General features: G+C 44.7%; 1 protein-coding gene and 1 pseudogene across 1 annotated transcript; one reads left to right on the top strand and one right to left on the bottom strand.

Annotated features, from left to right (window-relative positions):
• Positions 1–14,870: 14,870 nt before the first annotated feature.
• On the bottom strand, positions 14,871–45,140 carry Incenp (inner centromere protein). The gene is made up of 18 exons (XM_052763107.1): positions 44,962–45,140; positions 40,201–40,351; positions 39,672–39,785; positions 37,281–38,041; positions 31,799–31,850; positions 29,881–29,959; positions 29,648–29,765; positions 28,617–28,668; positions 28,097–28,211; positions 27,891–28,025; positions 22,812–22,921; positions 22,619–22,739; positions 22,111–22,230; positions 21,086–21,249; positions 19,822–19,900; positions 19,569–19,676; positions 18,581–18,731; positions 14,871–17,279 (listed from the first exon to the last, which is right to left on the bottom strand). Exons 2-18 carry the CDS (start codon positions 40,338–40,340, stop codon positions 17,065–17,067), a joined length of 2,634 nt encoding a protein of 877 aa, XP_052619067.1. The 5' UTR covers positions 40,341–40,351; positions 44,962–45,140; the 3' UTR covers positions 14,871–17,064.
• Positions 34,560–35,479, top strand: LOC128094546 (elongation factor 1-alpha 1-like; annotated as a pseudogene).
• Positions 45,141–72,089: the final 26,949 nt, after the last annotated feature.

The following is a 72,089-nucleotide window of genomic DNA, read 5'->3' as shown; positions in this document are numbered from 1 at the left end:
TCCTGCATCAAGGCTTTACAAAGTATCCCACCATAGGGAATGGGCTCCAAAAAGCCAGTTCATGTACCTGGGAGAAGTCCTGGTCCCACTGCCAGGGGCCCCACAAACAGATCAAGCCACACAACTGTCACCCACATTCAGAGGGCCTACTTTGGTCCTCTGCAGGTTCCCCAGCTGTCAGTCTAGACAGAGTCCATGAGCTCCCAGTAGTTTGGGTCAGCTGTCTCTCTGGTTTTCTCCAACATGCTCTTGACCTCCTTGTTCCTATAATCCCTCCCCCTCTCATTTCAACTGAATTCCCAGAGCTCGGCCCAGTGCTTGGCTGTACAAGAAAACATGATACTTTACTCAATGGAGTATTACTCAGAGGTTAAAAAAACAGTGGCATGAAATTTGTAGGCAAATGGATGGAACTAGAAAAAAATCATCCTGAATGAGGTAACCCAAACCCAGAAAGACAGACATGGTATGTACTAACTCTTAAATGGATATTAGACGCAAAGCAAAGGATAACCAGGCTATAATCCACAACCCCAGAGAAACTAGGTAAAAAGGAGGACCCTAAGAGAGACACCCATGGATTGCTCCAGGAAGGGAAAATAGTTAAGATCTCCTCGGTAAACTTGGGGGGCAGGTAGGGAAGTGGAGGGGAAGGAATGGGGGATGGGAACATGAGGGATGGGGATGGTCAAGTTAGGGGAGGGACAGAGAGGGAGAGCAATAAAAGAGCTATCTTGATAGAAGGGGCCATTATGGGGTTAGGGAGAAACCTGGTGCTAGAGAAATCCCCAGGAACCCACAAGGATGACTCCAGCTAAGACTCCTAGCAATAGTGGAGAGGGTGCCTGAACTGACCTTCCCCTGTAATCAGATTGATGACTACCCCAATTGTCATCATAGAACCTACATCAACCTGCTGGGTGGTGGTGGCGCACCCCAGCACTCAGGATGCAGAGTTCAAGGCCAGCTTGATCTACAGGGTGAGTTCCAGGACAGCTAGGACTGTTTCACAGAGAGACCCTGTCTCAAAAAACCAAAAACAACAACAACAAAAACCAAAAAATAAAAACAAACAAACAACCTGCATCCAGTAACTGATGGCAGCAGAGGCAGAGAGCCACGACCAAATATTTGTAACTGCAGTAACAACCGACAGCTTCAAGTAAAATGGATCTTGATGTGTTTACCAAGTCACAAAGCAAGCTGGGCCAGTGCAAGTTTATGTTGCCATCACTGTTTTAGTATCAGGGTGGTCTTCCCCTATTTCGCCTTCCATCTTCCTGTTCTTCTGCTCTAGCTCTCCTACCCTTCTTCTTCTCGCATGTCTTCTTGTCTAACTTTAAGCACAACAGCTTCCTGTCACTCAGCGCCGGCACAAATGACTAGGTTTGGTGCAAGATTTCAAACATCCACTGGGAGGCAGAATTCTCTCAACTATAGATGCTTTCAGAAAGGTGCTTTACGCTTTCTGTACAGTTATTAACGATTATTCAGGTTTAACATTTCCAAAAGGCGCACGTGTGTGTACATACATACCATGTGACTAATTCAACTTCACAAATTTACTCTATTGCAAATTTCTGTACTTCAAGAAAATTGTTGGTATTTTTCTTTTTGTTTTTTTTGTTTTTGTTTTTGCTTGTTTTTTGATAGAGAGGCACAGCCGTATCTGATGGGAACAGTAAAAGTCAAAGGCCAGCACAGCTGCTTGACCAAGATCCAGCAAAGCTGAGCCGCATGATGGCCGCCGCGACACCTTTGGTTTTCATCTCCACCTGCTGCACGCTTGGGGGACTTTTAATATTTGTATAATTTGGTGATATTGGATTGATGGGAAATTTCTTATGAATCATTTATGCCTTCTCCCATGAGTACTGCTTCCAAGCTTCCCCAGGAAAGTCCTGAACATACCACCCCTCCCACTTTTAGAGAGATATCCTTATCTACTGGAAGGTCTTCCTTATGCCTTGGAGGTTGTGACACCTCCAACAGCTCTCTTTATAAGGCTATGAGACATTCTTGAAACATCTGTCCCTGTGCTTACTTAGAGACAGGATATTCAAAACAATGTAAACTTAAAAAGGTCAACAAGATTCGGAGGGTTAGAGGAGCTGGCCACAGATCAGATTGCAAGCCTCTTCCCACTATACACTTAAGGCAATTACATGGCATATACAGCAACAAAGTTAGACTACCTGAAGTTGCCTCTGCCCTACATAGAGTTTGTATTGATGAGCAAAGAATGGAGTGAAAAGATGAATAGGATGTCAGGACCTCCCTTTTGTTAGAAAAGTTAGCACACGCAGAGCCACTATGGTGTCATTTGACCAAAGAACAACAGAATGCCAGGATTAGACATATAAACAAATTCTATAAGGATGTAAAATATAAACATTGTATTATATCAACATTTAAATAACTGCAGCAGCTTTGGCCGGAGGACTTTTCTTGAGCACTCTGGCCATTAGGAGTTAATAATATGCCGGGCGGTGGTGGCGCACGCCTTTAATCCCAGCACTCAGGAGGCAGAGCCAGGCGGATCTCTGTGAGTTCGAGACCAGCCTGGGCTACCAAGTGAGTTCCAGGAAAGGCGCAAATCTGCACAGAGAAATCCTGTCTCGAAAAACCAAAAAAAAAAAAAAAAGAGTTAATAATACACTACTTGGAACATAGTAATATGCCTGAGCTGGCTTGAAGATTTTGTTTTGTTCTAGCATCCTTGAAGCAACCAGAGCTACCAGCCTAAGAACATCTAGTCTTAAAAATTGGGTTATGGGTTAATGAGACTTGTTATAAAAGGTAACTGTTTATCAATGATGTCAAAATGAGGGAAAATGATTGAAAACGATAAATCTGTTCTAAGTTACCAATGATGACTAAAAGGTGAGCAAAAGAAAGTGAAACACACGTCCAAAAGCAAAAAATGGTATGATCTATGTTTTGGAACAACATAAATCCTTGCTTATTGAATTCTGTATGAATAAAGCAGCACTCTGGCTGCTAGTCAGTCAGGCTGCAAGATTCTCACTACTACCATGGCATGGCTCACCTCCTTCCCTCACCAACTCCTCATGTCCTCTGCTGGGACCTGTCCACCACTAAGGATGGGCATGAAGTTGGGTGGGAAGGGAGAAGGAGAGGATGGGGAGGAGTTGGGAGAGGGAAAAAATTATCAAAATATATTGTATGAAAAAAAAACTAGCCGGGCGGTGGTGGCGCACGCCTTTAATCCCAGCACTCGGGAGGCAGAGCCAGGTGGATCTCTGTGAGTTCGAGGCCAGCCTAGTCTCCAAAGCGAGTACCAGGAAAGGCGCAAAGCTACACAGAGAAACCCTGTCTCGAAAAACCAAAAAAAAACCAAACAAACAAACAAACAAAAAAAAACTAAAAAAATTAGCTGGGTGGTGGTGGCACATGCCTTCAATCCCAGCACTTGGGAGGCAGAGGCAGGCAGATCTCTGTGAGTTCAAGTCCAGCCTGGTCTATAGAGCAAGTTCCAGGACAGGCTCCAAAGCTACACAGAGAAACCCTGTCTCACAAAATAAACAAACAAACAAACAAACAAAAACATAAACAAACAAAAAACTAAGAAAATTTTTGGGCTGGGCAGTGGTGGAGCACACCTTTAATCCCAGTATTTGGGAGGCAGAGGCAGGCAGACCTCTGTGAGTTCGAGGCCAGCCTAGTCTACAAAGCAAGTTCCAGGACAGTCAGAGTTGTTACACAGAGAAACACTGTCTCTAAAAACAAAACAAACAAAAAAGTAGTGCTGAATGTGAACAAGAATGGGCCTTGTCCTCATGCAAACGTGGGTCTGGAGGCAATGTAGGGTCATAATGCGCCTTGTATCAACGCCTTGTATCAACTGCAGGGTTGCTCTTGGAACTTTGTTTCTCTTTTGTAAATGATGGTACGCTACGTTCTGTAAGAACGATAGATGTCTGGTAAACTCCCTTACATTATAGCAGTGGTTCTCAACCTTCCTAATGCTGTACCTTTTAATACAGTTCCTCATGTTGCGGTGACCCCCAATCATAAACTTACCTTTGTTGCTACTTCACAACTGTAATTTTGCTACTGCTATGAATCATAATGTAAGTAATTTTGGAGAGAGAGGTTTACTAAAGGAGTCACAACCACAGGTTGAGAGACATTGTCGTATTGCATAAGACAATCACGAATAAGTGACTGTTCATACACGAAGTGTACTGTTCCCAGCGTGTAGGCTGATCATCTCAAGTGTCTGTAACAGCCAGAGGCAGTGATGACCAAATGTGTTTTCTGGACACAGCAGGGCAGTTGCACATATAAACTCACAGCAGTTGTGAGGTGTGCACAAGACCTACATGAGCACAACCCATCACGAAGGAGCAGGATGGACATGAAGTCCAACTTCTAGCTGAGGAGCTTTTTCTGGTTAATTCTTAGTTGCTGGGAGAGGGAGAGTCAGTTTCCTCTAAGAGACAGTCTCTAAGTCAACCATGCTCTCTGGAAGGTCATCTAGCCAAGAGTATTTGAGCAGCATGAATTGATCTTGAGTTTAAAAGAAAGGGACACAAAGTTGGGGTGGGTAGGGAAGGGGAGCAGATCTGGAAGAGTTCAGGTAAAATTCTTAAAGAAATACATATATATAATAACATGAAGCTTGTTGGGTAGAAAAATAGAGTGGATCTGAGAATGGAATGGAATAAATATGATCAAAATATATTGTATGAAACTCTCAAAGAATTAATAAAAATGTTGTTTTTGAAAAGAAAGACTAGCTAGATAGCCCATAAAAATGAACAGATGGTATGCTATGTCAACAGTAAAGTAAACGCTAGGAAAATGGGAAATAATTATTTCATTAATAATTAGCCAGCAATAAATTAATATTGTTAATAACCCAAAAGTTGTTACTTGTCCCCTACTTTCCTTCTTATCATTTAGTCAGATCATCTAGGAATCAGAATTATGAATTAGATACTTATAATTTATAAGGGATTATAAATTAGATAATTATAAACTAGATGTCATACAAGTGCTGCTTTTAGGTATTTATTCAAATAATAATCTATGTTTTTAAATTGCATAATAATGGTGATAAATGGTATGAATTGAATATATGTAATATGCAAGAAGTACAGTACACACTTGCTCAAATATTCTACTGAATGTTGAGACCAATGAAGCAAAGATATAAGGATGGGCAATGTATAAAGTTTACTAGTTCACTTCCCGCTACAGAGAAAATCTGAGATTTAGTCTGGGGTCTCTATGCTAAAATCTCACAGTGTGATTTCTACAGATGACCGTGCACATACGTGGATTAAAATTTCTAGATTTACCGGGCGGTGGTGGCGCACGCCTTTAATCCCAGCACTCGGGAGGCAGAGCCAGGCGGATCTCTGTGAGTTCGAGGCCAGCCTGGGCTACCAAGTGAGTTCCAGGAAAAGGCGCAAAGCTACACAGAGAAACCCTGTCTCGAAAAACAAAACAAAACAAAAAAATTTCTAGATTTAGTCTGGGGTCTCTATGCTAAAATCTCACAGTGTGATTTCTACAGATGACCGTGCACATATGTGGATTAAAATTTCTAGTGATGGTTTGATGCTTTTGCAATAGTTTGAACAGTGAAGGGTTGTTTTTTATGACTTGAAGCAAAACTTTGGAGGCAAGCAGAGCCAGATATTCCAGTGTAGGAGTTTTATGTTAGACATAGTTGTGTGCTCAAAGAAAGAAGTACCTTGAGGGTACCAAAGAGTACCAAAGACGACACTGCTCACAGCACATCCTACTCTTCCAGAGAACCTCAGTTCAATTTGCAGCACCTACAACTGGCAACTCAAAAACTGCTGTGGGAAAGAGTAACAGTCATTCTTCAGCTACTTGTACCAGTGTTAGTCAGAGAGAGAAGCATTGCATTCTGGGAACTCAGCAGAATGATCTGGGAAGAAGACCACATTGAAACAACAGAGCTAGACTGAGGAATACAGGTTTTCATTCCGCATGGAGACAAAGCTCTGATTGGAGCGAGGAGTGACAGTAGCTACACATGGCCTAAGTTCCCCTGTACCTGCAGAGCAAGAAAAAGAATTCCTGAGAAAACACTGGATTTCTACAGATGTCCACACAGGGTCATCCTTGTAGGTTAAGATACAGCAGTAGCCTGGGAAAGAAGGCAGCTCAAAGGACACCATCTAGCACACTGCAGACTATGAGCCTTGGGTGGTTTGGCATTTGGTCATGAAGAACTCATCAGAAGGCTGCAATCAGTCACTTGCTCGCCAGCTATAAAAACACTATTTCTGGTTAAGGATAACTGATCCTTACCAAGGTGGATGAGGTGCTTCAGCTGCTTGACAACCGGAGTTTGACCCTCACTCCAAAGAGATGTCCTCTGACCTCCACTAGTGTGTCCTTATACACCTGCCCACATACATACATACATATAAAATACAAAAAAATGATTTAAATTAAAAAAAATCAGCTTCCAGAAATTAACTGGGGAAAATAAAATTCTCTTTTCCTACTCAAAGGGGCTTAAAGCTCCCTTGCACTATGCTCCTAGAACTCCTGCTTCTTTGAGCCATTCAACATACCCTCTTTCCTATGTAAACTAACATACTCTTAAGTGACCCCCCTCATTGGGGAAGGCACAGGTCAGAGCCTTTAACATCCTGAAGATCAGAGTGCTTCCCCAGGTTTAGGGATGGAGGAAGGCCTGAAAATTCCAGTGACTCCAGAGGAAGACCCAAAGCAGCTGGGATTCACTTCTCTCCCATGTCTGCAGGATGAAGCAGAAAAGCAGAGAAGGAGGGTTGGGAGGGGGAAGAGGAAGAGAGAGAAAGCAATTCATTTTCATAGAGCAGACACACTAGTTTTGATTGGATTTTTCCATTGTCTTAGGGTTTCTACTGCTGTGAAGAGACACCATGACTGTAGACTGATTTTTCTTTGGGTAGCTAGCTCATAAAAAATGACACGGAGACTTATTATTAATTATGAAAGGTTGGCCTTAGCTTAGGCTTATCCTATTAATTCTTATAACTTAACCCATATTTTCAAATCTATGTTCTTTTATGTGGCTCGGTTACCTTTACTCTGTACTGCCCATCCTGCTTCCTCAATGTCTGGCTGGCATCTCTGCCTTTCTTCTTCCCAGAGCTCTGTCTGTCCAGAAGTCTTGACTATACCTCCTGCCTAGCTACTGACAATTTAGCTCTTTATTAAACCAATCACGGTGACACACCTTCACACAATGTAAAGGAATATTCCATAACACATGAACATGGCAACTCTTGTAAAGGGAAACATTTAATTGAAGTGGCAGTATAGTTGAAAGTTTTCTCAGATCCCGTCTGGCCCCACGGTCCTGCATTCCTCTGGTCCTGCCTGGCCCCACGGACACTTATAAAATAATCATTCAGAGGCTTAAAATTATTTACAAACTGTATGGCCTATGGCAGGCTTCTTGCTAGCTAGCTCTTATAACTTAACCCAGTTCTATTAATCTATAAGTTGCCACGTGGCCATGGCATTACTGGACTGCTGGCATCTTGCTGCTCCTTCAGAGGTGTGGACAAGCATGACACAAAAGGACTGCCAATTCTTGCCAAGACAAGGTAGGAAGGCTCTTTAGAAAATTCCCGCTTCACAGATGAGTCTGTCAGATATGCTAGGCCTGTAGGCCGAAGATGGGTGCCTCAATGTTGCAGAGAAACTTTGAATGACTATCAAGGCAGTTAGTTGTCCGTCATTTCTAGATTTTTGGAAGTTGCTTACAACGCACTTCCTGTTTACTTAGGTAATATTATATCCTTCTGGGTTCTTTGATATAGTTGAAGACTAAATAGTTATTGTTATAATTCTCCTTGGTTATGATAAAAGGCAAATTAGATATAATACTTTAGACTCACAAATATAGGATGATAAAACATTTTCTTTAATTTTGCCAAATACAAATAGACTAGATAGTATAACTATAATTCTTGTTTGATAACTGTTTGTTATATATAATTTTACTATATTAAAGCTAAAACCTTCCTTTTTGATTAGATAGAAAAGGGGAAGTGCTGGGGGATGTCTTCCTGTACACTGTGGGTATATGTTATTCCCATTGGTTAATAATTAAGCTGCTTTGGCCTATAGCAAGGCAGCTAAGAGGCAGGCAGGAAATCCAAGGAGAGAGACAGGAAAGAGAAAGGCAGAGTCGGGAGAGACTTGAGCCAGCCACTGAAGGAGCAACATGTAATGGGACACAGGTAAAGCCACAGAACATGTGGCGATACATTGATTAATAGTTATAGGTTGAGTTAAGTTATAAGAGTTAGCTAACAAGAAGCCTTCCATAGGCCATACAGTTTGTAAATAATATTAAGCCTCTGAATGATTATTTTATAAGCTGCTGTGAAACCACGGGGCCAGGTGGGGCCAGAGAAAACTTTCTGCTACATGGCAGCTTACAATTTCAGAGGTTCAGTCCATTATCATCATGGCGGGGAGCATGGTGACATGCAGGCAGACATGGTGCAGGCTACAGCTTGATCAAAAGGCAAAAGGAAGTGGCCTGTGACACTGAACAAAGCTTAAGCAAAAGAGACCTCAAAGTCTGCCACCATAGTGACATATTTCCTTCAGCAAGGTCATACCTCCCAACAGTGCCACTTCCTATGAGCTTATGGGGGCCAATTACATTCAAATTACCACATCCATCTTAATGCATTTCTTATTATATTGAGGAATACTGAAGTTTACAATAATCACCATGCTCTGAGAGAAAGAAACATGAATAGTGAGGTTATGCTGGTCTTACAGGACTTCCAGACAGCTTGGGAGCTTTGTTCTGACAGCTACTGAAAATGCACTGACACCAAATGCAAACTTTGCAAAAAAAAAAAAAAAGAAAGAAAGAAAAGAAAAAGAAAAAAGCATTTAAAAACATTCCACTTGGAGCCGGGCGGTGGTGGCGCACGCCTTTAATAGCAGCACTCGGGAGGCAGAGTCAGGCGGATCTCTGTGAGTTCAAGGCCAGCCTGGGCTACCAAGTGAGTTCCAGGAAAAGGCGCAAAGCTACACAGAGAAACCCTGTCTCGAAAAACAAAAACAAAAACAAAAACAAAAACAAAAACAAAAACAAAAACAAAACATTCCACTTGGGCCGGGCGATGGTGGCACACGCCTTTAATCCCAGCACTCAGGAGGCAGAGGCAGGCGGATCTCTGTGAGTTCGAGGCCAGCCTGGGCTACAAAGTGAGTTCCAGGAAAGGCGCAAAGCTACACAGAGAAACCCTGTCTTGAAAAACCAAAAAAATAAAAAATAAATAAAAAAAAACATTCCACTTGGGCCAGGCAGTGGTGGTGCACACCTTTAACCCCAGCACTCGGGAAGCAGAGGAGGCGGATCTCTGTGTTCCAGCCTGGTCTGCAGAGTGAGTTCCAGGACAGCCAGGGCTACATAGAGAAACCCTGCCTTGTCGGGGGAAATCATTCTACTTAGACAACACCTCTATATCTCATTGAATACAAAGTGGAGCTGGTGCCTACCTAGAGCCTTCACCCTGCTGACATGGTACTGAGGGGCTCTGCATGCTATCAGAGAAGAAAGGGATCAAAAAGAAACACCAACCCTGCTGCAAACTCTTTGATCTACAATCACCTTCCTGCTTGATATGCTGGTACAGTATTGGTACAAACGTTAAAAGAGTAACCAAGAACTGAGACCGAACCCATGCCTGACACAGCTCTGAGGCCAAAACTAGATGGGTCATGTACTGAAGGGAAAACCAAATACTATTTATTGTTCTGCTAAAGGAAAACAGCAATAAAATGGCATTTGCTATACTTATAGATCAGTCTCAATCAGCTTTCATCCCGGCAGTAGATGAGAACTAATGGGAAGACCCACAGCTGGACAATGTGCAGAGTAAAAGACCTTAGCACATTTAGTCCTAAATGGGATTTCTTCATCAAACTCCTCCGTTCAAGGCTCAAGGGGCTTATACAGAACAAGAGGTGGGGGAAATCTAAGAGCCAGAGGGGATGGAAGGCACCAAGGAAACAGTGTCTTCCAGTCACAACAGGACTGGCATACGTATGAACTCAGAGACCATGGCAGGATACATTTGGCCTGTACAGATCCAAATGGTATGTGGGTCTCAGCACTGACACAGGGAAGTAGACATGAGTTCCTATCCCCAATGAAGAAGCTATGTCCAATTAATGGCCACTCATAAAGGAAAAATTAGTTTCTTCAAGAGTCTCACTGGGTACAACTTAAGAGCAGGCTCCATGTCCAGCAGTAGACGGCCAACATAAAATGAACTCAACATAAAAGGAACTCAAAGGTATTTTTGGATATATTTTTTTTCTCATATTGCTTTGTTTGGGCATCTTTTAAAAAGCCTTACTAGCCAGGCAGTGGTGGCACACGCCTTTAATCCCAGCACTCGGGAGGCAGAGGCAGGCAGATCTCTGTGAGTTTGAGGCCAGCCCGGTCTACAGAGTGAGTTCCAGGACAGGCCCAAAGCTACACAGAGAAACCCTGTCTCCTGGGGGACGGGGGAACCTTACTGGTCTTTTGCTTCCAATTTTGAATTTGTATGGGGTGTGTGTGTGTGTGTGTGTGTGTGTGTGTGTGTGTGTGTGTGTGTATGTATGAGCTTCTCATGCTCTTAGGGTTTTTTTGTTTTGTTTTGCTTTATCCTTGTTTCTCTGTTTTAGTTGCCTATTTTCTTGAGAGAGAAAGAAGGCGAGGAGTTGGAAGAGAGGGGAAGTGGGGAGGAATATGAGGGCAGATAAGGGAGAGGAAACTATGATCAGAATATACTGAATGAAAATAATTGTTTTTAATTAAAAAAATTAAATTAAAATGGTGCTGGAGAGATGGCTCAGTGGTTAAGAGCACTGGATTCTTTTTCAGAGAACCTACCTGGGTTTGATTCCCAGCACCTACATGGTGGATCACAACCACCCACAGATCCAGTACCAGGGCATCAATGCCCTCTTCTGAACTCCCGTGGGCTGTTGCAGGCATGTGGAGCACATGAACTCACTCAAGCACACACACACACATGCAAATAAGCAAACAAATGCTTTTTAAAAAACAAATAAAAATCATTCTGCTTGACCTACTTGTCCCAATAAAGTAGACTGAAAAGAACATGCCTTCACATTGCAAACTTTTTTGCAAAATGAAACAAACATCATCTTCTATAACATACCTAGACCACAACTTCAAGTTTCAAATTTTATGAATTACATTTTATTTTGTACACATTTGTACACTCATTCCACTGTGTGCATATGGACATCAAAGTATAACTTTGGGGAGTTGGTTCTCTCCTTCCACCATGGGTCCCAGGGAATGAACATGGGCATCAGGCTTGGCAGCCTAGAGTCTTTACCCAGTGAGCCATCCATCTCTCCTGCCCAGAACTCCAAACGTAATGACTTCTGCTGGAGACTTCCCTATCCAGCCTTGGTTTTGTCTTTATTGCTATGACAACCATTCCTGTGACTTAGAGTTCAAGGCTAAGCTATGTGATGGATGGATGCAAACACTTGCATGAGAGGGCCCTGACCTGGCTTACTAGCTAAGTTACAAGCAAATGTCCTATGACTTTATATATAAAATGGATAAATTTTTTATTTCCCCCACACTGCAATTATGATACTATTAGAGAAAGGGGCTGCTGGTGCACTTGGTGTTGGCAATAGTATGTTTCAATGGCATGATAAGGATAACATATTAGGGTTCTTCTGGGCAACACAACTATGTATGTGTGTCTATGTGTGTTAGATGTTTATACCATCCCTCCCCAGGATGGATAAAAATAGAAATACAGCACTGACTTTAAAAAGCAAAAGCTGTGAATTTTGATATCTATTGATCTTTTTTTTTAATTGTTCCCGTGTGTGTACCTCCCTCTCCCGTTACATGTGTGAGTGCACCACCACCACCACCTTCAACAAAAAGGGTTTGCAGACACTTCTTATATTGACACGAAAATTTTGAACCATTAAAAAAAAGATGTCAATATAAGAAGTGTCTGCAAACCCTTTTTGTTGAAGGTGGTGGTGGTGGTGCACTCACTTACACATGTAACGGGAGAGGGAGGTACACACGGCACAGTACACATGCGGAGGGCAATGACAACCGACAGGAAGGCAGCGTTCTCTCAATACCTAGGTCCCAGCCATCAAACTCAGGGATCAGGCCTGGTGGCAAGCGCCCTTCCCATTGAGCCATCTCCTGACTCTGCTTTCCCCTACTTTTACATTTCTGGCTTTAATGGTAAGCCTCCGATCAACTATGAGTTAAACCTGCATGCCCTATGAGGAAGAGCTGAAAGTTCTCCCTGGGAGCATGTGAGCAATGCCTGCTCCCCACTCTCAGCTGCCTTTTTGCCTCTGTTAAAACCCAAACAGTCGGATAAGGGCAGGTCTGCTTCTGGAAGACACACAATTCCAGACATGTGTCTGTCTTTATGCCAAAATCACTCTTCTGACTTCAGCAGTACTCCACAAATGTGCTGTTTTATTTTGCAGGTCTGCTGCAGTTAAAATTTTGAAACCAGTTTTTCATAAACATCTACCCTGCCTCCACCATTTAAAAAAAAATTGGACTTGGTGAGCCATTTGGGGGTGGAGACCTGACATTTTCTTTTTTTCTTTTATTATTTTTTAATATTCACTATACTTTTATTATTACTTTTTATTTATGTACATTGGTATTTTGCCTGCATGATGTTGGATACCCTGGAACTGGAGTTACAGACAGCTGTGAGCTGCCATGTGGGTGCTGGGAATTTGAACCCAGGCCTCTGGAAGAACAGCCAGTACTCTTAACCGGCTGAGCCATCTCTCCAGCCCCGAGACCTGACATTTTCATAAGTATTTCCGCCCATGAGTACAGTTATCTACACCCCCCCCATTTGTCTGTGCTAATTTCTCTCAACAACATGTCTAGTTTTCATTGTTTGAGTTTCAGACTCTTTTGTCGAGTGTATTCCTAAGATTTTCCAGACACTATTATAACTTACATTTTTACTTCAATTTCTGATTCCACAGTCAACATGGAAATGCAAAGGCTACATTAACATGTATCCCTCAGTGGTAGCATGTTTGCCTAGCATGCACCCTGGGTTTGATCCATAGCACCACCAAGAAAATACATCTCTGCCAAGCCATGGTGACAAGTGTCTATGATCCCAGCACTTGGGGCGGCCTGGCCAAGACCAAACTCTTTTTAGTAGATGTTCTGAATTCCCTACATTACTATCTCAAGCTTTCAGTACTGGGGACTGAACCAAAGCCTTGTGCATGCTAAGCACATGCTCTACCACTGAGGTACACCCTAGTCCTTGAATATTAATTCTTACCTTTTCCCCTATCTGTCCTATGGACCTAGCTATAAACTCATTAGATATTTAGAAAAATTGGCATCCTGAATTGAAACTAGGAAGAAGACACGAATTCACCACGGGGGGTATTATTTGCTAGGTTTTTGTTGTTTTAAAAGTGCTTTATGTATGTAAATAAACTACCCTTAAATTCAAATTGTATTTAGTTTTATCATGAATTATTAGCATGAAATTGCTGAATTTTAAATTCCTGTCTACTTGGTCACGACTTTCTTCTTGTGCTGTTTCCACGGTGAATTACACTGATTTCTTAATGTTAACTCTACCTTGCATCCCTGGCACACATCTCATTTGGTCTGTTATCTGCCCATGTAAGAGAAGGTGTGTCTTAAGTGTTCGTTGAAACTTTTCAAATCTTGTGTTGCCAGGCATGAATGTACACAGCACTCAGGAGGTCGAAGGCAAAAGGATCTTGAGTTCAAGCAACAGCTCGAGTTACATAGTGAAATGCTGTGGTGCTCACCCCCACCTCCACAAGGGTAACAAAACACACTCACGTTCCCTGGGAGTTAATGGAACTTTTTTTGTTTTTTGCCTTGGAATCAGGGCATTCATTGTTGCCCTTATGGGTGCAAAGCAGTAGGAATATGGTTTTCTTTTCCTATAAAAATATGAAATGCCACTCAGGTTACCTACCTCTTGTTTTCCTTGTGAAAGATTAGCTAAAATGTCAGTTTCTTTCATAGTTACTTAGGTGTTCGATCTGTTAAGTGAACTGAGACAATCTGTATTGCCTAGAAATTTGTCCTCTACTCAACTGTATCTATCATAAGTTGTTCACACAGTCTTACTGTTCTGCTTTAGGGGTTGTTTTACTTTGACAAAAGTCTCACCAGGTAGCCCAGGCTGTCCTCAAACTGAAGCCTCTTCTGCTTTAGCCTCACGAGTGCTGGGTTACAGGCACACACCACCACACCTGGTGTTTATTACTATTTTAATGCTGTAAAAGTGCACTGATGCCATCTTTCTGAGAAAGTAACCTGCCTTCATCTTCAGAGTCTCAACAGAGGCTTATGGATTTTCTTGAACCTCTCAAATCACAAGCTTTTGCTTTAATTTTTTTCTTTCTAGTATCATTGATTTCTGCTCTGCCTGTGCTATTTGTTTATTACTTTAAATTGATCTTTTTCTAGTTTCTTTTATTTAAGTGTATGGGTGTTCTGCCTGCATGTGTATCTGTGCTGTGCACACTGTGTACAGCGCCCATGGAGGCCAGAAGAGGTAATCAGATCCCTGGAACTGGAGTAAAGATTGTGAGCCACTGTGTGGGTGCTGGGAATTGAACCCAGGACCTCTGGAGGAGTAGTCAGCGCTCTTAACTGCTAAGCCTACTCTCCAGTCCCTTTTCTAATTTCTTAAAGTGGCAATATAGGCCGTGGAGACCTTTTTCACCGCTAACATGAGGAAACAGTGCCATAAATTTCCCTGAGCATTGCTTTAGTTATATCACAAAATACAAGAACAACATGCAAAAGCCAATTGTATTTCTATATACCAACAATGAACAAGTATAAACCCAAATCAGAAAAACAATACCATTTACAGTACTCCACAAAAATATTTAACAGAAAATGTACAGGATGGATGCTGAGACCACAAAATGCTGATGACAGAAACCAAGGGTGTAAAGACAAGCTGTTCACAGACTGGAAGAATATTGTAAGTGTGCCAAGCTCCCCTCTAATTTGTCTATTATTCAATGAAATGCTAGTCAAAACTGAGAAGTTTTGTATATATAAGCTGGTTCTAAAATTTACATGAAAAAGCAAAAGTAATACAAGTCAAAATCAACTCAGAAAAGGAAATACAAAGCTGGAAGAATTAGAGCACTGGATTAAGACTTACTACAAGTTCTGATCCTTGTGGAGTCCAAGCAGGAGTCGCCCATGGGCCCATGCCAATGTGCTTCCCCAACAAAGACGTCAAGGAAACTCTGGAAAATGAATCTCTTCAATGAACGGTGCTATAATTAGGCACCCGTCTATGTCCTCAAATTCAAACAAAAGGCGGACACCGGCAGTTTAAAAAGTTAACTGGAGACGATCATAAATCCTCATGCACTGTGTCAACCATGGAATAGTTTAGGAAACACAGAAGGAAATCTTTGCATTTCTTAGACATGACCTCAAAAAGGCACAACCCATAAAGTAACCAAACAGACCTCACCAAACTGTGTGTGCTCTGTGAGGTGTTAGAAATGAGAAGACAAGCTGCAGTTTAGACTGGGGAACACCACAAAGCACATCGGACTAAGACTGCATTCCTACATTCACATCGTAAACTCCAGTGGGGAAAAAAAAACACTTCAAAATGAACAAAGTACTTGAACAGACTTGTTACCAATAAAAGATATCCAGGTGGTAAACAAGAATCTGATTATGATATTCACCAACAGCCATCAGGAAAATGCAAATTAAAACCATGATGAAATATCTCCATACAGCCATTAGGGTGGCTAAGTAAGAAATACAGACAATACCAAATGCTGGCCAAGACTCGACAAGATTACCTTCCTGTTTATTTTCTAAGCACTGAATAAATGTGCTGACAAGTGAGTTTGATCTTGTGGTTTTAGACAGTTCTGCCTTCCAGTGTACTCAACTGTTACTAGTGAGAATACATGGAATTAACTGCACTGTGTGCACCATATTTGAATGAACCGTACATGAACTCTGCATGGGAAGAATCTTCTAGACTTGGACTACTGTGTTCACTCTTTCCTCACTGTTTAGTCTTTATTTGGACCTAAAGCAATTGGCAAAGGTTTCCACGGTTGGCTTGTCAGCTTCTCAGGCCACACAACTTAACTGTCCTGAAGAGTGGAGCTGGAGGTAATGGGAAAATACATGAGCTTACTATAGTATCTTCAAGACAACTGTGGTGTGACTGCCCATCTGCCCATGTGGCTGACCCAAACTCTATGGAAAGAGTTTCAGGAGCTCTCAGGACCAGGGCCACCCCGCACTGAGCTAAGCACTTCCTTAATGGCTAGTGGTCTTGTGGTGAAATCCTTCTCCATTTGCAAGCACAGATCACAAGGTCATCTTGAAGAGCATTCTTCCTTCCTGATCAGACCCAGCACAAGGACTTTCTCAAGCATGGCAGAGCCTGAGAGTGGTCAGGCTGAGAGACTAGAGCTGAATAGCAGAGCTGTGTCACAGGCCAGGTCTTTCCCAAAGAATGGGCAGGCTCCTTTTACAAACAGGAAGGATGTTCAAGTGCCCTTGAATGACAAGCTGACATGCTTCCCAGGGGTTGTCTGGCATCAGAACCTCTGGGTGGAACACCATCTGGCCCCAGGTGATCCTGAGTCGCTGCTGCAGACCAACATTCCATTGAAGGCCCTAGTCTTCACAATAGCCACAGCAGGCTTCAAGGTATATACTTTATTAACCTACCTCACAACACTAGAAACTAAAAGTCAACTGGATTGTAACAATCTATTTACAGAGTACTGCCTACAGACCAGGCAGTGCTGAACTTGGTTCTTCCCCAGCCACCCATCAAGCCCATCCTCCACACAGGGCTGGGAGCCCCTGACAAGCAGAGGATGTTGACATCCATCTGACCAATGGCATGTCACACAGAAGGGCACCAGCCCAACGCAGAAACAGACAGACACACATAGGACCAGTACGGCCAGGAGGACTGAGGACCTGCCTCATGGCTTCTTCAGGCTATAGACCAGGCTGCTGGGGACCCTGGTGGCTTTCAGGGGTGGTGAGTTCCAAGCAGCAGAGCTAGTGCGTTTGTGGTAGCGGGGTTTGCTCTTCTTAAAGATGTCCTCCAAGTCCAGAGGGAGAATGGTTCCGAAGAGCTCTGTAAGGTTCGGGGGGTGGTAGTACTGGTGGACGATGGCATGGCTGAGCTGGGAGCCTGAGGAAATCAGAGGCCTGGATCACTGCCTGGTGCTCTCTGGGAGCTTCCCTGATCCCTGTACTACGTACAGAGTCCATCCACCCTCTCCACACCTGCATGCCCTGCCCTACTCTAGCTGCTCCTCCGGAGGCCTCCTCCTCCTGCACATCCCCTCCCAACACCAATTTTGCTCTTATCTCCATCTTCTAGCAGCCAAACCTAAACAAAGCACACCGGGAGGAGGCTTAGGCGATAGCTTATTCTCCTCATTTTGTAGGCAGAGACTTGTCCAAGGCACATGGCAGATGAATGGCAGAGCTCAGTGTGAAGACAAGCCTGTCTCTAACTCTTAAGCCTTCTTGCCTGGCTACTCTCACCAACCTCACAGACCCTAAGAAAGAATGTGAAGGCTGAAGGAGCAGAGCTGTGGGAGTCACAGCCCTGCAAACCAGGCTGTGGAGGACCCTCAAGAATGAGGAGGGAACACACACGCAGGGCTTGCTCTGCACGGGGTACTGTTCCTGAATTACTTCACTCTCAATAATCATCTCAGTTGGGTCCTAATAATATGCCCTCTTCACAGATACAGAAACTAGTAATCCAACATCAACTACCATCAGGCGACTTTGCTGGCCACACTGGCCCCTGCTTGAGTGGTTTAGAAAAGTAAGATTCTAGTTACTACAGGGTTCATTTCAAACAAGGTCAGAGTTATGAAAGTAAGCTGTCTTCTGTCCAGTGCTGACCCACTGTGGGATTTAAGGACCCTTCTTCTGAGGTCAGCACCCTGTGCTAACCTTCAGTTCATCAGTCCTAAAGAGCACCCTAGCAGATCCTCAAACCCAGGCCAGAGACAGCATTACACCCCAGTATAAATCTGAGACCTCCAGACTCAGGGCAAATCCTGCTCTAGTACCAATGCCCCTTCTCATGACCTTTCCTAGCTCTTAGCATTCCACCCAAATCCTGCTACACTCTCAATTCTATGCTCACCCATGGGTGCTTACATGGGTCCAAGTCTCAAGAGCCCTGCTGGGTGAGGCTCTGAGGAGGGGACTCAGTCCACATCACAGAGCTACATTCAACAAGAGTAAAGGAACTCAATACCCTTCATCCTCATCCTCAGATGGGCCTTCAGGCCAGAGGACCCCTCCTACCTCTAGGTGCATGCTCAAAGCCCAACACAGGCCTCTCAGATCAATGCCGTAAGCCACTTGGCACTAGCACATCAGCCTACACACCTGCAACAGCTAAGCCACCACTTCCACATCCCACAAAGGTGAGGAAGGAGAGCGGCCCAAGCACTGGGCTCTGCTCACCTCTGGCCCAGGAAGGGATGGGCTTCCGGGGATGAGCTTCATCATCCGTAGAATCATCACTATTTAGGTCCATCCCATAGTTATCTGTGCTGATCTTGGGGTGGGATTTGGGTCCTTGTGGAGTCATTTGATATGAGGTGCAAACAGGAGACTGGAAGAAAGTCAACATGGCCGTTACTCCCTCCTCTGAATTTCTGGAGGACACTGACACTCTGGTCATCTCCACCCACTTCTCAAGAAGAAAACAGAAAAGCTTTAGGAACACTTTTTCATTTAAATAAGCCAGGCAATATAAACCACTTTGTATCATGCTAACTTTCTTCCACTTCAGCATGTCCCTCCCCTTAGAGATACTTCAAGACACACCATGACTTCAACTAGCCCTCTGGTCCTTTAACTAACTTCAACATCTTGACTTTGTGGCAGTGACAAGGTGTTCTGTAACCAATTTAAATACTCATTCATCGACAGGAACTTGTTAAATCCCAATGTGATTACCTGGGACATAGGCATCAAAAGAAAGAAATTTACATGTGTTAAGACAGATGTCTAGGGTAGGTATGGTAGTGTACTTAGAAGGCAGAGATAGCAGATCTTGGAGTTCCAGGCCAGCTAGAGCTATACCAAGGCCCTGTCTCAAAAAAAAAAAAAAAAAAAGTTTGTTTTTTTTCAAGTAACATTCTAGTTTTATAATATCAAAAAACTATGCATTATGGAAAATAGCAAAAACAGAAGTTAGGTATAGGCCTACATGCCTGTAATCCCTGGAACTGGGAGGTTAAGGATTAACATTTATAAAAATTTGTAAAAGGATTACAAATTTGAGGCCAGTCTGGGTTACAGAGCCAGACCCTGTCACCAAAAAGAAAAAGGGGAAAAACCGGAAAGGCTGGTAGTGACTCGTCCTCTCTTCAGGCTCTAACACAGCTTGAGCTTGTAAGCAAATGGAGAATGGGGGAGGCCCTCCCACCTCGGGCACAGGCCTCACCTGTACATCCACAGTCACGTTCAGGACCTTGCTGGCTGCTGCCGCCTCCTTGGCTTTCTTTGCCTGCTCCTCCTGCAGTCGCAGCTCAGCCAGGCGCTGCTGCTCTTCCTGGAACCCAGCCAACAAGGTATGTGTGTCTCCCCTCTCCTCTGGCCACACTGTTAGCCCATGTGTCAAGGCCCAGGTTCCCCAGTTCTCTCACCTCACAGCTCAGAACAGACCCCACAGGAAGCTCATGCTCCCAGCCCCCTACCTTCTTCTTCTTCTCCTCCAGTTCCCTCTGAAGTCGCTCCTTCTGTAGCCGCAGGGCTTTCTCTCTCTCCTGCATCTCCCTGAGAACCACCAAGAATCTGTCAGAGCAGCAGTGGGGCCCTAGCCCTGTTCCCATCCGGGAAAGGGAAGCTAGGCTTGGTGGGCATGCCTTTAGAGAATGGGACACCAGCTTAGAGCCAACAGCTAGACTCTCCAAAAGCAAGATTCTGAGCATGACTTTGGAGCCTAACAACACACAACCCCCCTCTTCCATGCACGTGAGGTCTCTCAGCCTCACCCTTCTCTTTTTCACAGTGGGAAGAGGAACACCTTTCCTCCAGCCCTGTCATAACCACCACATGAAACAACAGAGCACTCAGCTCGACCCACAGCGGGGAGGGGCTGGTGATGGAGCCTGACCTCAACAAGTCATTTAGCCTCCCTCTCAAACCAGTTTCCTCTGTAAGCTGATAGTTTCTATGCCGTAAGAGCTTCAAGTAAGGATTAAATAAGAAAACCTGCAGAGCATGCAGCTCAGAGCAACCTCAGAGCTACCAACCACAACGCCCCTTCACCCCTCAAAGTTAATACATCCCTCACCACCCATCCCATTCCAGACTCTTATCTCTGACTCTACCCATAAGACCAGGGATACTTAGGTGTCAATCTACATGTACCCTACACTGCCCTGAGATTCTAGCCCTCTAGCTGAAGTCCTCACTTCTCTACTAAGCCTGTACCCACCACAAAGACAGTTTCTCAGGAGCTGAGTAGGAGAAGAACAGTTGCTGGTCCTACAGGTCTGCACAATGTGGCCACAATCCTAATAAATGTCAGTGAGGGGAACACCTCACTGGGTTATCACCACCAGCAAGGGAAGCACAGGGGTCCGGGCTAAAGATGCTCAATGTCCTATACTGCACTACAAGCATCCCTCCTGCCATGATGCCTGTGGCAGCCCGATGGAGAAGTACTAGTCTGTTCTAAGATTCCCCCACCCTGCTGTGTCCACTGAAAGACAACAAAGGAGTCAGCACATTTGGTGGAAGCAGAACCAAACACGGAGTGACCCTAGTTGTTAGCCCTTGAATCTCTCCCAGCTAACATATACCCTATCTGGTGATCCACCAGCTGTAGGCATCTGGTTTGGAAGCCAAGGGAGAGCCCGCCAACCTTCAAGTGAAGATGAGAGCTGTCAAGAAGCAACGGCCATGCTGCCTCTCACTCCCCACCCAGGACAGTAAATGGCCAGTGGGCGGCCTCACCTCTTGGCCTGAAGACATTCCTGCTCCCTCTTGCGTTCCTGCTCCCTTTGCCGCTCCTGCTCTCGCTGCTCTGCCAGTCGCCTGGCCTCAGCTGCCTTGCGCCGCTCCTGCTCCTCCTCCTTCTTCCGCTGGAGCATCTCATAATGCCGCTGCTCCTCTTCCTCCTGAGATGGCAATGCATTGAAGTGCAGGACACTCAAGCCAGGTTGAGCCCACAGGGAGAAGCTAGCCAAGGGCTAAGGGGCTGTTCCTGCCCACAGCCCGGGCTCCTAAGGCACTGGCCACCACCATGACATCAGCTAGAACTGAGTCGTCAGACGCCTTGACAAGTGAAGTTTTGTAAATCATGGCCAGACTGAAAAGGCATCTGGCAACTACTGCAGCAGAACGAACAAGCAAGAGTGGAGCCTGGAGTTAGCTGTGCACAATGGGCAAGCCATCTGACCCAGTGGTCAGGTTCCCATCTGCAAAACAGGCCAAGAGCAGCAGCTGCACCTCATGGAGCTGCTGAGTTAACATGCACTAATACTTAAGAAGTACCTATCACAGCACAAATAAACCATACTGGTTAGTCCTAGAACTCCCCAATGATGGACACTTGTTCCCTACAGCAGTAAGACTGCCAGTTCCCAGGGAGAGACGGGGCCCTACTCTTCCAAGTATAAGGCTCAAGGATGGGTGGTAAGTGCAATCACCTGCAGGACATTCAGCATATACCAGGCATGGCATACTTCACATACATTAGTGAATTTTGCTCTCAACTACAACCATATCAGCAAGATCGCTGCTACGTGAGCAACCTGCTAAGAAATAGCAGCTGTGCCATGAAGGCCGACACCAGATGCACATATTTAATCCTCAAACTTTGGCATCTAGAGAAAGTCACCACCACCCAACCCTCAGGTCAGCGGGCAGTTCCAGTAGTTTCTGCTCTACAGAATGGGTGTGTCCAGCCAGTTCTCATGACATGGAGGCAGTCAGTGCCTGTCTTACCCACTTCTTCCCTGCCCCACCTGTGACCACACCTGTTGGAGCAACCTGAGCCTGCGCGCCTCCTCCTCCTGCTTCCGGCGTGCCTCCACCTCCTCCATCTTCTTGGCAGCTGCCTTCTTCTTGGCCTTCTCTGCCAGCCGCTCCTCCTTAGCCTGCAGAATCCACTCACATGTGCTCTCCGGAGCAGCCCCTCACTCAGCATGCACAGTGGGACCCAGAGCTCTATGATAGGCACCCCCATTCCACTACAAACCCTGCTTGCTGCCCAGAGCCTAGGGAAAAGGCACAAAAAGCCATACCTGCCCAAGACTGCCCATTCACAAAGGGCTGCTAGGGAAATTTAGGCCAGGCTTCCAGCATTTAACTTGCCTCAGAAGAGACTCCAGAGCTCATGTGACAGGAAGCAGGGGTATACAGGTTACCCAGTCGATGACTTGTGGAGGAGTCCAGTCCCACCCTTCAGGCTGCCAAGCCTAAAGTGCTTGGGCTCCAGCAGATAGCACCCACCTACAGTCTCGCTGCCCAGCAGCCCAGGCTCACCTTCTCTGTCTTCTCATCAATCTGAGCAAACTTCTGCTCAATCTGCTTCTTCTTTTCCTCCTTCATCTGCTCCACCCGCTCACGGGCCTGCAGCACCTTGCGGAGGCGCTCTTCACGCTTCCTGCGGGCAAAGCAGAGTTAAGGAGAGCCTGCCTAGGCTGGGGCAAGCTGGGCTGGGAGCTGGGGCACTTACAGCTTCACCTCCTCCAGCCGCCGCCGCTTGTCCTCCTCCACCTTCTGTCTGCGCAGCTGCTCAGCCTCCTCTTTCCGACGCAGGCTCTCCAGGCGCTGGCGTTCCTTCTCCTGAAGAGGGTGGGGGGCACTGGCGTGTGAGTGAGGACACCCAACCCCACAGGCTGCCTGGCAGCGTGCATCAGTTCTCAACCAGTGTGGCAGCAGATGCCTCTCAGAAAGAGATGTCCCAGCGTACCCTGTGCCCACCCTAGGCAAGCACAGGCATTCAGGAGGACCTGAATGCCTCACCAAACCCCAATTTGTAAGTAACACAAAAAGCAGCCTCAAATTAGATGTGTGTTGATTATAATTAAATAAACAGCTTGAAAAAAAAAAAGACTAAAGACTAAGAATGCAAAGAGAAAGGAAGGCAACTTACAAAGTGTCTGCTAATGTTCCATTTGGGAGGGCAGGATGAAGGAACAGTCATTTATCACTGCTATGACTTTCAATACATGCTAGGAATATGCACATGCACCACTCTTAAAAAAATAAAGTACCATGAAATGTTAACACAGTTGTACAGGCTAGTGAGCTAGATCAAGGATGGTATGTCTTTCCTTTTAGTTTCCAAATTTCTTGTGGTATGCCTGTGTTAATAACGTTTACAACAACATTAAGAGATAGCTAGCCGTAGAGCAGATCAGTGCTGGCATCACCTCCCAGGCAGACTGGCAAAGTCCACGGGGACACAGTCACAGCCACACACAGCAGCCAGTGTGGGAGGGGCTCCAAACGGTCCTTGGCCAAGGACCAGACGAGTGCTTTCCAGAACCCACAAGGGGGCTCACAACCATCTGTAACTCCAGGTCCAGAGGGTCTGATGCCCTTTCTGGCCTTCCTGGGTACCAAGCATGCAGGTAGCGCATGGTGCACAGACATACATACAGATAAAACATCCATACACGTAAAATAAAAAATATATATAAACATATTTGTGTGTGTGTGTGTGTGTGTGTGTGTGTGTGTGTGTGTGTGTGTGTAATAGAAGACATTTGCCAAAATTTTTTAAAAAGCCAATTATGTGGTGTTTATAAGAAACTTACTTCAAATGCAACAATATTTAGACAGGTTCAAAAACCTTATCTGGAAGGACAGTGGCTAACCACCAAAGGTAGCATATGACTCAACACAATTCACAAGGCATCCCCCAAAAATACTCCTAGTGATTAAGAACAGGTGTGCGGCTGCTGAGATCAGAGGAACAAAAAACATTTAAGAGAGAAATGGAAAGAAGGAGGGCATCAGGAGCTATAGAAGCCAAGCTGGGTACAGAAGGGCCTGAAAAGCGCTGGTCTTGGGGGATCCACACGGAAGAAATGGGTGACCTTTAGTAGGTCCCTGCTTCTCCAACTACCCAGACTCAGAAAGAAAAAATGGAAACCAGACATAGTGACACACACCTATAATCCCAGGATTTGGGAGGTAAAGCCAGGAAGATTAGGAGCTGAAGGCCAACCTGGGCTACTTGAGACCATGTCTTAAGCACACACACACACACACACACACACACACACACACACACACACACACACACACACGCACACACACACACACAAAACAACAACAACAAACAAACAGGAGGGTAACACTCCAACTTTCTCTCCCGCCCTACTGTACACACATGCTCTCCTTGGGAAAAAAGCATTTCAGAAACATAGGCTGGGTGGTACCCAATGTTCACCACCATCCACCTTTTTTCCTTCTATAGCCAATCAAACTCCAGCTTTCAACAAGACTGAGATACAGCCTTTCATTCTTAAGCACCAGCCAGAGTATTTTTTTCTGTTGCATTATTTGTAAATCAGTGCTTTCAGAGTCGTCGTGTTACAGAATTCACTTCTTCTCTGGCCCAGACTTCAAATGAGCTCTGGTCATCTATGTTCCCAGAACCACCCTCAAGGCCCAAGCAAAATGAGAGGAAACCACAAGCTGGAGTAGGCCCTTCTGCCTGGAGGCTTCGCCTGAGTGCTCTCCCTTCCATGTGTCCAACAAACTACTTTACACCTACCCTTGCTCTCAATGCACGCACACTCACTCTCCAAATCACCAAATCTCCTCAAGTACTCTCATTTTGTAGCTGAGAAAACTCAGGTGTCCAAGACCCAGAACACCTCAACCTTCCTAGTCTCTGGTATCTGAGCTATACCCACCAGATGCCCTCTGCAGGGACTTGGGTTCCCCAAAGCAGGAAAGGGCAACTTGCAGTGCCTCTTGGCTATGCCCATGATACCTGCAAGGCCTTAGTCAATATAGAGAAGAGGAGGAAATGAACGGCCAGTTGAGGAAGGAACGAGTCAAGCCTTCTTCACTGCCAGGCACAAAACTAACTAACTCCCTGAAGCCACAGCTGGCAAACTAGCATACTGGAGACATGCTAAGCAGGGTGGAGAAGCCTCTGTTCAGGACCCATCTGGGCAGCTGCTGAGACCCTCCCACCTGCCAAGGCATCGGCTGAAGGCAGAAGCCCTCCAGGTGTCTTCACAACGCTTCTCAGGAACTCTAAGAACAAGGGGCTGCATCAAGGTGAGAAGCAGGCAGGTGTACAGAGCTCAGCAACCCAGGACATCCTTCATGACCTGAGTAACAAGCACCCCTTTTCCAACAAAGTACTGAGCAACTGCTCTAGCTGCAGCTACACACAATCCATTCCAGAAAAAGCAGCACCCTTCTCCTCCCTAGCAATTTTGTTTGTAGTTTATGGTCAAATGCACCCTGGAATCCATCACAGAACTAGAAGGAAGTGAGCCAAAGCAGTTTTAGATTGAACGCATAATAAAGCAACCTGTGTCCTCAGCATGAACTTTTAGGGGGAAAAACCTTATTAACATCACATGCCTATGTATTTCTGGGCATACATATTGCTAAAATTTTTTTTTTTTTTTTGGTTTTTCAAGACAGGGTTTCTCTGTGTAGCTTTGCGCCTTTCCTGGAACTCACTTGGTAGCCCAGGCTGGCCTCGAACTCACAGAGATCCGCCTGGCTCTGCCTCCCGAGTGCTGGGATTAAAGGTGTGCGCCACCACCGCCCGGCCATATTGCTAAAATTATGGGATGTACAACCCACACCTGCATAGGTCAAAGTTTCCAACTGTCAATCAAAAGTTCATCAGAGCAGAAAACCATCTATACCCTGTTCCTAGCAACCAGTTCCCCTTTCTCCTGGACCCACTCAGGACCCTGCTCTTCCCTTGTAGTGTATCTACTCCGAACTTTCACTTTTAAATCCTGAACTGTTGTGGGATGTCTTTCTGTACGCTGTGAATATGTGTTGCTCTGATTGGTTGATAAATAAAGCTGCGTTGGCCTATGGCAGGGCAAGATAAGGTCAGGTGGTACATTCAAACTAAAGATGAGACAAAGAATGGTGGAGCTGGGGGAGATGCCAGCCCGCTGCCCAAGGAGCAACAAGATGCCAGCAGACCAGTAAGGCCATGGCTATGTGGCAACATATAGATTATCAGAAATGGGTTGAGTTAAGTTATAAGAGCTAGCTAGCAAGAAGCCTGACCCACAGGCCATACAGTTTGTAAGTAATATAAGCCTCTGTGTGTTTACTTAGGACCAAGCAGCTGCTAGATGTGAGTGGGGGAGATTTGTCCTGACGTGGGGCCGGGCAGGATGGGAGAAACTTCTGGCTACACTGAACCTCTGAGAAGGGCAAAAGCACCTGCCACCAAGACTGACAACCCTGCTTTGATCCCCAGAACCCACATGATGCAAGGAAAACAGACTCCAAAAAACTGTCCTCTAACTACCTTCCAAACATGTCCCATACCATGTGCTTGCATGTGCATGTACATACACATACACACACACACACACACTCTAATAATTTTAAAAGAAAATCCCACACTTTTTATATGTGTGTGTGCATCTTCAATTCTTTAAACAGATGCCAAGAAGCTAAGAAATAACTGGTCTAGACAGCAACCACCAGGCACAGGGAACAACAGGACTGTGGGCTGTGCCCAGGTCCCAGTTCTCCAAACCTCTTGCTCACAGCTAGTGATCTAGCCCAGCTCAGCTCAGCTCTGAGGTATCTGGGAAAAGAACAGCTTCTTTGGTCTTGTTTCCAGATGCCAACGACATCTGGACCCAGTCTCAGTTTAAAGCCACCAGTCCTACCCCATCACAAACCCCCATCAGGGCTACTGTTCAAGTCTATGATCCACTAAATCTCAATGGCTCTGTGGACCAGAGACGTCTGTTCTTTTCTCTGACCCTCAGGCCCCAGTGCTAGGAATGAGGAAGTAGATGGCCGTGGGAAGCACTTAAATAGCTGGGGCCTGGATAAACACTGCAGGTCACACCCTACCTGGGTCCTCCCTGTAACAGGGTAAGTTACGGCAGAGGGAAAGCTCTACAGTGGGAGGATGCAGAGTCCCAGAACAGTTGGATCCCACCAGCTACCTGGTGACTCCAGTGCCCCCCACATGCACATCTGCCTTCCTAACAATCCCACTTGCGATGTTAGTGCTTCCACAGGAGCTGTCAGCTACACAGTGACATGGATAGTTAAGAAGTAGGTTCAGCTCTGTAAAGGGACAGGAAAAGGCTTTACTTACAACAAAGCTGCACTGTGGAGAGGAAACAGAAAAACACCAAGAGTTAATACTAAGGGATGTCCTAAAGGGCAGGCCATGCACTCCTTGGGGCCTTTCACCACAACACACTACCACCTCATCTCACCCAACCCTCTCTCCCAACAAGAAAGGTGTCTTCACCTGTTCCTCCAAGTCACTCCCACCACTGGTCTGTGGACATGATGGCCAGCATTAGGTCTGCTAAGCCAATCCTCCCACTTGGTGAGCCTCGGGCTCACCAAGCAGCTGAGCTTCTGAGTCACAGCCCAGGATCCATAACGTCAGCACAGTACCACAGTATTGAGGCAACCCCTGACCAGAGGCTTTCACTGGCCTGTGATCAGTGCCAGGTCTCTGTATGCCCAGGCCCACACTACTTTGAGCAAACTAAGAGCCTTCAACCACACTGCCCCCAGTTCCAGCAAAGCAAAGCCAGGGGATAGGCTCCCTTACCTTAGGGTCCACACGGAGGGGAGTGTTGCGTTTAATGAAGGACTTCATGACACTGCTTCGGGAGGCCAAAGTAGGGGTCATGAGCATTTGGTTCTTCTGCACTGTGTGCAAGAAGGTCCGGAGGGGCCGTACCACCTGCAGACCAGGGCCAGGGTCAGCACAGAGCAGGTAGGGCAGACACCAAGCAAGGGCAAGAACCTGCATACCTTGTTGGCTGGACAGGGTGGGGAAGGGGTCTTGTTCCGGGGGGGTTGAAGCTCCTCATCCTCCAGCTGCTCCTCATCTGGTTCACTCATTGCCTGCTTGTAGCTGCGTTTCCTCCTGCCCAGGACAGGACACATCATAAAGACACCTGAGAATCCACCTCACAACCCTACTACATCCCATAAAGATCATCCTTTGCAAAAAAAAAAAATCTGGGCTCAAGCCACAGACTGAAAGAGAATGCAGACTGGCCCTTTGGTGCCCACTCAGAAAAATGGAGATAGCCAGTCAAAGGTCACAGAGCCAAAAGGATGCAGAGGGACATGATCACCCATTCCCAAGCCAGTATCTACAGAATCAAGCTGTTTCCTCTGTTTAGTCAGAGAATAGAGTTGGCACCAGCCAAGAAGCAGAATGCCTGGCCACATACCTACCCTCCCTACACAATGACCCCAGCTTGGTTCAAGGCCCTCTGGAAGGCTCAGAGCAGAACTACCTGTATACCCCTTCCCAGATGCAAACCTGACACTCTGGGGTGGTTCTGTGTGTCCATCTCTTTGGTCAAGCTTGGGTTCTGTGAAGAGAGCAATTTCAGAGGGGTTGTATGGAGGATGCCAGTGGGGTATACATGCCAGTTTTAGGGAAGGGGTCCAGCAGCAACAGTTACAGCAGGAGCAAGGCCCCCTCCTGGCAACCTCAGGGTGGCCAGCGGCAGAAACACCAACCTTAGCAGTAATTAGCCTTGAGCCCAGGGTACTGGCCCCCAAGTCAGGTCCTGTAGCCCTAATACTTGGCAACTGTGACACAAATGGCAGGAGAGTATCACCGAAGCCTCAAACTACATGCCACCCCCTCTATCCACAAAAATTATGTGCAGAAACCTTATGACAAGCTGTAAACTCTACTACTCTTCTGGCCTTCAGTTGGTACTACCATGACAGGAGAGGAAGGTTCCTTTATGGGGGCATCATACAGGGCACAGCACATCCTATTTCACATCAAGAGGAAGCACCCTTTACTCCCAAGGGTCTTTGCAACAGTTCTGGGAGCTTTCAGGCTGGCACAACTGTCCTTGACCCTTTTATAAAGAGGACACTTTGCTCAAAACCTTACAGCTACCATTTCTGCACACTAGGGAAATCATCCTCCACAGAGAAACAGGAGCCAGACTCCAAGAGTCTACTAGTAGCCTGGGAAGCCAGGCAAGGGCTCCTAACCAACTCCCAAAGTCCACAGTAATCCTGCCCTTTCTGAACTAGAAAAGTTAAAAACAAGCCAGGAGCAAGAGGCCAGGTAGACATTCAGACCCCAGTCTGTAGTTCTTCATGAATCCCTTGCAGTGGGCCTCAAGACCTTGACATGGCACCTTCATACCTTCACCTCATTCAGACACTTCCCTCCTCTTCCTAATCATCCGGCTATAATTACTCACGTGACACTCAGCAGCAGCCCCAGCCAGAAAATCATGGCTTCTTCAGGTTTAATTTATCTTTGGCCTATCAGACCAGAAAATGAGGCTCTGTATTCAAAGAGTCAGGGCCAAGCCAACTCACCTTGCTGCTCTTCAATAGCTGTTGCCTGGCCAGTGGCCACAGGCTTCGAGGTAGGCGTATTAATCACAATCTTGGTGGCACTGTGACGCTTCGAAGTACAGCCACTGTTTTTGGAGACCTACAGGAAGAACCAAGGCTTGAAGAAGCCCACGTGGATCCTGAGGCTCAGGATAGCCGTGGCACATAGCTTCACACTTGGAGCACTAAAGACTTATCTGTCTCTGTGGCCTTACCTCTGGCTCCTCCGCTGCCACCTCCGGCTCCTCCGCTGCTTCCTCAGGCTCAGCCTCCTCAGTGGGCTCCTGCTCCAGGCTGAAAGCAAAGCAGGGCACGGTGAGAACTCTAAGTCCAAGCTTTTGTTAACTCCTCAAGGTAGGGCCAATATTAAGTGACCAGACCTGGACCACAAACCAACAGTCTAGGCTGGATAGGAAGACTGCAGCCATCACCAGTGGCTTCCTGAGTAGAGAGTGATGTCAGTTTCTGAATCTTGTTTGATATCCTGTCAAGAGATCTCATTTGGGATGGGAACCTGTTCTGGTTTGGATCTTCATTGTCCTCAAAGACCTACATATTAAAGGCTCTGTTCCCATTATAGAACTACTAAAATGCAGTGGAAACTTGGACAGGTGGGACCTAGCTGGAGGGCTTCAGCTTATTATGGGTATGTAGTTAGAGTTTTCTCCAGTCCCGCTTAGACCTGCAGCCACTCAGACCCAAATAAACACACAGACACTTATATTATTTAAACTGTTTGGCATAATGGCTCAGGCTTCTTGCTATCTAGTTCTTATATCTTAAATTAACCCATTTCTATTAATCTATAAGTTGCCACATGGCTTGTGGCTTACTGGTACTTTACATCTTGTTTTTCATGGCAGCAGTGGCTGGCAGCGTCTCCTGACTCAGCCTTCTACCTCCCAGAATTCTCTCTCCTTACCTGCCTACACTATACTTCCTGCCTGTCTGTGGGGCGTTTACCCACCAACCCCACAGCTCCCCAGTTTTCTTGAGTGTGAGCAGCAGGAAATATTAGATAGAAGGATTTATTGTGGAGATAAACAGATAGGAAATAAAGGATAGCTTCAAGAGGGCCTGGAACCTATTCCAACGGGCCCTGACTGTCTCTGCCCCAAGGTTTTTATAGAGACGCCAAGGGGTGGAGCAAAAGACCTCCTCCCCCAGCACAGCCAAGTGCAGACCATCCCAGACACCTGCACTCAGGCCCGTGGTCCTAATCATCCTCTATGCGGACCTGCTGGGTAAAGCCATGAGGAACCCGAGAACAGGCTCCCACACCTGTCTACTGGCCAATCAGCGTTTTATTTATCAATCAATCAGAGCAACACATTCACAGCATGCCCGTGAAGATGAATATGGGATCATAGCCCTTTGCTCCCTTTCTCCTTTCAAGTCCCAGCCATGAGGTAAATAGCTTTGTTCTACCACACTCCTGTCATGATGTACTGCTCCCCAAAGCAACAGAGCTGACTGGTCATGGGTGGAAGGCTCTACAACTGTGAGCTAAGATAAACTATTTTCCTTTGTAAGGTGAGTATCTTAGGCATTGCTCCAGCGATGCAGAGCAGACAAATACTTTACCCAGGTCTGTCTCAATCTAGGGGGACCAGAAAAGTCCCATCTTTTTTGAGGCCTACTCACTATTCACCCGGGGGCCAGCTAAGCCAAAGGTATGCCCAGACCCCATTTCCTCATCCCAAGCACTGAACCTCTGCCCCAAAGTAAGGAAGGGCTAGCTCAGGATAGCAGAGCATGACCTCTGAGAAGTCAGTGTCCTGGCCCCAAGTAATGCTAGGTCTAATCCAGTGCAGGAAGCACCCCTGTGCCCCGAACTGTTGTAACACTCCATCACAACCTCATTTTAAATGGTTGTTATGCCTCATTTACAGCCATGGAACTCATGAGCCAGAGCTGACAAGTAATACTGATGGAATGTTGCTTGGAGACCTGACAGTCATGTTGCTTGCTGCCTGGTTACACAGGGACCAGGCTAAGGGAGCACGGCTGTCGGCAGTGCCATGGAGAGCATCCAGGATGAGGAGGGAAGGCTTCCACCTAGTGGTCACCTTCACCCCCCAACTCCCAATGTGCCCTGACCACCCCTGTGGGAGGCACTGGCATGGAACTTACCCAACTTTCTGAGGCACTTCAACATTCAGGAGCCTCTCCAGGTAACTGTGACCTGAAGGAGAAATGGAAACAAAAATAAAAGATGCCATCGGAAACCAGTCAGGAACCAGGCCAAGAAGTCCAGGAAGTTCTGACAAGGACATGATCCCTGCTTCTTTCATAGACACACACACAGGCCTCACTGTGCCCCGGGTCTCACCCTCATTCATCCTCACACAACCTCAATGCAGCTATTAGCTTTATGTTGCTTGCCTAGCAGGCACACCTCTACCTCTTTACTAGGCTAGGAGCATCTTGGAAAGAGGGATGTCTGCCATAACACTGGGCTCCAACATAAGCAGCTTATTCACTCAACAAATATTCATCAAGTGCTTACTATGGATTGGTCTTTGAGCCAGGGGCTGGAGGCTCAATGCAATGGTAGTGAAAACCAACAAGGCCACTGTCTGGTCTTCCTACCAGCATCAGATGATCTTATACAGTAAATTAGGGTACATGCAACAACCAAGTCAAGGATGCTGAAGCCTAGATGAGGAGACCTGAACTGAAGACCAAAGGGGAGGAAGAGGGAGAGGAAGACAGTGGTTTTCAAAGTGTATTCTCCAACTTCTGGAAATACTTGAGACCCTTTTGGGTGATCCACAGGTCTTAACTATTTTCACTGCTGTACTAAAGTGTGACTTTTCCTTCTTACTATATTAATATTAGTCTGAACAGCACCAAAGCAACAGAGTCAAGGAGAAAAGGCTGAAGCTTAGCACCCATCAAGGTTTCAGCACCAAACTCTATCATCCTATCACACACAGTAAAGCAATGCCCAGTTTCAATGAGGAATGTCGTTGGAGAAGTATTAATTACAGGCATGATGGTTCATAGCTTATCCCAGCACGATGCTGGGACAGAGGGATTGCACAAGTTCAAAGTTAGCCTGAGCTTTATAGTAAATTCTAGGCCTATCTAGACTACAGAGTGGGATGGTGTCAATGATCTAGGAAGAAGGAAAAACACTTGCCAAGACCACAAAGTGAAAAAAGGGCTTTGGGGGGCTTAGAAAAAGGCCAGTTCCTGGGTCAGGAAAGACAGACCAGAGCTAAGGAGACAAGGTGCCCTGGCCTAAGAAAAACAGGGAAGACAGGCTACAAACCGGAGCAACAAACTGGCGGGGCTCAGGGAGAACTCAGCAGTAACAAGAAGCAGGAATTTTCCCTTCTGGGCTATGGGATCCAGGCTGGGGGCCAGGAGGGAGCAGCAACAATATGAGACGGGCAGCTATAGACGCTACCTTAAGGGGTCTATGGCCAGAAGATCTGCTCCCTCTGTTGTAGGAATTTAAGTCACTGATTGGGGGGCACACATTAGAATGAACAGCTGTTTTCTAGAAGTACCTTGACCTTGAAGAATCCTTGTGGAAAACAGTGATTGTTTTCCATGATTTGTAGAACTGTTTTGCTGAAGGGGCCATTGCAGCCATCCCACGACTTTGGTCACCTGAGGCTCTCGTATTATTGTGTATTGCAAACGATATATAATAACGGATTAGAGTCATGGGGGCATGTGATGCTCTCCTTTAGTAAAACATGTAAATTAGATTAGAGATCTTGGTATGAGGAAATACTTTGTATAACAATCAATAAATATGCCTTTGTACGGTTGTTCAGGAGTTCAGTCCATCAGAGAGGCTGGACCTTCCTGATGCCACATATGCTTTAAAATTTCATCTTGGAGTGTCTCTTTCTTCAACTGACTCATGCTACACAGTGCGCCCTGACACCCTCCTCTGCCCTGCCTCTCTCTCCTGACTCCAAGCTCCTTGACTGCGGGAGGAGAGAGGTAAAAAGGCCAGAAGATCAGAAGACACCCAAGTGAACACATAACTATTCCACAGCACAAAGACTTTTTGGAATGTTAAGTACCCCCTGCATGTCAGAACAGGCCCAGTGTCAAAGTGGCCTGGCCTACGGAAAAGAACTAGCCATGAAGCCTGAATGACAAACCTGACCTATACAGCTGGTGTTTCTAGAAACCCCACAGCAGTGACCCTTGTCCCCATCGCCTATTAATGCCGGAAAGCTTCCTCCTGGGGAATGCACACCAGACCAGGAGGACAAGAGGCTTCAGGTCCTCTGTGCACCACCACTAGATTCCAGAGGCTCCCGAACCACCCTTTCCTGCCAGTCTCCTTTTCTGGCCTCATTCCTTCCCACTCCCCTACTGCAGGTGTGTCAAAAGCTGCCTTAGGGAGAACCCAAACCACATGCCACCTGAGTTACCCACCCAGGTCCACCTTAGAGCCTGACATCAGAAAAGCACCAGGACACCTCTGCCTTGCCCTTTCTCATCCCTTGAGTTTCAGTAACACAGTCCAGGGTTAACTTGTCTAAATGAGTTACTAACCATGTACCATATCCAAGCACTAAGATTAGTTCTCCAGCTACATTCAAGGCAAATGTCATTACCATTTCAGACAGGAAACTGAGGTTAAGAGAAGAGGTATACCCAAGGTCACCTGGGAGCTGAGTGAGTCCACATTCTAGTCCCTGCCTCTTCCCCACCATCCCTCTATCTCAAGAAGGAAGATGACTGTTGGGTTGGGATTAGACAGGCTTGCTCACAAACAACCCAGAAGCCCATCCATGAGCAGGGAAGGCTGTAGGGAAGAGCAATAGGCAATGCTTATTGAACCTCTGAGTTCAAGGCCAGCCTGGTCTACAGTGCGAGCTACAGGTTTATTGTTATGAAGCACCACTAATTTGAAGTAGAAATGGGAAAGGAAAGGACGCCCATGCACAGCGTCACCCATGCATGTGCAGATTCCAGCAAGTCTACCACTACTGGTCATCTACAGATGTGGTGGAGCTGAGAAACCACTGCGAAGTTTGAAAAGGAGGCTGCTGAGATAGGAAGCAGCCCTTTCAAATACACCTGAGTCTTGGTCTTGGGGAAACTAATGGTGTCACTATTGACATCTTCCTATGGAAATTACCAGCAAACATTATGTGACTGTCACTGAAGACCCAGGACACAGAGATGTGATCAAAAAACATCAGTGCAGACATTATCTCAGGATGGCTGTGCTGTCCTGATTGTTGCTGCTAGTGCTGGTGAACCTGAAGCTGGTATCTCCCAGAATGGGCAGACCTGTGAGGATGCCCTTTTGGTTTACACACTGGGTGTGAGACAGCTAATTGTTGGTGCCAACAAAATGGATTCCATTAAGCCACCCTACAGCAAGAAGAGATATGAGGAAATTAAGGAAGTCAGGACATCCATTAAGAAAATTGGCTACAATCCTGACACAGTAGCATTTATACCAATTTCTGGTTGGAATGCCTGCAAAATGCTGGAGCCAGGTGTTAATATGTCTCGATTCAAGGGATAAAAAGTCACCCATAAAGATGTCAGTGTCTTTGAAACCACACTGCTGGAAGCTTTAAATTGTATCCTACCACCAACTCGCCCAACTGACAAGAGTTTGCAACAGCCCTTCCACACTGTCTATAAAATTGGTGGATTGATATACATATACATTAACTATTCCACTGTAAAAACTGAAATCATGAAATCTGCAGGCAAATGGATGGAACCAGAAAAGATTACATTGAGTGAGGTGACTCAGACCCAGAAAGACAAATGTCTCATGTACTCTCACTGTGGTTCCTAACTCCAAATCTTCAGATTTGAGTACATAACCTGGAGTAACTGCAGAAACTAGGAGGGTAAAAAGGGATTGTGGGGGAAGGGTAAAAAAGGAAATAGCAGGGTAAACAGGATTCAAATGGGGAGATGGGAAGGAACAGGAGTGGGGCTTTAATTTAGAGAGGGAGCTGGGCATGGTGGCACACACCTTTAATCCCAGCACTTGGGAGGAGGACCTCTGAGTTCAAGGCCAGCCTGGTCTACAGTGAGAGTTCCAGGACTGCCAGGGCTACAAAGAAACCCTGTCTCAAAAAAAAAAGAGGGAGGTGTCTATGAGATTCTCCCCATTTCCTCCTACCCTTCCCATAGCTCCAGGCTCATCTAGCCCGATAGACCCCTCCCCAGGACCAATTTCAGGCCTGAAGAAATCTAAGTACCACCTGTGACACCCACCCCACCCCAGGCCTCCTGAATCCAAAATGGACAATGTGCCAAATCTTGTGCTGCACACGGTCCAGATTGTCTCTCTAGGCTGCAGAGCCTAGAGCTGGGCCAGAGAGAACCTTCCAAGGTGTGATGTCCTCACCTGCCTGACAAACCCCAGCTCCCTCAGCACCTGCTTTCCTGGACAGAATGCAAGAGGGCTCAAGTCCCAGTTTCTGGACTCTACAGCTTGTGTACCTCAGTTTCCTCTTCGATTAAAAGGTATAAACCCTGAGGAGCCAAAACCACTGCTGCAGACAGATTTCCTTCCACAAATCTTACAAGAGCCAGCTAGACTTATGTCCCATTTACTATAAAGCTTGGCCTGTCCTCTACTCTGGGTCTTGCAGGAGGCTGATAGGCTCCTACCCTTCAAACTCTTACCACAAGCCCCACCCACTCAGACAGCCAACCCTGCCTGCTTTCCTCTATGGCTCATAAGATCTAGCCTCCCCAGAGCAATGGCCCTCTGGGCTTGGATCTGATCATAATGAAAGGGGTCACCGCGTACCAGCCCACATGCTCTATGTGGCACATCTCCACAGCAGTCTCATCATTTGGAGTTACATACAGGAACAGTGAATTTAAGTCCATCACTCCAAAACAGCAAAAAGGGATATACTGACTCTGGGGAAAAGGACCATGGGAATACTGGGGCTAACATTCTAGGCCTATTTCCTCATCTATGAACGAACTGAACTAAATCTGTCACCCAGTAGTGGCAGTCACTAGCTATGTGTGGCCATTTAAATCTACACTGAAGAAAGTGCAATGACAATTAAATGTCAGGGCTAGTGAGATGACTCAGAAGTAAAGGCACCCGTTACTGAGCCTATCGACCTGAGTTCAATCATCAGAACCAACACAGCGGAAGGAGAGAACTGACTCCTACAAGTTGTCCTGACTCACACACACACACACACACACACACACACACACACACACACACACACACACACACAGCAAGGTGTGTGCATGTGGACACACATACTATTAAAGAGAAAAACAAACAAACAAACCTTAAAATCAGCTCACTGGTGGTACACACTTACAATCCTCACACTGGGGGCAGAGGCAGGAGGACTTTGAGTCCAAAGCCAGCCTGAGCTACATAGCAAGAGCCTATCTCAAAAAAACAAGGGCTAGGGAACACTGCCCAGTAGTAGAGAACTTGCCTCGCTCAGGGGCATAAAATCAGCTTCTCCATCAGACTAGACATTTTCAACAGCCAGACATGGCTTGACAGACTCCATGCAGAGTTCACATGAGAAGCATATCACAAAGGGTCAATGGAAAGTTCTCTCAGAAACACCCCCACCGAGCCACCCACCGCACCATCACCCCACACTTGCCCCACACTCACAGATGATGCGAGCAGAGGCCTCTGGCTCCTTGTCAGCCTTCCTGGCAAGCCTTCTGCTTGACCTACGATTAGCATTTTCTTGTTTGGTCACCAAACAGTACTTTGTGGCTAGTGGCACTTGGGGATCCTGGGAAATCAGGCTTCGTCGCACTGACCGAACATTCCCAAGAGGGCTCTTGGCTGTGGTGGGCAAGATGTTATTTGGTAGGAGAGGAGAAAGCACCCTCTCCTGCCATGGAGAGTCTGGAGAGCCAGGAGAGTCCTGCAGGCCCCGGGAGGCCTGAGCAATCTTGAGCTTGGAAACAGAACGTCCTGCCCGAACCCCTCTGTTCTTGGGGCTCTGGGGGGTAGCCTTGAGGGAGCTCACTGTGACAGATTCCAGCTTCCCAGCCTCTGACTCCTTGGGTGTTGATTCCTCCTCCGATGTCAGAATGCCTTGGGAAGCTGGCGGTGTGGCTGGAGCTGGGACTGAAGATGGAGGAAGGCCACCTTTGAGCTGGACGAGGTGCAGCTCTACACTCAGTTGCTCTCTGGTGCTTACCTCCACCACGGCTTTCTTGACCACTGTGGGAGACTCGGCAGTGGGAGAGGAAGCAGCTGATGCCACAGAGGCTGCCACCGCTGCAGCTGCAGCCCGAGTTATCCGACGCAACACAGGGGAGCCATTCTCCCCAACAAGAGTAGCCGGCTTCTCCACCTTGTCCTTGCTGCGGAGGCAGCGGGTGCCTAACTGGCTGCTCCGAGACTTCCTGCGGGATAACCTGTTGTGGCAGCAGAACAGAAGCTGAGACAGCCTAATAGGGCAGGGGTATCCCAAAAATAAAATTAGAGTACATCCATCTCCCTAGTAGCCACCAGCTTCAATGAAGTATGAGCAAAGGGTCTGAAGGCAAAACCTGGAGGTTCCAATGTAGACTCTATCATCTCTAGCCATGAGACCCCAGTTCTTCCTCTCTGAGCCTCAGTCTCCCCAATTGTAAATGGATGACAATGAGTTCCATTACTCGTAGAACTGCCAGGAAGATTAAAGCCACAGGAACTTCTGTGATCACACTGTGCTACAAACTTCTGTGATCACACTGTGCTACAAACTTCTGTGATCACACTGTGCTACAAACTTCTGTGATCACACTGTGCTACAAACTTCTGTGATCACACTGTGCTACAAACTTCTGTGATCACACTGTGCTACAAACTTCTGTGATCACACTGTGCTACAAACTTCTGTGATCACACTGTGCTACAAACTTCTGTGATCACACTGTGCTACAAACTTCTGTGATCACACTGTGCTACAAACTTCTGTGATCACACTGTGCTACAAACTTCTGTGATCACACTGTGGTACAAACTTATGGGATCACACTGTGCTACAAACTTCTGTGATCACACTGTGCTACAAACTTCTGTGATCACACTGTGCTACAAACTTCTGTGATCACACTGTGCTACAAACTTATGGGATCACACTGTGCTACAAACTTCTGTGATCACACTGTGCTACAAACTTCTGTGATCACACTGTGCTACAAACTTCTGTGATCACACTGTGCTACAAACTTCTGTGATCACACTGTGCTACAAACTTCTGTGATCACACTGTGCTACAAACTTCTGTGATCACACTGTGCTACAAACTTCTGTGATCACACTGTGCTACAAACTTCTGTGATCACACTGTGCTACAAACTTCTGGGATCACACTGTGCTACAAACTTCTGTGATCACACTGTGCTACAAACTTCTGGGATCACACTGTGCTACAAACTTCTGTGATCACACTGTGCTACAAACTTCTGTGATCACACTGTGCTACAAACTTCTGGGATCACACTGTGCTAAGCACCTTCTACAAACTCCACTCACTCTCTCAATCCGCAAGCCTGAGATGATGGCCCTAGGAGGCAGGCACCATTATTCCACTTTGGAAGAGAAGAAAACAGAGAGATGGAAATTCATTCCAACGACATACAGCTGCTGAGGCATGAAACTGGTTGACATACATACCAGGGCTGCCTGATTAGAATGACCAGCATCTTTACCTGAGTACTGCAGTCACCACCATTCCTGCAAGGAATTGTAACAAACCCAACAACAGAGAAGTTGGGAACCAACAACCTGGGCCACACCTCTGGTGCCTCTCCCCTCCTCCAAACTTCAACTCAAACTCCATCTCCACCTTTGCCACCAATGTACAGAAGTTCACACCTGTACTCTGAACTGGATTAACACTTCATTTTACCCATGGCATCTCAACTGGGAGTGTCAGCGTGGGGTACTAACTACCACTGCCTTTCAGCTGTTGTTCCTATCAGCACATCCAGGAGCAAACTTTCCCCAAAAGTCTCCAGAGACCACCTCTAGTGCAGCAGCCTACCCAGCCTTTCCTACCTTTTCCTCATGGGATCTCTGTTTTCATCCTGAATGTTAGACACCCGTCTCTTCTTCCGACGGTTCTTCTGAGAGGGAGTTTTGGGCATCAGCTCCGGCTCGTTGCTGAATTCTCTGTTAAGGACAAGGAGGGTGAACTTGAGGCTTCCTGGGAACTGCTGAGCTGCCCCTTCTCTCACTAGATGACATTCTACCCCCTTCTTGGCAATGACAAGTCAAGCTAGAGAGACCATCACCAGGAAAGCTCTCCAAAGCTATGTGAAGTCACCAGCTGGACACTCAGAGCTTCCTCCTGGACATATGGCAGGGCAGCAAGTTCCAAGACAAGTTATCCCAGGCCACACACTCCAAGACACAGCTAACTACAGTGAGCCAGGAGAAGGGCTCAATTGTCTCTTCCCCTGCCCACGGCACTAGGTTGGCCCCAGCACATGAGGCACTTAGGAAGGAACCCTGACAGGCTATTTGTCTGACCTAGCAGGACAACGAGCTCCCTCTCCACCACCACCCCAGCATGCCCCGTCTTTACCTGACAAACATGCGCTCAGCCTCCTCCTCAATCTCCTTGAGCCACATCAAGTCCTTATTGTCCATGTTGCAGACAAAATCCAGAAGTTTCTGGTCACATAGATCCAACAGGTGAATGGGCCCTGGGGCTGTGGTCCCCATGGTGGCACTGTCTGGTGAAGGTAGAGACAAAAAGCATAAGGATTCAAGGCTAGGAACCAGGACCTTTTCCAGGGAAAGTCTACCAGACCCAAAAATCAAACAGAATACTCTGTGCCTAAACCCGTGCATCTCCCAATACAGAGCCTCTTGCCATTGCAGAATTCCAAACGCCAACCCAATGGCCTCATCTCATGAAAAGAAGTGATGTTACACTAACCCCACTCTCTTGACAACACAACACAGAGCATGACTGTCTCTATAGGCCCACACTTTAATTCTGATATAAACTTTACAAATGGTCTTTTGGATCAAGGGGAAACCCCCACCCCCACCTCCACACTGTCTCTTTACCCAAATACAGAACTGTTTACTTTCTTGTGGGCTTTCCTCCCACTTCTCATGGATGGGGACTAAGACATGGCCATCCTGTGTTGACCCCAGATACCAGACCATCAAGACATCAAATCCAACTGCCTCTTTAAAATGACAGTGGAGGGCTAGCAGGACAACTCAGCAGATTAAGGCACTTATCACCATGCCTGATGACCTGAGTTCAATCCCTGGGACCCACATGGTAGGAGAAATAACTCCTACAAGATGCCCTCTGGCCTCTACATAAGTTATGCCACATCTGCACGGTTGTGTAACAGTGTCCTCCCAGATTGAACCATTCCATCTGCAAGGAGGCTCCTTAAAAAGGAAAGTCAACTGCCAGTGGCCACGTCAGAGGAGCAGCAGGTGGCAACTGAAGTCCAAGGTATCAGCCCACCAGGAGCAAACTCTCTGATGGGTGAATCTTGGTCAGGCAAGGCCCCGACACCACGGATCCTGGAATGTCTTTTGCTTCTGCTGTGTCTTTACATGCTTGCTGCTGCCATCTTTCTCTGGTATCTGGCATAGTGTGATTGGGTGTGGGGAGATCCCCACTGCCTGTAATGTAGTGTGTTTATCTCATGGAAATATCCTGTTATACTGGGTATTTTTACCTGTAGATTATTATGAAGATGGTTTCTTCCTAAGCTGTCCTATCTAATTGATAATAATGTTAGTTTATACAGAGTTTTGATGAATAAAAATAAATACAAGGAAGTGTTATACAGCTAGAACACATGAGTTTCTATTGAGGGGCTTTATAGACTGTGGCTTAGGTTAATGATTAAGAAAACAACTGAGTCCCAGTAGTCCAGGTAGCTTAAATTCTTATAACCTTAATGTTGGGAGATGTGTTCACAGGTTTTGGAGTGCAACACAGCTGAAACAAAACTTTGAAAATAACTGAAACTAAGATGTTTTATCAAATAGATTTGAAATGAAAAACCCAAGAAGACAATCTAAAGTTTTAGAAAGGCACATACTTGAATGTGGAACTCTTTAAGGTCAGGGAACAAGAACAAAGCAGCCCAATTATTACTAGCTGATGCACTTTTCTTGCTAGGATTGGTTGGTGACCAAAGGTGATGTTTAATTCCTTGTACCCATTTTTGCCCTCAATCTCCTGACATAAAAAGCTATTGATGAGTGGGTACGTACTCTAAAGATTTAAAGTAGAGCTGACTGATTCTTTTTCATATATAAAAGTTTAGGTTTGTGATTCCTTTAAGATTCCTTATAAGATTATCTTTCAAAATTAAGTAATAAATTAATTTGCCTTTTCTTTGTAACTGCAAAATGCAGCCTGCCAGTAAAAGACCTGACTAAGAATATTTTGCTTGCCCATATGATTGATCTATAACAAGTTGCTTGGGTATGAATGCACATGGGTTCTTGGGATAATTTGTTTTTCACTGGTAATACATAAAATGTTTAATCATGTAAGGGATATGGAAAACATGCTGTTTTTACTGTTTGTTGTGTATTCATTATAATCATTCACTTGAAAAACCACATTGTAGTTTTTATATTGCCTGAAAGATTTTGCTAGGGTATATAAGCTGTAAGGGAAAGAATAGAGAGAGTTAGAGAGAGTTAAAATGGGCTAGAAGGAAAACATCAAGAATGAGAGTTAGAAGGAACTAGAAGGGAAACATCAAGAATAAGAGAAGGAAATCACCAGGAAAATGAAGAATAGAGAATGCAAAGAATAAAGAAAAGGTCTGAAGGAAACCATCAAGGGTGTGTAAGTGTCTTTTTCCCTAACCCCCTCAGATAGAAAAGCCTAGTACGTGCACCTGTGGACTTCCCTTTGAGCCCTGAGCTATCTGGAGGCTGGTTCCCCCAAAGCAATGATAGTCAATAACTCAAAATAGCTCCAGGAAGTGCCTGAAACTGACCAAATTCACTAGGCCTCTCCTTTCCAGACTAAACAATAAAAGCTGAGAGTTCCTCTCAGACAAGCAGAGCTGAGCTGCAAGAAGCAGAAACCAGCCAAGCTTCCTGGATGAGGTTTAGACTGACTGAGTCACTTGGAAAGGACTCTAACCTGTTGAGCTGGCTTCAGACTGTGTGGTGTACTGCAGGTTTCCCAGTTTTTGAGAGCTGTCACCCATGCTGGGGTGGGCCTTGGTGATGAGGCTATCTTTGAGTCATTTCTGCTCCTGTAAATAACCCCAATAAAACTCACTGGGTCACCAAGTTAGACTTTGGTGGTATCCGTCTTTGGTGGTCTGCTGTGGGTTCCCTACCTAGGGTAAACCCTGGGGTGTTGCATGTCCCCAGGTAAAGTTTTGTCACACAACATGCACACAGACACACAAACAAGTAAATAGAGAGTAGAGCTGAGAATGGTGGTGAATGCTAAGAAATGAGGGGTCCACAGACATGCTCTCCAAAGAAACCCCACAAGCCCCTCCCTAGAGTTAAAATGCCCTGTAAAGAGATGAGAGAGTGTGGGCTGAGTGAATAAGCAAAGTGTTGTTCTCAGGAAAACAAACTGTCTATACATACCAGGCTAGATTTCTGATCTCCCTGACCCTTCTGAAACTTAATGGCACAATATGCTGCAGCCTCGCGAGTTTTCCTTTAAAGATCTTGGGTTTGATTTGTGGGGTACACTACCCCTTTGTTCTTCAAACAAGTTCTGCCTCCTAGGAACTCTGTCTCCTGTTTTGTATAGCTTTTTCACTTAGCTCCTAGATCCTCAGGGAGGGCCAGACCTCCAACCCAAGCCAAGATCACACACACAGATTCCAGTTATGTGCACAGCAAATGAGTGAGTAGTGTGTGTGCCTACTGCTGCTCTCAACCTACTAAGCACTGCTCTCCGAGGGCAAGCTGTTAGTCCTGCTCATCAACAAGAAAGTGTGTAGCCCTCCAGATGTCTGGCACTTGTGGAATGAATTAGCCATCCATCAACTAATCCTGAAGCTTCCCTTACCATCACCATCGCACACAGGGACACTCAGTGAGTAACTCACTAGGCACGGGTTAGGACAGGCCAATCCACACCCAAAGCCCCTGAGCTAACTGCCAAGGGCAGCACTAACTAGGGCAAAAACAAAAAGCATTAACTGTGCAGCCAGTTAATCATGATTATGGCCTTTCCATTGCCACCCCTGAGTCTCCCCATCCCTCTGCACTAGCCCTGGAAAAGTCCTAGACTTCAGTTCAAGGTCAGCAAAGAGAAAGCTGTTCAAGGACACCAAAGATTTTCGGAGGAGCTACAGAAAGCAACAAGTGGGTAACTTTATGAAGCATTTGTTCAAACTGCCAACTTGAGCGACAGCTTCTCTCACCAAGTCCCAAAACACACTTCTTCCATGGGGAAATGTGCTTTCTAGCAAGCCCTCGCTCAAAGTTAGAAGAGGTGGCCATGAGAAAGGAGAAGTGTAACAAGAATCAGACTCCTGAGAAACTTCACCTTCATTCAGCCCATGAAAGAACCAGAGCACCCAAATCCCACCAAGGGAGAAGGGAGGTCCACTTGCTTTCCATAAAAACTTCTTCTGTACCATTCATCAGACTAGCGCCTCCACTACATTCTCTTCTAAGGGTGCAGGAAGTGAACGAAGCACCTCTCTCCACACACCTCCAAGCATGAAGATCGATCACTATAGTTGCTCTCTCATTCAGAGTCCTACTTCGGGACAGGGACCCTCTCATTTCCTTCTTGCCACATATTCCAGGATACCCATGCACAAATAAAGTGACAAGTCTAAGTCAAAGTCACCCAGTAAATCGGGAGGCGGAGCCTGGATTTAAACAGCTCTTGACCACTAGCTACAGGCCTCCTGGACACTACCTACAAGCTTAGAACGGCACAGTCCTGACCCTGGGCCGCAGGAGGCTGGATGGAACTGCGCTGCTGACAAGAGACTACGCTTGTGGGGATGACAAAATAAATAAGAGGCAGGATCGGCCTCCGGACCTGGGACAGTTTAAAAATGCTGCTCAGCTGGGGTGTGAGAAGCTGAGCAGCCGTTACGGTGTGGAGACTCAGATCCCGGTCCACAGAGCAGCCTAGGCTGCGCAGTAGGTGTTAGGCGCCGCGTGGGGGAGGGGACAGATCATTCTCAGATCCCAGGGAGTAGATGCACGGGAGTGGAGGTCACCTCCAAGCCCAGCACCATTTGACCCCACATCTACAGGAAACAAGGACGAGGGTGAGGGGTCTGGGCAGAGAAGCAGACAAGACCAGATGCCGAACACCGCGACCCCGCCACGCCGGCCGCTTGCACTCACTCACCGGGCGGCGCCGCGTCTGCCCTGAATACTCCGATTCCAGACCACGGCCTCCGCAGATAAGGCTCGCCACAAAGCCCGACCCTCTGGACTCTGGGTCTTCAGGGCTCGCCGCAGCCAGACGACCAACCGGGCGGTGAGCGCGGGCGAATTTTCAAAACTGTGGCTAGCCAATTCCCCCCAAGTTTGTCTGGGCGGTTACAAAACTCCGAACCAATCATGTAACAGGTTACACAAGTCCGGTTATCTGTTGGCTGTCAGTACTGTCAATCTGTGGGACTAAGAGGCGGGAGAAAGAACGTAGACGCTTTTAACACGCCCCAACTTCCGGAAGCCACGGCACGCAAAGAAATGAGGAAGTGGTTTCTTGGTCGTGTAAGCGAGTGAAGCTCGGAACCACAAGTCCCAGCGTGCATTGCGAAGACGGGCTTGGTTATGGCCGGTCGCCGATTTAAGTTCGGGCCAGCCACTTCGCTGGTCTCAAATCCAGAATTCTGCTTTCGGAATCACAGCTTTGTGACCTCTATTTTTGAGAAGTAAAAAGAAAAATAAAAAGAAACGCATTGCAGATCTCACAAGAGTGTTTCCTTAGAGCAGCATTGTTACCCGGAAGTATTTGTTAAATACACTCCAGGTTGGACAGCCACGCCCAACAGAATTCTCTAGCCACATACATCAGTAAAGTATGAGTTCAGGGTTGTTTTTTCACCACCTGTGAAAGAAAACACTTAAGCCTCCAAGATACTTACACCTCCACTTTCTTTATAGAATCATTCTCAGTAGCCAAAAGGTGGTAGAAACTATGAATGTCCATGAACAGATGAAGAAGGGTTTTGTTTGTTTTTTGAAAATTGTTTTTCCTTCTATTGAAAATAGATTTTTTTTCCTCATGTGATATATCCTGATTACATTTTCCCTTCTCTCCATTCCTCCCTCTCCCTCTCAACCTCCCCTTCCAATAAGAGACACTCCTTTTCTTCTTCTTTTTTTTTTCTTTCTTTTTTTTGGTTTTTCAAGACAGGGTTTCTCTGTGTAGCTTTGCGCCTGGAACTCGCTTTGGAGACCAGGCTAGCCTCGAACTCACAGAGATCTGCCTGCCTCTGCCTCCCGAGTGCTGGGATTAAAGGCGTGCACCACCACTGCCCAGCTGAGACACTCCTTTTCTGTCTCTCATTAGAAGGCAAACAGGCGGGGCTAGAGAGATGGCTCAGAAGTTAAGAGTACTGACTGCTCTTCCAGTGGTCCTGAGTTCAGTTCCCAGCAACCACATGGTGGCTAACAACCAACTATAATGAGATCTGGTGCTTTCTTCTGGCCTGTATGCATACATGCAGGCAGAACACTGTACATATTAATAAGTAAATACATAAATAAATAAATCCTTAAAAAAAAGAAAACAAGCCGGTAGGTGGTGGCTCACGCCTTTAATCCCAGCCAGGCGGATCTCTGTGAGTTCCAGGCCAGCCTGGTCTACAGAGCAAGATCCAGGACAGGCGCCAAAACTACACAGAGACACCCTGTCTTTGTAGCTAGAGTTTTCCTGCCTTGCCCACAGTCAGGACAAATCTCTCTCACCCGCCAGTCCCACAGCCGCTCAGACCCAACAAAGTAAACACAGAGACTTATATTGCTTACAAACTGTATGGCTGTGGCAGGCTTCTTGCTGACTGTTCTTATAGCTTAAATTAATCCATTTCTATAAATCTATACCTTGCCACGTGGCCGGTGGCTTACCGGGTCTTCACATGCTGCTTGTCATGGTGGTGGCTGGCAGTGTCTCCCTTACCCAGCTTCCTGTTCTCTCAATTCTCCTCTCTATTAGTCCCACCTATACTTCCTGCCTGGCCACTGGCCAATCAGTGTTTTATTTATTGACCAATCAGAGCAACAGATTTGACATACAGACCATCCCACAGCACTTTCCCTTCTCTTTTTTAAAAGAGGAAGGTTTTAACTTTTACATATCTCCAAAGCCAGCTTGGTATATTTGGGAATTTGGGTGTAGCTTCTCTTACTACTTCCTGCTGGAGGGGGGTGCTGTATCTTATGGGGACACAAAGAAAATTTTAGGATTATGGAGTAGTTCGTGAGGGTGTATCGTCTGAGCCAGTTGCCTTGAAATGGTTCTGGATGTTGGATCATCTGGGCCATGGTGTCATCGGAGACCTTTCAGGGGGTCTTGGCTGGTCAAACCTGATGTATCTTCATCTGGAACAAATCCATAGCCTCTGGCTTTCTGTGAAAACAAAAGCAGAGCCTCCTTTCCAAAGCAACATAGCCTTACATCCAAATTTTGAAGTCAAGGTACCTTTAAAATATACATTTTGGCATAACTCAACAGCTTTTGCAATCAAATGTTTTTCTTCAGTTACGGATATCAAAGAGAACATAATCCAGATTCTCTGTGTGATAGCCATCTTTACGTGGCTTATTTTTTATATTACCTTGAGCCTATTGCTTTAAACTGCAGCATTCTAAGACTGAAACGGCACTGTGGCTGCTGGCTCCGCCCACCTCAGCTTCCCAACATGGCGGTGGTACGTTTACCGCCAGCTCTGGGAGCTATCGTGGGTCTATGCTTTTATCCAAGCAGCGTGTAGCCCAGAAACCTCTTTTTATTTTGTTTTAGCAAAGGCTAAATCCACCACGCAGCTTAATGCGCCACTTGCAGAGGTCTCATTCCCGCCATACTGCAGATCGAGCGTGCACGCTAGGAACCTGCCAGTAGCTCAAACCGGCAGACTGCCGCTCATTTGAGAGAGACAATTAGGAAGCTGTTTTTAGCTCCGTTTTAGAATCTTTTCTCAGGTTTTAGGTGGAAACTCTTGCCAACTCGTTGGGTGCCATTTGTAGCTAGAGTTTTCCTGCCTGGCCCACAGTCAGGACAAACTCTCTCACCCACCAGTCCCACAGCCGCTCAGACCCAACAAAGTAAACACAGAGACTTATACTGGTTACAAACTGTATGGCCGTGGCAGGCTTCTTGCTAACTGTTCTTATAGTTTAAATTAATCCATTTCTATAAATCTATACCTTGCCACGTGGCTCGTGGCTTACCGGCGTCTTCACATGCTGCTTGTCATGGTGGCAGCTGGCAGTGTCTCCCTCACCCAGCTTCCTGTTCTCTCAATTCTCCTCTCTGTTAGTCCTGCCTATACTTCCTGCCTGGCCATTGGCCAATCAGTGTTTTATTTATTGACCAATCAGAGCAATAGATTTGACATACAGACCATCCCACAGCATGTCTTGGAAAAACAAAAAACAAAAACAAAAACCCACAACAACAAAAAAAACCAAAGACATAATAAAACATAATATGATAACACAAAACCTAACACATCGGAATTGGACAAGACAAACAGAAATAAAAGAGCCCAAGAGACCCACTTGTTCATATACTCAGGAATCCCATAAAAATACTAAACTGGAAGCTATAACATGTACACAAAGGAAGGGGCCACAGCAGCACCATGGCTAGGCTTCTCCTGGCCCCAGCCTCTACTAGGCCTGAGTTTTAGTTAAGTTTCAGTTCTTGTTTAGGTCTCAGTTTCTGTTTTTGTTTCAGTTTCTATTTTGGCAGGTGGGGGAGATATAGAATACTAGGCGTGTTTCAGCAGTTACAGCCCCAGACAATCAGAAACATATTAATGGGGCTGCTGCTCACTTGGCCAATCGTGTTTAGGATGACCTCCTGGTGGGGTATAAAAGGAGCCTGGGAGCTTCTCTGGGGGTTGCGGCCATTTTGTTGTCTGTCTGTCTGACCCCAGCATGCTGGAATAAACGTCATTCTTGCTGATTGCATATATGAGTGGTGGTCTTTGTTTTGTGTGGTGTTCTGGACCCTAACAAAAGGACCTGATGCAGATTTGTGCAAGGCCTGTGCATGCTGTCTTAGTCTCTGAGTTCATATGAGCTTTGAACACGTTGATTTAGTGAGCTGTGTTTTCTTGGTGTCCTCCATCCCCTCTGGCTCTTACACTCTTTTCTGCCTCCTCTTCCACAGGGTTCCCTGAGCCCTGAGGGGAGGGACTTGATGAAGACATCCCATTTAGAGCTGAGTATTACAAGGTCTCTCACTCTGCATAATATCTGGCTGTGGGTCTCTGTATTTGTTCTCATTTGCTGTAGGAGGGGGCTTCTCTAATGATGGCTAAGCAAGGCACTGATCTAAGAGTATAGGAGAATGTCATTAGGAATCATTTTATTGCTATGTTCTTTTACTGGAACAGTAACATTTGGCTTAACCCTAGGTCCCTGGGCTATCTAGTCACAGATTCTTGGTCACCCAGGCAATGTCAGGTATGGGTTCAATCTTGTGGAGTAGGCCTTAAGTCACATCATATATTGGTTTGTTACTCCCACAAGCTTTGTGCCACCATTGCCCCAGCATATCTTGCATGCAGGACACCACTGTAGATCAAAGGGTTTGTTAATCCCACCAAACAAGAGTAAAGATTATTACCCAAATTCTTTTAGTTAAGTTAAGCAAGCTTTATTTTCTGTCAAACAGGGCTATTTCCCTAAAGCAGAATTTGAAAGAACAGCATCAAACACATGAGAATGTGGGATTTATATAGCTCAAGAACTACAAGACTAGGGGGATTTCCAGAGGATCTTATCAGAGTAGAGGTCAGGAAATAGGGTATGGAGCATGTCAAGTTCTAGAAAATGGGGTCAAACCCAAGTTTTATAGAAAACAGGAATGAACTTATTTTGACATTGTAACAAGATGGCTTCTAATCTTTGGAAGGAGACGGAAGTGGAGGGGGGTTGCTGTGGGATATTTGTACATTGTGTGAAGATATATTGTTGTGATTGGTTTAATAAGGAGCTTAATGGTCAATAGGTAGGCAAGGAGAGCTGGGCATGTGGTACGGAGATGAGGTAATGAGCTATGGAGCAGAATGTAGATTTAAAAATATGGGTTAATTAAGTTATAAGAGCTAGTTGAAGCTGGGTGGTAGTGGTACATGCCTTTAATCCCAGTACTTGGGAGGCAGAGGCTGGTGGAGCTCAGTGACTTCGAGGCCAGCCTGATCTCAAAGCAAGCTCCAGGACAGTCAGGACTGTTATACAGAGAAACCTGTCTTATTAAAAAAAAAAAAAAGCCGGGCGGTGGTGGCGCACGCCTTTAATCCCAGCACTCGGGAGGCAGAGCCAGGTGGATCTCTGTGAGTTCGAGGCCAGCCTGGACTACCAAGTGAGTTCCAGGAAAGGCGCAAAGCTACACAGAGAAACCCTGTCTCGAAAAACCAAAAAAAAAAAAAAAAAAAGCTAGTTGAAACAAGTCGAAGCCAAAGGCCAAGCTTTCATAATTAATAATAAGTCTCTGTGTCATTATTTGTGGAATGTTGGTCCCAATGAGAAAGTACTACTACAGGGGGTCTCTGAGAGAAGGGTTTCTCTATGTATCCTTACCTTTCCTGGAACTTGCTCTGTAGATCAGAACTCAGACATCTTCCTGCCTTTGTCTCCCAAGTGCTGGGATTAAAGGAGTGCACCACCACCACTCAGTTAAGATGGCCTCTAATCTTAAGATGGAGTCAGGCTGGTCCATCAGTTTGTGGCTATGTTGGTGTTAATGTTTCTTTTGGTAACATCCTGTTAGGATATATGGGTGAAGGCTCTCGTTGGCACCACCTTCTACTTCTCAACGTCTCCATGTTCAGCGAGTTGTGTAGGTGTTGTCTTCAGCAATGGGGCCTTCAGTTTGTGGAGAGCAACCTACAGTTTTGGCAACAGCCTCGGTTGTTTTGGGATTCCTGTGAGACCCCGTTGGCCAACAACTCAATTAGACCTGATCCAATCCCAGTACTAGAAGCTTTCATTTGGTGACAAGAGATGGCTGGTTAGGGCTCTGTAGCCCCCATTATTTGGTGATTTCATTTAGATTGCCTTCATATATAGATATATTTTAGGACGCTTCTACTGTATTAGGTTTCCATATTACCCTCAAATGACCCTTAATTCTAGCTGTCTCTCCCTGTATTCCCTCTCCTGTCACTTTCTCTCCTCCTTCTTCTCATTTGATGCTCCCGTTCCAGCCCCCCATCCATCCAAAACCATCTATGCTATTTCCCTTTCCTAACAAGCTCTATCTGTCCTACCAAGTCCCTTATGAATGAAAGTGAGGACATGACTGTAACAGGGCCCCAGACCTTAAGAGGCCCCCAGATCTTAGCACAACTGACTCCATGATAAAAGTGCCATTCAGGCTGTAAAACTTAGCATGTAGACAGAACCACCTGCCAAAATGAAAACAAAGGCCTAATCCATTAAAGTTCATAGTTCTGGGGAAATCTAAATGTACTAACTTTGCTTTTTAGCTTCTGTAGTTCTGCTTCTGGCTAACTGTTCTTGTTAACTGAAATATGTCCGCCCAGAGCATGGTTTTTGTATTTAAAGCTCACCCTGAGAAAAGCTCAGTGCTATATGGATCCTGAATACACAGTGTGGTAACTGGCCAGCTAATAAAGACATTCTATTGCCTTAAACCCATGTCCAAGCAGTCTTCTCTGGTGAATACTCTACAACAATGACTGTTTCTAGGTATGGTTGAGGAGAAGGGTTTTATTACAGATATGAGGGAGAATTTAGCCAGAGGCATTCAGTTTTCTGGGTTGTTCCTCAACCAAGTTTGCATAGGCTTTGCACCTTTAGAAAACTTCCAGACAAAATTCACACAGAAGGTACTGGGAGACCAAAGGTAGCAATCACAAAAGGTAGATTAAGGTTAGGTGCCAACACTCCAGAATCAAATCAGTTGTAACTCTGCAGGAATTCCCCCAGCATATCCCCTTTTTTATATGCAACAATTAATTATTTTGGAGATTATGTACCTTTACAGCAAATATAGCCTTTTCCCTATCTTTCTGTTTTACAATCTCATATAAGCCAAAACACATTTTTAAACCAATAAGATTACTATCGCTAGCACAAGAGTAACACTGGCTAAAACAAGAAATATATTAAAGTGATTCACAGGGTTAAATGAGGCTATCGTATCTCCAAGGCTTTCCATAACATCCGTTCCTGTCATATCAGGTAACTTTTTTGTAAAAGTTTCCTTAATTTCTTGCTGTAGATCATAAATCATTTAAGAAGAATTAGGGTGACCCATCAAATACGTCTTAACCTTTTCCCAATCATATTTGCTTTCATTAAACTTTAACAGTGCAATAAAATAAGATGTAACATTCCAATCACATTTTAATTTTATGTGCTCCTTTAGTATTTTTAATGGATCTCCCTCCCAACAATGTAACAGCTTGTCTCAAATCAGCTAATTCATTTACTGTCTCATTATCTATTTTATTTTGTGTAGTCCAAAGTTCTGTAGAATGCTTATGCCAGTCTCTAATGAACTTAGCAGTTATAATTTCCTTATGAAGGGCGACTCTGGCTGTTGCAGCCGTAGCAGTCAATGCAATCATTCCCATAATGACAGCAATAATCAGTCCAACCATTCGATGTGTTCTTCCTAATATTCTTTCAGCAAGCTTCTGTGTCAGGATCATCACAGGTGAGTCTTGCCATGGCCTTGACAACTTTTGCTGGACTTGCTCTAAAAATGTGTAAACTTAAGTTTAAAGACACACTAGAATTAGCACAGGTATGAAGGATATAGCATTCACAAGTGATGCTGTAATTATTAGGGTGTCATTGTATGGGCCCCTTTAGTAGCAAATAAGGTAATGGTACACATGCCGTAAAAGGATGGCTTTGGTTTAGTCTAAAGGACAAAGTATACTTATCATCCTTAATATTTAACTTTCCTTCCCATGCTTTAAGAGGGTGGAAGGCACTTGTTAATTTCCCCAAGTTAGTCTGAATTGAATTTCCAAATTGTAGGAGAGGACTTGACATTCCAATTACATGCCATTGGATAGGTTCATTAACAGAACTAATTTCTACAGTTCCATTCAAACTGTACCACTTCCATCTTAACTGAGTGAGAATATTTTCCTTGAGGGGAGCCATAAGGGCTCCAATCAATGATGTCTCCATGGGAGATATTAATTAGCACTCAGGGTTTCTCCTACATTGTTGCCAATGCACTCAGTCAGATTCCTTGTTGGTAACCCTCATCTCACAAAATGGTAGATTTATGGAACCAGTAGCATTAATCTCCTATTCTTTAAAACCAGATGCATGAAGCATATAAAACTTATTATGATAATCTTGGGTAGTATTTGTTGGTTTTAAAAACTATGTGGCACTGGTTACTGTGCGAGGAAAGGTCAGAGGCACGACAAAAGCCAGTATCAGAGCTTTATTAGGAGGAAGCGGGGAACAGAAAAGAGTGTGGCCAGGCCTGGGGCAGAGACACATGAGGGAGAGAGAGAGTGGGGGGTGGGGGGTGGATAGCAAAAGAGAAGGGAGGAGCCTGTGCCCGGCTTTTTAAGGATTCTCTTGCACATGCACAAGTGGGCTTAAGGAGCTATGCCACACATGTGTTGATTGCATGACCAAGCTACACACATTTGTGCAATCACACAGTGCACTGATGACGTAAGAGACGTCAGACCCCTTGCTTAGCTACTGAACTGTGCATGTGTGGTCATATAGCTGGAGTGGCAGAATCCTAACAGTATTGACTATACATAGCCACACTTGAAAGGTTATATTTAGACATTGAATTCCATTTTACATACAAACAGGAATTCTTTGTACTCCCACAGTATAATTTTTTTTTCTTGACAGAGTTTCTCTGTGTAGCTTTGGAGCCTGTCCTGGATCTCACTCTGTAGACCAGGCTGGCCTTGAACTCACAGAGATCCACCTGGCATGCACCACAGTATAATTTTTAATCTCTTTATGCTCCTCCATTGGCTGAGCAGGTCTTCAGTTGCCATAAGGACCAGGTAGCCAAGAAGATTCATTAACCACCACAGGAATATCCATCTCTCCTCAACTTACTGCTAAATTTATTGGAGGATTAGGAATAAAGACCCAGTAATTATGATCAGTCCCCATTACCTGCATAGTTACCACCAATAGCATGGCAAGGACAGATTTGTAGCACTCAAAGGTTTCTGAGCCATTCAAATTATAGTTTCCTTTGTCACACAAATTCTTGAGCTGTCCCCAGGTGGGAGGATTAGCACTGTGATCCAAAGGCCTTATGTGTTTTTTCTTTTGCAGAGGCATCTCCACAGCCAAAGCATCCAAGAGATTCCTCTTGCTCATGCCAGATTTTTATCAATTTTGATGGGATTCACAATTTTTTTTATCTCCTGTGGAAACATAAGCACACCCTTAACCCCATCTTTACACTTTTCCTGGGATCCATAAACAAGTTAAAAATCTTTATAATATATTGGCTGACCCAATTCAGCAGTTTTGTCCACAATCCAGTGTCTTTCAGCAGCTGTTGTCCCTGTTTCCTTAGTGTTACTTTAAGGCTAGTAAACCATTATGGAGTCTATCCCTGGGGGTCCTCATATCCCCCTTTTGTTTAACAAGCATCTCCTTTAGAGTATGATTAGCTCTTTCAACAATTACTTGTCCTGTAGTATATGGTATCCCTGTAATGTGTTTTATATTGTAATGCCAAAAAAATGTTTCATTTTACTGGAAACATAATCTGGGGCATTATCAGTTTTAATTTGTATCAGTACTCCCATTACAGCCATTATTTCTAATAAGCGTGTAATTATAGAATCAGCCTTTTCAGAACTTAAGGTGGATGCCTATTGAAATCCAGAGTATGTATCAATAATATGATGAATATATTTTAATTTTCCTAATTCTGCTAGATGAAATATATCCACTTGTCAAATTTCATTTCTTTGTGTACCTTCAGGATTAGTTCCTGCAAGTAAAGAAACTTGATTATACAAGGAACAAACAGGACAGTTTTTTATAATTTCCATAGTGTGTTACCAAATAATGGAAATTTTTTTCTTTAAGCCCCTACTATTAACATGATGTTTCTTATGAAATTCTGAGGCTTCCAACATATTTCCTATCAGTAATTGATCAATTTCTTTGTTTCCTTTTGCTAATGGTCCAGGCAACCCAGTATGAGGTCTAATATGGGTAATATAAAGTGGGCAAGTCCTTTCTTGGATTGCCTGTTGTAGTTGTACAAATAATAAAGTTAATTCTGAATTATCAGGAGTAAGTTCAGCAGTTTTTGTATGTAATACAACCCTTTCTGTATATTGAGAATCAGTAATTATATTGAGAGATTCATTAAAGTCTAATAAAACCATCGGAATGGCATATAACTCTGATTTTTTAACTGAAGCATATGAACATTGAAGTACTTTACAGATATTTCCTGCTTTATAACCAGCCATTCCTAATTTATTTGCATCAGTATAAAATGTAAGAGCCCTAGAAATAGGTGGTCTTTTCACCAAGGGGGTTAAAAATCTACTCAGTTATTTTTATAAATTGAAATCACTTACTTTTTGGATATTTGTTGTTAATTTCCCCTAAGAAATTACTACAAGCTCTTTATCAATCATCATTAATCACCAAAAATTGTACAATGTCAGCATTAGTGTAAGGTGCTACAATCTCAGCTGGATCCATTCCTGACAACTGACGAAGTCTTATTCTTCCCTTTATGACTAATTTAGAAACTTTTTCTATATAGGTCTTTAACTTTTTACTCTGTTTGTGAGATAGGAAAATCCATTCCAAAATATTATCTCCCTCTGCATAATGAGTCCAGTAGGGGAATGACTGGAAGGTACAATTATTAAAATACATTTAGTTGTGAGATCTAATCAATCCACATAGACATATTGTTGTTTTTGTTTTATGTTATTTTGTTTTATAAGACAGGGTTTCTCTGTGTAGCTTTGGAGACTGTCCTGGAACTTGCTCTGTAGACCAGACTGGCCTTGAACTCACACAGATCCACCTCCCTCTGCCTCTGGAGTGCTCAGATTAAAGGCGTGCGCCACCACCGCCTGGAGACATTTTGTAATTTTTGTTCTACTTGGGCTAATTCCCTTTTAGCCTCTGCTGTTAATTGTCTTGGACTGTTTAAATCTGAGTCACCTTGCAAAATTTGAAACAAATTACTTTATTCTTGAGTAGATAATCCAATGTAGGATGCAACCAATTAATATCACCCAATAAGTTTTGAAAATCAATAACTGATCTCTCCTAATCTGTACCTTTTGCAGCTGAATTCTGTTTACTTAGTTTAAATCCTAAATAACTAAGAGAATCTCCTTTTTTTATTTTTCAGGAGAAATTTGTAATCCCCAACAGGGTAAAATTTTCTGTACCATATTAAACATTTTTTCTAAGGTATCTGTATCAGAAGCAGCCAAGAAAATATCATTTATATAATGATAAATAATTGATTGAGGAAATTGTTTACAAACCATTTCCAGTGGTTGATATACAAAATATTGACATAAAGTTGGGCTATTTAACATTCCAATGGGAAAGAACATTCCAATGATATCATTTTTGCTAGTTGAACATTATTATAAGTAGAAACTGTAAAAGCAAAATTTTCTCTATACTGTTTTTGTAAAGGAATAGTAAAGAAACAATCTTGTAAATCAATAACTATAATAGGCCAATCTTTAGGTAATAAATAAGGTAAAAGAATTCCAGGCTTTAAAGATCCCATGGTTGAATTATCTTATTTATCATTCTTAAATCAGTCAACATTCTCATTTTTCAGATTTCTTCATTATTACAAATATAGGAGAATTCCAAGGACTAGTGGTTTCCTCTATGTGCTTAGCATCTAACTGTTCTTTTACTAGTTGTTCAAGCTCCTGTAATTTTTCTTTAGTTAAGGGCCATTGCTCCATTCATGCAGGCTTATTAGTTAGTCATTTTAAAGGCAGAGCAGTTGCATTGCCAGCACTGGCCCCTGCTCCAAATTTGGATAGCCAATTCCTATTTTATCCTGCTGTTTGACAACCTGTAATGCCTGTGAATTTCCTTGACAATTTTTTTAGTACCTTTTCCAGGAACATACCCCATTTTTAACATCATTTTATAAACTGTTTCTGAAATTGTAGGAATATAAATTTAAAGTCCCCATTGTTGTAACAAATCTCTCCTTTATAAATTCATGGGTATATCAGCCACATAAGGCTTTAACATCCTTATCTGTCATTCAGGCCCTATACATTTAATCCACTCTACATTCTGTTTTATCTGAGATAAGGTTCCAATGCCTATAAATTGAGTGGAGACTTCTTGTAAAGTCCAGTTGGGATCCTAGAATTCTTATGAAATTATAGATGTATCAGCACCAGAATCTAATAATCTTTCAATCTCAATCCCATTTAGTTTAATTTTTATTTTAGGCCTTTCATCATTGATGATCATTTGCCAAAATATCTTTTTTTCTCATATTTCTAAAACCTCCTGTCCTATAATTGGAGCTGCTATATCTTTAAGATATGGAAGTATTATACACAAATCATGGGGACACACAAAAGACAACCATGGAGGTTGAATCACATATGTAAAAGCAAAGAGCCTTTATTTTCAAGCTTGGAGCTTGGACTCTCTGTCCAATGCAGCGATGAGAGCAGAGAGCCCTGAGCCCAGGCAGGGTGGGGTTTTTATCATAACAGAGGTTGGGGTAAGGAGATTTCCAGGGTTCAGGACCCTGATTGGCTGTCATTTGTCTAGGGGTACAGGGGATGTTTAAAATGTCAGGCATTGCTTCTCCTGAGTCCAGGGCCTGCCAGAAGCTGTGTCTGGGCCTCTAAGCTTGTCATGGCAGCTGTGTGGCCAAGCTGTTTTGGGCCCCCCACACACACATTCCCCACTTCACAAGTACCAATGACAGGACTCAGTCATGAGTTCTATCTGCTCGGGGGTTTAAGAGTATTGGGACCTAAGAACCATTAGTTAACAATTTTTTCTAGGGCAACAACATCTGTATCTATTGCCATTCTTTTTTTTTTTTTTTTTCTATTGCCATTCTTAAGGCCCTGTAGTTCTGATCTTTGAGTACAATGAGATTATAACCTTGAATAATAATTTTTAAGGCTATATAATACCTCTTTGTCTCTGCACAAAGAAGATCAAGTGTCTTATCTTATTGCAGAACTGTAGCTGGAGAATTTCTCTGCAGCTCCCGCCAAACCCCGCCAGTCCCAGAGCCCACTTATAAAATAAACACACAGACACTTATATTATTTAAACTGTTTGGCCTAATGGCTCAGGATTCTAGCTATCTAGTTCTTATATCTTAAATTAATCCATTTCTATAAATCTATACCTTGCCATGTGGCTCGTGGCTTACCAGTGTCATCACATGCTGCTTGTCATGGCGGCAGCTGGCAGTGTCTCCCTGCCTCAGCCTTCCACTTCCCAGAATTCTATTCTCTGCTTGTCCTGCCTATACTTCCTGCCTGGCCACTGGCCAATCAGTATTTTATTTATACAGAATGATATCCACAGCACAGAACCATTCTAGTTAATAAATTTATCAATTGACAACTCTAAACCTATTTTCCTGGTATGTCAATGGACATTACAGTTAGCCATTTTGTTCCCTATACCAGGGTGTTTCCTTTTTGACCTAGCATTTCAGCCTCTGGTTAGGGGATGTGGGACGATGTATTCTTTTCTGAAACTGCTTTGAGCTGACATTGAGGCATTGTTGTCAGGGCCCCCCAAAAGACTAAAAGGCTAGTTAAAGGCTAGGCAATGGGGCATCTGTCAGAAGCATGTGACTATCTGACCCAGCTGTAGAGACAGAGAACAATCACATTGGCTAGATTGGTTCACATCAGCTTTTAGCAAGTCCAGAGCTTGTAGTCAATTATCTGGAGCAGTTCTGTCAGCAACTGAATCTTGGAGGTGTCTATCAGTCAAGTATAAACCTGGTGAGACAATTTTAAACTAGGAACAGAAGTTAAAATTTATGAACTTATTTGGAACTTTTAGGCCCATAATCTTAGTAATTGGGAAGGGCAGAAGTCCCAAGACCAGGAGAGAGAGAAAAAAAAATACCATCCATAGGAATAGATAAGTGGGGAAAATTTAAACTGTACTTATCTAGAGTCCTTCCAACTTCTGTGAAGTGGATCCAGGTTTTATCACTATTTTAATCCTCTGAGGCCTATATGAATTACCTTACAAAATGACATGAAGGTTTTAGATACATTAGTATTACCAATCTGTACTGAAATCTATATCATACACAAAGCAGGTGATGGGTATCTGTAAAACAGCAGAAGTGAACACACAACTTTGAGTTCTAGCAATAACTACAGATTTGAATTAAAAGCATGTCCATTTTCCTTCTGTTCAGAAAGCCAGCTATGAATTGGACAGAAAATTTTTTATGGCTTGATAAGCACTTTTTTTTTTTTTTTTTTTTTTTTTTTTTTTTTTGGTTTTTCGAGACAAGGTTTCTCTGTGTAGCTTTGCGCCTTTCCTGGGACTCACTTGGTAGCCCAGGCTGGCCTCGAACTCACAGAGATCCACCTGGCTCTGCCTCCCGAGTGCTGGGATTAAAGGCGTGCGCCACCACTGCCCGGCCTTGATAAGCACTTTTAAGTTTATATTTAGATGACAAACAAAATAATTCTAAAATGCTGAGCTTGTGACTGAACATTAAGCAGTCATTGCTCTACCAGCTTATCAGAACTCTAATAAATGTTAAATTCTGAACTTTTGTATCATAGAAGGGGAAAGCAATCTGATACATTTCTCATTATTTAAATATTTATTTAAGTCTTTACAACTTGCATTCATGTCTTAAATCATTTTCTGAGATCCTCAAAGCTTATAAGCTTTCATATCCTCAGACCTTCTTTCTTTTTTTTTCAGACCCATATTTAAACCTTCATGACTTATTTAAACTTTCATATCTTAAGACATTTTCTTAAAAATGAGCTAACAAGTTGGCTATAGCCTTGTGAAAGGATCTGGTTGTCTGATGCTGCTAAGATGATAAAGTTATAGCTAGCCTAACCATCAGTACTATCAGAGATTTGAGAAGGATAAATTTGAGTGCAGACTAAGCAGGTTCTATACCCAGTATCTAGGTATCTAGACCAGTCCATACCCAGGTCTCCATTGCATTGGAGGCACAAGTATCAATCTTCTTTGGCCATCAGGCCCATAAGGGAGAGTTTTTCCTGTAGAAGAGGACACGGGGAAGACTGATCTAACTTTGTCTAGGCAAAAGGGGTACAATCAATTCTCCAGTGTCCTGCTGCTTGCCCACAGTCTGGGCTGGGTCCTGGTGGCAGGTGTTGCATTAGGGCATCTTGCCCTGTGGTCAGCATTGCCATAATCCAGTTGGAGACATTGTGGTGCCCCATAATCTTCTTTGGAGATCTTGGGTCACTGCCAGAATCTGGGAGTCTGTCTGATATAATAAGCTTTTAGATCAACATTTTAAATGCCATATTCTGCAGATCTCTGAAGTATGAGAACTGTCCAGGTATGTCTGAATAGACAAACTTTGTTTCTAGTTACTTGTTTTAAGCTCAACCCTGAAAACATATACAAGGGACTAAGTAAAGCTTATCCCTGTAATTAATTACATCAGTACTTAGCATGACTACAATTAAAGAACTTGATTATTTATAAGACGACTGACTATTTACTTGTGTTCACTAACAGTCTACAATAAGTAGCCTTAAAAACAATTATTTTGAATTGAAGCTCTTCTAGTATCAAGTACTGGTTCAGTAAAGAAAACAAAACAAAATAGCCATATGTTAATGGAAGGGCCCTAAGTTCCTTTTACCAAAGATAAAGAGGGTGACTCCCTTTTTAGCAAGCAGGAACTTTCTCCAAGCTCCTGAGGGAATGGGAGCTTTATCTAAAGGCCTGACCTTGGGAAAGAAACTTTGTAGTTTTATCTCTGTTAAGTATGAGCCTTAGAAGCAATTTCTCAATTGAAGCTCCTTTTAGTATCAATAGAAAACTTTATATGACTCAGTTTATATAAATAGCTTAAACTTGCCGGGCAGTGGTGGCGCACGCCTTTAATCCCAGCACTCGGGAGGCAGAGCCAGGTGGATCTCTGTGAGTTCGAGGCCAGCCTGGGCTACCAAGTGAGTTCCAGGAAAGGCGCAAAGCTACACAGAGAAACCCTGTCTCAAAAAAACAAAAAAAAAATAGCTTAAACTTAACAAATTTAGCAAAGACAAAGAGGCTAGACATACATTCTTAAGCCTGAATAGACCTTGAGTAAGGAGAAACATTCTCCAAGGCCTTGACCTTTCAACATAGTTCCCCATGTTATGGTAACTCCCCATTACAAAATTTTTCCCATTGCTATTTCATAACTACAGTTTAACCATTGTTATGAATCTCAATGCAAACATCTGACATACAGGTGGTCCTAGGTTACCCCTTTAAAAAGGTTTTCTTTTTTAACTCCCAAAATGTCAAGACTCATGGAGTCAGAAGCTATTCCAAGCCCTTTGCCTAGGTCATTGTCTTGCTGCATCACAAGAAATGAACATCTCAGTTTCTGGTGACTATCACCTGGGTGACTCTTATAGTACAAAGTTTAGCTATCAGAGCAAGGTACATTCTTGTGTATAAAAGCATTGAGGTACAGCTTTAATATTTATCAAATACCTTATTTATTAAACACATGTAGCCATCTATTTAAATTCTCTAGAAGCTTGCTGTTGAACACTTGGCAAAGACATAAGTACTTACGTGTAAATCTCTAAGTTAGCTTTTGTAGATAGATTTTTTTATAACCTTAGTAAAAGGTTATAAAAACCATGTGGCTGCCTACATCATGATGTCACCAGCCAAGATGGAGGAAAATCACTTGGTTGCTATTTAAAACATGTTTTTCTAAACAACAATTACTTGCACACATAAGTACAGTTAGATCCAAATTACATACACATACATACAGTTAAAACTAGCTTACATTCACACATATAGAGTTAAATCCAAGTCACATACGTGTCCACATACATACACACGTATATATCTCCATTTTTAACATAAACATTTTGCAGTGAAGAATCATCAGCTATTTTTAAAATGAAACCCAACCAGAATTAACTTTCAAATTCAGTATTTGCAGGTATGAGAAACCACAACATAGTTCACATCCCCTCTGGCCTTCTACAACCTTCTATGTACCGTCAGTCCATTCCTTTGAATCCTCAGACATTTATTTCAGACAAATTCCTCTTTTCCTTTCCTTCTCATTATTATTCCAGTCTCCTGCTTTCTCTCTTATTTCTTTTAACACAGAAACTCTTACCAAAATCTTTCTTGTGGTTCCCCTCAGTAGTTTAGAATGCATTGTATAGTTACAATATTTTAAACAAACAGAAATACAAGCATATACCATAACAAGAATAAATTTACACCAACACTGTACCAGTGTGAAGAATCTATTGGATCTGAATGATCAAAGCAGTCCTGGCTACAGCATTATACCATAGCCACTGTAGTTTAGCAACCATAGGCAGTAACATTCCATTCTGTCCTTGGAGCCAAACCTTGGTCAGGTTTGGCAGGCAGCCCCCAGGGCAGGTCTTGGGAGCCCCACCTGGCTCCCCACAGGCTCCCAGTGCAGAGGCCTGGCCCCAAACCTGTTGTGTCCAGCCCTGCAGTGCTCATGGCCTGCCCAAGCACCCAGTCACTTGATTGTGACCCTGATTGGCTGACATTTGTCTAGGGGTATAAGGAATAATTAGAATGTCAGGTATTTCCCCTTAGATGCAGGCCCACTTTGGAATGTCAGGTATTTCCCCTTAGATGCAGGCCCACTTTGGAATGTCAGGTATTTCCCCTTAGATACTGGCCCTCCCTGTGTGGGGTCAGCTTATGGCTTTTCCTGGGTCCAGGTGTTGCCTGCCAGAAGCTGTGTCTGGGCCTTTAAGCCTGTCATGGCAGCTGTGTGGTCAAGCTGTTTTGGGCCCCCCAACAGAAGCAATAGTAATTGAGCAATTCTATTACCAGCTTCTATTTGCATAGTCTTTTTTACATAAACCATCTATAAAAGCATTAAAAACAATCTCTATAGGATTTTAACAGGTAACTTCAGGCAATATTTATGGAATATTTTTTATGTTTTAAAAAGAGGATCTTTTTTTATAGATTCCAAGTAACATGTTAATGCAATTTGTCAACTATTAACAGTGTCGATCAAGCAATTTATTTGTATTTTATTTAGTGGAAAAATAATTTTTGTAGGCTCTTTAGCAGTAAGAAATTATTTTTTATGAGCTTTTACCTTAGTAGTCACATTATCTAATAAGTTAACAGCCCAGTCTGTTTCAGGTGTCATATCTTTACAGAATTTAACCAAGAATTTCAGAAAGCAACTTAAAGAACAGAGCTAAATTTTCAGAAATGATAAACAGACAAGAACATACCTGATATATAGTTCTACACAGAAAAACCCTGTGATATGGATTCACAACACGCCCCCACGGTTGGGCATGGTTGCACATGCCCGGCGGGCCTAGTCACTTCTGCCTAGCCATTTCTGGGTCAAAATGTCTCACATGACCAGGACCCCGTGGCTTTGCATGGTTGTGTAAAGCACACAGCGCAACCATGTGATCTATGCGCATGTGTGGAATAGCCCCATGGGCCTGTGTGTGCAGGCACGGCCCAGCCTTTATAAGCCAGCACCATATTCCCAGCTCCATCGTTACTCATGTGTCTTTTCCACAGGCCTGTGCACATCTGTCTCTCTCCCTTATCTTAATAAAACTCTTGAGAGGAGGTGGTGGTGCACACCTTTAATCCCAGCACTTGGGAGGCAGAGGCAGGCGGATCTCTGTGAGTTTGAGGCCAACCTGGGCTACAGAGTGAATTTCAGGAAAGGCGCAAAGCTATACAGAGAAACCCTGTCTTAAAAAACCAAAACCAAAACCAAAACCAAACCAACCAAACAAAAAAGTCTTGTTAGTGGATTCTGTCGTGTTTTGTGACATTTCCTCTCAGGGTAAGAGTGCTGCAAATAACCAACATCTGGTGCCGTGACGAAACAGGCACTTCCTGGCACTCTGCATCTGGAAACCTGAAAACCAGGGACTCTGCTCTGTCCGCAACTGACCACTGTCCATTTGCCTGGCCGCATGAATCTTCATGCAACACCACAGCTTCGATTGGTGAGCCCCCCACTTTTCAGCCAGCATAAACAGTTTCCTGAATCTGCAAGAATGACCGTTGAGCATCCAGCATCTCACTGAGTAGTCTTAAAACCGGGGGAACCCCCGACCACGGTCTTTATTGGCTACGGTTGGCCCCAATCGCAGGCCTAAATTTCTAGCCATCTCCCACATCTGCAGTTTGAGATATTCCTCGCGGTTGGACCACCGCCGTTGGGTGCATCCTGAGGCTGTGTGAGAGCAGCATGTTTTTCCGGCTTGATGAAGCGGTAGACACTGTTCCAGATTCCTGGGGAACCCTAGCTTCACGCAGTGGAGGCCCCTGCTTTTCGGCTGACAAGCCATCTGGCAGCCTGTGCCTGGTGAAGATCCATCCTTGGCCTTAGGGATGCCTGGGGCCTTGGCTGCAGATCACGTTTTTTTTGTTTGTTTGTTTGTTTTTTCTGCATCTCTGCTGCAGACATGGGAAATAAGGCTTCCAACCCCATCAGTCCTGCCTCTCCCTTAGGCTGTCTTCTTGAGGCTTTAAAACCTCTCAGCTTAATGCCTTACTTAAAGATTCCTAAGCTTATCCATCTCTGTACTAAGAGATGTCCCAAATATGCTTTAGAAAATAACAAAAAATGGCCGCCGAGCGGTTCCTTAGATCCCAATATTTTACGGGAATTATCTAATTTCTGCCAGAGAACAGGCAAATGGAAAGAGTTGCCCTATATCATAGCTTTCTTCTTTCTCAGTGCTAAGCCATCTCTTCTGGATTCCTTCTCTCCTGTTAATATGCTCCTAGCTATGCCTAAACCAGAGGATTCTCTGACTCCGGAATCTCTGACTCTAGATCCTGCTAATGAACCTCCACCTATCCGACCTCCGGCTCCCACCCCTACTCCTAGGGCGTCTGTTCCTTCAGCTCCTCTTCTGGATTCCTCTTCCTCTAAAGCAGATTCTTCCTTGGCAGCAACTGTTTCCAAAGGCCCTGCCCTGGCTCCAACCTTCACCCCTCCTACCACCCATTCTCAAACTGCTAAATTGCCTGATTCCAGCTATCCAAACCCTTCCCCTGTTCTCCCTTTGCGAGAGGTGGCTGGTGTGGATGGACTGATTAAGGTCCATGTTCCATTCTCTCTCACAGAACTCTCTCAGATAGAAAGTAAGCTGGGTTCTTATACTTCTAATTCTGCTTCCTTTATTAAACAGTTTCAGTATATAACTCAAACTTATAGTCTCACCTTTCATGATATATACATGATACTTTCTAATAATTTACTTCCTGAGGAGCACAGGCAGGTATGGGAGCAGGCTAGGACTCATGCAGATGAAGTTCACCAGACTAACCCCTCACATCCTCCAGGAGCCAAGGCAGTTCCTGACCAAGAACCACACTGGGACTATAACACCCAGGGTGGCTGTCTAGCCAGAGATAGGTTTATTACCTGTCTCCTGACAGGCCTCCATAAGGCTGTCCTAAAACCAGTAAACTATGAAAAACTAAAAATGATAATTCAAGATAAGAACGAAAATCCATCTCACTTCTTGGAGCACCTCACCAAGGCTCTACTTCAGTTCACTAGCTTAGACCCAGAGAGCCCTGAGGGCAGGCAACTCCTAATGATGCACTTTGTCTCACAGAGCTTCCCCAACATTAGGGCTAAACTTAAATGTTTAGAGAACGGCCCTCTGACCCCACAGGCAGATGTGCTGGTGATAGCATTTAAGGTGTACCATGGGAGAGATGAGAAGGCCCAGAAAAGGAACTGCCAGATGCTGGCAAACACTATCCGACCGGCTCCCCGAAAGCCATTTGGTCCATTTCAAGTGCGGGAAAGAAGGCCATAGAGCTTGCACTACCGCCCCACAAAGGGCACCAATAGGGCCTTGTCCAAAATGTTGCCAGAAGGGTCACTGGTCAGCTGACTGTCCTAATGTCCCAAGCGACATAGGAACACCAGACGAAGACCACCTTCTGGCTGACTTTCTAGACTTGGCCTACAGTGACAACTGACGCTGCCCAGTTTCAGCTCCAGCCACTCCCATCTCACACAGGGAACCTAGGGTAGTATTAAAAGTAAATGGGTGCCCCATCTCATTCCTTTTGGACACCGGAGCTACCTACTCTGTCCTGAGAGAGTTTTGGGGGCCTACCTCTCCTCGACTCCCTATTGTCGGGGTTGGGGAACAGCCTTATCTACCTCATCAGACACCACCACTTAATTGTATTTTCAGAGGCATCCCTCTCACACACACATTCTTAGTGGTACCAAGCTGCCTGGTACCTTTAATGGGAAGGGATCTCCTAGCTAAGGTAGGAGCGTCCATATCTTTTGCTCCCCACATTCACCTCAGCCCAGACGCGCCAGCAGCTCCTTTACTTCTCCTCCTAGCCACTCATTCTTCTGACTCTAACAATTCTTTTCCCCTACCAGCCTCTCAGGTAGACCCAAAAGTCTAGGATACCCAGAACCCTTCTATCTCTAGGCACTATCAGCCTATTACTATCCAGTTACAGGACCCTACCAGATATATCACCCAAGCTCAGTACCCTCTCTCACTCCAAAGCCTAAGAGGACTTAAGCCTATCATTTCTGACCTTCTTAGGAAAAGGCTGCTCCACCCAACCTCTTCACCTTTCAACACCCCCATACTTGCAGTTAAAAAGTCTAAAGGAACCTACCGCCTGGTTCAAGACCTCCGGCTCATTAACTCTGCAGTGGTCTCTCTCCATCCTGTAGTATCTAACCCTTATACTCTCCTGTCCACTATCCCTTCAGGAACTTTTCACTTCTCAGTTCTAGATCTTAAAGATGTCTTCTTTTCTATTTCTCTCAGTCCTCAGTCTCAAAATATCTTTGCTTTCACCTGGACTGACCCTGACACTCACCTGTCCACACAGCTGACCTGGACTGTTCTGCCACAGGGATTCAGAGACAGTCCACACCTATTTGGTCAGGCTCTGGCCTCTGACCTGCTTTCTCTGCCTCTCCCTGGCTCTAAACTAATACAGTATGTAGATGATATTTTACTCTGTAGCCCATCCTTACAGGTTAGCCAAACTAACACCTCTGCTCTCCTAACTTTCTTATCCAGCCGGGGTTACAGGGTATCTCCTTCTAAAGCTCAGCTGTCCACTCCCCAGGTCGCCTATTTGGGTCTAACCATTACTCCAACCCATAAGGCTGTTACTGTAGACAGAAAGCGTCTAATCCAGTCTCTTACAGTCCCTTGTACTAAGCAGGAGATTCTGTCTTTCCCAGGAATAGCTGGCTTCCTATGGTCTTGGGTTCCATCTTTTTCTCTCCTTGCTCACCCTTTATATGAGGCAGCTCAGGGCTCATCACATGAGTCCCTCCTCCATCCTGTCACTAAACCTTTCCAGAAGCTCCAACAGGCTCTTCTTCAGGCCCCAGCGCTTCATCTTCCAGACAATCCGTCCCTTCTCCCTCTATGTAGCAGAGAAAGAGGGATTTGCCCTGGGAACTCTAGGGCATCAGCTGGGACCCTCTTTTGCACCTGTAGCCTATCTGTCAAAGAAGTTAGACCTTACCAGTCAGGGCTGGGCACCTTGCATTCATGCCCTAGCAGCTGCAGAGCTCCTTATTTGGGAATCAAAAAAGCTAAGCTTTGGGTCACCTACTACTGTCTTCTCTCACCACAACCTGTCCCATCTCTTAGCTTACAAAGGCTTACAAACTTTACCTCCTTCCCGGGTTCTTTCTCTCCAGACAGCATTACTAGAGGATGCCACACTTACTTTCCGGACCTGTCCACCTCTTAATATTTCAAGCCTCCTCCCTCAACCTAACGCTGACTATTCTCCTTCTCATTCCTGCACTGAAACCTTAGAGAAACTGCTACCTCACCCTTCACACATACAGGAGGGCACATTGCCTCAGGCTACTTATACCTGGTACACAGATGGCAGCTCCTTTTTATATAAAGCAGGTTATGCCATAGTGTCAGATACTGAGATAATAGAGGCACAGGCATTACCCACACACACCACTAACCAACAGGCTGAACTTATAGCTCTCACCCGTGCCTTCCAGTTGGCACAGGGGCAATCTCTAAATGTTTACACAGACTCCAAATATGCTTTTCATATCCTCCTGTCCCACACTGCTATTTGGAGGGAGTGTGGCCTTCTCACAACAAAAGGGGGATCCAAATCTAACTCAGGTCAAATAATAGCCATGCTGGAGGCTTCCCACCTCCCCAGGACTATAGGGATTGTCCACTGCCGGTCTCATCAGACCGATAGCTCTATCATCTCTAAGGGAAACAACCGGGCTGACCAGGCAGCCAGGACTGCAGCCCTTCAGGGCCAAGTCTCACCCCACCCACCACAGGAAATCCATACAGTACAGCTTACACCCTCACAGGGAACTCCTGACACTAGGCAAATTCTTTCCTATCTACACCAGCTCTTTCATCCTAATAATCTTGCTCTGTCTCAATTTGTAAAAGCTCACCTGCAGCCCACCTCTGAGGACTTACAGTTCTTAAGAACTATTACTGCCTCTTGTGAGATCTGCCAAAAAACAGATCCCAATACCAAGTACAGGAGTCAGCCTTTTCCCACCCACCAGGCTAGAGGTTCCCTTCCAGGGAGTGACTGGCAGCTCGATTTCACCCATATGCCCACCGTCAGGAAAGCTAAATATCTCCTCGTGATGGTGGACTCATTCTCAAATTGGGTGGAGGCATACCCTGTTTCTAATAAGCAGGCTCAAACAGTTGCAGACCTCCTTCTCCAAGAAATTATTCCTCGGTTTGGGGTTCCTGCTTCTCTTCAGTCTGACAATGGCCCGGAGTTCACCTCTCAGATTTCCCAGACACTAGCTAAGGCTCTTAACATTCCTTGGCATTTCCATATCCCATACTGTCCTCAATCCTCAGGAAAGGTGGAGCGTACCAACCGGTCTTTAAAAACTATTCTTACTAAGATGTCACAGGAACTTCACCTCGACTGGGTAAGATTATTGCCTCTAGCTCTTTCAGGCTCAGGGCTCTTCCTAAAAAGCCTCTTTCAATTTCTCCGTTTGAACTAATGTTTGGAAGGCCAGTTCTGACACCAGGTCTTCTATCCAGCCCTCCAACTGTTCCAGATAGCCTGTTACGTCAGGCTGTCACCTAAGGTCTATCCTATGGAGCTTCGCAGACCATTCCTTACCTCAGCCATGTGACAATCATTGTCCACCTCCAGTCCACATCGGGGATCAGGCTCTTCTCTTCCCTCCAGGCCAGCGCCCTTCACCCCTTTCCCCTAAGTGGCAGGGACCCTTCAAGGTCATTCTTGTGACTCCTACAGCTGCTGAACTGGAGGGCTTTCCTCATTGGGTCCACCTGTCTCGTCTAAAACCTTTTATCTCACCTCCATCCCAGAAAAATCCCTCTTCATGTACAGTAAAACGAACAGGGCCTTGTTCTCTCAAGCTCCAGAGGACATCAGGATCCACTGCCTTGTCACCAATTCCAGAGGAATAAGGTATCACCCCTTCCTTTCCCAACTAGGGCCACACAGAGCCAGAGGCAAAAGGACCATCAAAAATATCCAGGTGGTAAGAAAAAATGTAATGTAACAGTCTATCATTGTTAAATATTCAGCAACTGATCACCTGCGTTTCCTGAATGCTAAACTAATAAAGGAAACAGGTGCCTTAAATAAACTACCTCTAATAAAGCTTGTCTCAGGTAAAAATTAAGCAAAGTACTAAAACACTATCATAATCATTAATTCTCTCACAGCCACCTTTTTAACATGTCTCCATCTCGACTGGCCAGATCTACCTCAGATAAATGTCAACTCCAAAAAATAAAATAATAATGATTCTTTTCTCTCTAAGCTTTTTCTATGTCACCAGGATCTTGTCAGACAAAAGGTTCCCAGCCACACCACGAAGGATGGACAGCTGCAGAACAAGGGACTACAGAACTTCATTCCAGGACTCCCACCATCATCCCAGGACTTCAGAAGCTACCCTCGCCATTTCCCCAAGAGCCAACCGACACCCACCATTCAGCCAAACGCAGTCTTTGAGAGAAACAGCACCCCATACCCAATCATCTGCCATTTTTTTTCTTTTTTTAAAAAAAAAAAACAACAAGACTCCAGGATGATATGGATTCACAACACGCCCTGGTCCCCGTTTTGGGTAGCTGTTGCCTTGCTTGCTGACCTTGACCTTGATTTCCTCCCTATGCTAATTCCCTGCCAGGTTCCACCCTCCTGAATGCTTAAGGGAAGTTCCTTGTCTGTGTATCCTGCATATTGGAGTTAACAGCTTAGATGCAAGATTGTAAAACACCGGTAGTGAACTTCTGCCCTCTGGGGTTCTCCCATTGTGCTGTAAGCCTGTATTTAAGACTTCCTCCCTCCTTCAATAAACGGCATTCAGCATTCAAAAAAAAAAAGAGGTGTAAGTGTATAAATTTGAAAGACTTTGTAAGATAGTTCTGTTAGTAATATAAGTTAGGATAGAAAGTGAATCAGGTACATTTTGGACTTACCAAAATAGGGTAGATAATGGAATTATTTTCTCTGAATTTGTCAAATGCAAGTGGACTAGACATTGTTTAGATATTTATTGCTTGTATATAGTTATTGTACTTTTTGTATATAGTTTTTCTTATATTAGTTATAACTTTTTTCCTTTTTTCTTTTTATTAAAATAGAAAGGGGGAAATATGGTGATATTTTATTTGTGCTGAAATGTGATTTTATTTGTATGTTAATAAATAAAGTTGCCTGGGGGTCAGAAAAAAACAAAAAAACAAAAACAAAACCAAAAACAAGAGTCCGGGATGATATGGATTCACAGCACGCTCCCACGTTTGGGCATGGTTACACATGCCTGGCGGACCTAGTCACTTCTGCCTAGCCATTTCTGGGTCAAAACATCTCACATGACCAGGACCCCATGGCTTTGCGTGGTTGTATAAAGCGCACAACGCAACCATGTGCTCTATGCGCGTGCGTGGAATAGCCACATGGGCCTGTGTACGCAGGTGTGGCCCAGCCTTTATAAGCCGGGCATCATGGTTCCCGGCTCCATCTTTACTAACGTGTCTTTCCACAGGTCTGTGCACCTCTGTCTCTTTACCTTATCTTAATAAAACTCTTGTTAGTGGATCTTGTCATGTTTCGTGACGTTTCCTCGCAGGGTAAGAGCACCACAAATAACCAACACTAATATCTCTGGAAATTCAAACAGCATTGACTTTAAGCCCCGACTGTAATTGTGAAAGAACTGACAGACAGAGAAAGCTCTGAGATTCAGCTATCCTCAGTTTCTTATACTGGAAAGAGACTTTTTTTCTTCCTCTATTTTTACTGGGAAGAGGCTTTTTTTCTTTCCTATTTTTTGTTTATGCGGCTTGTTAATTTTTAGGCCTTGGTTCAATATTTTCCCCCTTTTTACCAGGATAATCCTTTTTTCTCGGTTAAGCATATCTCCCTTTTCTATCTGGAAATTTCCTTTTATTTCCTTTCCTTATCTCTTCTCTATTGGGAAGATTTCCTTTTTTATTTTCTTTTGTTCCCTTTTCTCTACTGAGAAGGGCCTATTTATTTATTTATCTATTTATTCATTCATTCTTTGTCTCAGGAGCCATTCTATCTCCATCTTTAAAAATTGTGTAGTTACTGCTTTTTCTTTTAACAATCATTTTAACAACTGTACTTTTTGTTGCTCCTGAGACGGGGAGTTTAAATGCCCCAGGACTCTGCCAATCCTGTTGTTCTCTTACCCTGAAAGTGAACTTTCCTCCAGTCCTTAAGAATGTCTAGATCTTCTGTCTTTCTTCAAGACAGATATTGGTGCACCAAAATGTTGTATAACTGGTGTGGGTTTACACAGGTCCGTAGAATCTACACAGAGGCAATTTAAGAATGAAATTAGCACCGGGCAGTGGTGGCGCACGCCTTTAATCCCAGCACTCGGGAGGCAGAGGCAGGCGGATCTCTGTGAGTTCGAGGCCAGCCTGGTCTACAAAGCGAGTTCCAGGAAAGGCGCAAAGCTACACAGAGAAACCCTGTCTCGAAAAACCAAAAAAAAAAAAAAAAAAAAAGAATGAAATT

The sequence above is a fragment of the Peromyscus californicus genome, unplaced genomic scaffold (assembly GCF_007827085.1).
Source record: "Peromyscus californicus insignis strain IS unplaced genomic scaffold, ASM782708v3 Scaffold_4__1_contigs__length_199733344, whole genome shotgun sequence".
Lineage (NCBI taxonomy): Eukaryota > Metazoa > Chordata > Mammalia > Rodentia > Cricetidae > Peromyscus > Peromyscus californicus.
The sequence above is the reverse complement of the archived record's forward strand: the minus strand, read 5'-3'. Positions and strand labels throughout refer to the sequence as shown.

Bases quoted from the DNA above. Each gene is read 5' to 3' on its own strand.
- Incenp (XM_052763107.1), bottom strand. From the start codon at position 40,340: ATGGGGACCACAGCCCCAGGGCCCATTCACCTGTTGGATCTATGTGAC. The intron at 28,212-28,616 runs GTTTGCATCTGG...TGTCCTGGGCAG, and splicing joins GAACCACCCCAGAGTGTCAG to GAGGAAACGCAGCTACAAGC. The intron at 28,026-28,096 runs GTATGCAGGTTC...CCTGGTCTGCAG, and splicing joins CACCCTGTCCAGCCAACAAG to GTGGTACGGCCCCTCCGGAC.